Here is a 72,089-nt window from a genome sequence, read left to right as displayed (position 1 = left end):
CAACACCAGCACTCCCATCATTTGCCTCCCATGTTGGAGAGGAAGTCATTGATTTCCTAATCAACAAAAAATTGCTCTGTCATTCGGAGAGAGCTTGTTGTTGAGAGGGCGAACAAGAACAAATTAAAATGCTCTCCGCACACACTGGCAAGCCTTTTTACGCAATTATTCAGCCTGCTGCGTGTGTTCAAATAAACAAGGAAGCCAAGTTGCTCTCTGTTAAACCCTAATTTCATGCTGCATTCATGCATTCGTGGGCACGTCGTGGCTGGTTTTCGGCACCTCGACGTCGATCTGACCTTGAGAATGGGGAAGGGGGAGATACAGGCAGAGCTAAGTATGAGCAGCGGCACACGGGGCTCGATGAAGGGTGCTGATAGTGAGCAGCGGCAGCGTCTCCAACAGTGGAGATATGCATCGCTCCAGATTTGAGACAGAGCCCTCGAAGTGAAGCAAAGGATTTGAGAAGCGACTTTAAGAATCTGCAGTTCAGCCTCATTTCATGCGCTCCCTGGTTTTCAGTGGAGGTAGCGTTACACACTAAAGAAAGACAATGTTCGCCCAGGTGCAAAATAGTAGTTCTGTGTTACTGTCGGCTTCCATTACCATGACTGGTCTGTGTTACTTTTGTAAGGGATTATGTGTAATGGCCCTTTAGTAATTAGCCCTTAGTAAACAGGGTAACTGATAGACAATAAACCAGTAACCAGTTTTATCATATTTCTGATGGAACAACACAGTTACAAAGTCAGATGCAGGACTAACATCGTTAGCTAGCGCACCACGTACCTCATCACGTCTAACCTGAATATCTTCCTTACTCTGTAGAAGTATCAACTTTACATAAATGTATATAGTGCCTGTATACTGCTCTAACCTGAAACACAGCAAAATAGCAGTTCTGTGTTACGTGTGCAGTTCACAGGGAAGTAAGGAAACTTGTGCAAGCTGCTGTAGTAAATGTTTGATTTGGAACTCAGCACTTGTTGTCAAGGCCACATTAGGACACCATGGGCTGCAGGGACTTTTTTGGGTGTCTTTTTCAAGCCCCTTGATTTCTCCAGCACAAGTCAACTATCGCTCTGCTACAGCTCCAACCTGCACAAACACAGCACAACACAACAGCTCAGGACTGTGGCTACAAAAACAAGTCATAGATTGATTGTAAGCCAGGGTAAAGAACACACACACACACACACACACACACACACACACACACACTAATATCCCTGTTTGTTTCTTAAGCTACAGCTGCTTCATTGTCACGAGGCTATGTGTTGTTTAGTTTAGCTAGCTAGCTTAAATTTTTAATAAAAATGTTTAAGATGAAACATAATCTTGCTTTGATACTTTTATTGAAGATAGTTATTTTCTAATATTGGTGCACACATTTACTCAAAAGTTCTGACTCTGGTTTTCCTCTTTCTGCTAATAATACTTACCTGTTGTGTTTCCGAAGAACCAGTTAGCTGAGTGAGAGGACCATAAATTCAAAAGTGGACTGAAAGTAGAGGACATGACATTGGAAAATTTGTAAAATAATTAGTTGTTGTTCTTTTTGGAGTATTCGAATTGTATTTTTTATATAATCAGTGAATCTTAGTTTGTAAATTTATTTGTGGACTTATGTTAGGGTTTTTAGATTTATGTGATGTTTGGGTAAGCACCCACACCCCCCTGCTTGTGTCTGGCGGGATAGCCTATGTCTGTGCAATCTGACCAATCCTCTGTCTGTGTGTTCGAAATAACTAAGAGCAATACATAATTAAGGAATTTGTTGCTGTTGCGTTTAGAGGCATGAAACTCTCACTTTTGGAAACAACAATGATTAAAAAATGTAATCATTAGTTATTAAACTCTCTCTCTCTACCACAGTGTGTCCTCTCTCCCTCCCCTCACCTTCAGCTGGCTGCCGCAGATCATTGCCCCTCCCTGAGCCTGGTTCTGCTGGAGGTTTCTTCCTGTTAAAAAGGAGTTTTTCCTTCTCGCTGTCGCCAAATGCTTGCTCATAGGGGGTCATCTGATTGTTGGGCTTTTCTCTCTGTTATTTTGGCATCTTTACAATATAAAGCACCTTGAGGCAACTCTTGAAACTGAATTGAATTAAACTAAAATAGTCATGGATGGTTCCTGGTGAGGTCTAATACAGCAAGTATGTAATAAACTCTAAACTCTTATAAACTCTTGTATTTTTAAAACTATATATATATATATATATATATATATATATATATTTTAGCAAAGTTGTTACGTTTAAACTCAGATTAAAATGAGGTGGAGCTTATGCTTAACTAAGTAGAAAAAGGAGAAGTAAATGTATCTGCTTTTGATGGTGTAACCGAGTTCTGATCATGTAAGGCCAACAGAACTGTACATATTCCATACCTTTTGCCTGGGATTTTTTTATGTGGATTCTGGTTTGTGCATGTCTGTGTCAGTGATGTGCCATGTGATTTGTCCATAATTATCAGTGGGCTTACTCAAACACAGCTGTGTGTGGGACATATTCCCGTGACAGTTGGGGAACTGCCAGGCCAGCCACGCCCTCTAACCACTGTCTGATTGATTCGTTGGAACAACGTTGGCCCTTGTGCTTTCATCTTTATGCATGGAGGCTCCCCAAGGCGATCAAACCCCAGATTTTATTCATTTCCCCTTCAGTCTCCATTCACCATCTTCTATTCATGGCTCTCTCAAATGTACCACAGGCAGCCAGTGTACTGAAATGGACCTCATTATCATAATAATTGCAGGCGAGGTTCACCTTAGGATGGCTGCTTCTCCACTACAACCAGATGACGTGTTCTGGTAGTGAGTGATGCGATGGGGCCGCTCCACCCTAACAGCTTTCGACAGGTGAAGGAAACTGGAAGTAGAATTTGCATCTTGGTTCTGCACGTACCTGGTAGCAGATCACCTGGCATTATCTGCTAAGGAAGAAGGGACACAGCAGCTCGGGAAGCATCAGGATTTGATCCATGTTGTAGGCATGTTGGTCATATCAGCAATCCAAAATGTTATAAATAATTGATTATTAAATATATATAGCAATAATGTTGTCTTCTTTTAAACATAGATGCAGTAGTGCTGGCGATCTTCCATTGGTCTCTTATGACTAGCCCCGGCTGGTGAAGGAGAACTGTTCCTCAGAATGGTTGCCCCAGTTTCGCACTCAGTTTTCCAAAAAATTTTCTGTGCTTTCTGATCTTCAGCAGCGCTAACTCAAGTAAGTTTGAGGGAGTAGAGACCAAAAATGCACGTGAAGGTTTGTGGAGAACTTCGCATTAATAACTTGCAAACATCCTGGGCTTCAGCAGCCAGTGAAATACCTCCACACTTATTGTTTTTTCACTTATTTGGTGTGGTGGGGAGGGGAGTCTTTGGTGATCACTGAAAAGTTACCACAGGCATAACTGGCTTGTGGTGGACGTGCATTCATAGTGATTTTGCTTTTTGATCCTTCCTCTCATTGTGAAGCAGAATTCACCAGGCATTGAATTGTTCTTTTAATCAATATTCACCTTTTTTGCCTTAAGTTAAAAGAAAAGATTGGCACGACTTGTATACCACTATGGGGGCTTAATGTATTAGTGCAGGTTGAAAACTGGAAACCAGATGAAACCATTATCTTGGCTCTTAAGTAAACAAAATCCAGCTCAGCACTGAAATACATTAAAGTGATGTGATTACTTTTTTCATTGATGGGTTCAGTAATTAGCCTAGATTACAGCTGCTCTAACCAACTGTTTTGACATTTCAAGTGCAGCTTCTTTGCTATTTAATTTTTTTGAGTTAAAAGGAATCTGATTATTTGCTGTCATGTCAGTCTCACTTCTTTCAGTGGACACGCTGATCTGGTTGGTTATGATAGGCTTGTGATTGACTGAAGGAGAGATGATATATAAAGAACGAATGAGACGTCATTTCTTCTTTGGATTGCACACCGTTGAAGCTCAAATATCTGAGTAATGTCATACTGCACTGGTGACACTATTTGCAACTATCGTCTGCACATTAGTGACTGGGTGGTGGCGACGTGGTATCGATGTCCTGCTTCCAGGGAGCTGTAATGGCATCCAACTTTATATATAGTGAGATGGAGATGTGACGTTAGTCTCAACAAAAAGAGGAGAAATGTGACTCCGGGTAACTCCACAGCTGTCTAATCCATATATTGTGTCTTTTTCATTCGCTTAGTCACACACCAGTGAGCCGATGTTCGAGAATCACCTGGCTTTTTGTTCAGGGCTGGAAAATGTGCGAAAATGTAGGTTGACGTCTCCTTAAACCAAAATATCTTTTCTTATTTGGAAATGGCTTGTCATGGGGTGAGTAACCAAAAAAAATCTTATGTTAAACAATATTTTATGCTTTAAAAAGCTGAATAAACAGACCACATATTACTCACCATTATAGACATGAGAGTGGAATTTCTCTAAAGTGCAACATTTGTTCTTTAAAATAATGTATTTTTCTCAAATATATATATATATGTATTTTTTTTCTTTTTTTCTGCCAACTAGTGTGTTATGACAAAGGTATTAAAGACCAGAAAAGGCACAGCAGACGCTGGAGTGGATATTCATTTACATCTCAGAGCCAGTCAAGGGTAGCGAACCCAAATGGAACTGCCAGTACTGTCTCCCCCTTGGTTTTATCGGGCTTTCTCCGAATTAGCACTGTATGAAAGTAAACTGGAATATGGATTTTCAAGGCCCTCCACCCCACCAATGCCCCCACCGCATAAAGATAACTCAGACGCTACCATTTCCATTTGCAGCCTTGGTTAGGGGTGTATGTCTGTGTGTGTTTGTGTGTGTGTGTGTGTGTGTGGGGGGGGGGGGGGGGGGGGGGGGGGGCTGTGAAAGATCACAGGGCATGCACTGGCCTGAACTGTGAATTAGCCATGCATGACAGTAAAATACAAGGCATGAAATTAGCTACAGCTCCCCTCCTCTGTCATCTGCCTCCCTTGACATCAGTTGCTCTCTGCTGTGTGTGTGTAGTTTTTTTTTCCACTGGGGGGGGGGGGGGGGGGGGGGGGGTATTTTTCCATTACAAATGAAGGAGCAGAGAAATGCAGATCGGATTTGTTATGGAACAGCACTGTGGAGTGGTGTACGGTTATGTCTAACGCAAAGCAGTAACATAATTTGCTGCTAAATAAGAAAAAATGAGCAATACATGATGCATTTCAAATGAGTACATATATTCTGATTTGGCAGTAAATGTGTGCTTTGAATTTTTAAAGACAAGGCTGTTTTAAGTGTGAAATTGTTTATGAGAGGAGAAAAATTGTGCAACGATGCCTTGAAAATGTCTAGGTTTTATGTCCCAACTGATCTCTACTCTTTACAACTTCAAACATAAAAATATCTCTCAGAAATAAATGATGAGACGCGCCTCTTTTTTTCCACGCCTCTGAGGTTGCAAACAAGCGTGGCCTTGATTTCTTTGGTTGTGTCTTTTAGCTAGCTGATGACACATTCTCACATGATACACGTCGCTATCATAAAGGACATCTTTATGGAAGTCTTCAAGGACAGTGACTCTGCAGGATCTGTCTCGCTCTCTGTGCATGACTTTCGTTTCAGGTGTAATTCCCTCGGCAGGCTTTCGCGAGATCAATGCATATAGTTACACCCACTGCTTTTATGCTTTATGTTCTCATGTGATGCACCTACACCTGGGTTGAAGTAACATTTTCTATCCCCCCCACCACAAAAAAAGCCCATGGAAGAAAGGAGTCACTCGACATTGACTCAATTGACCTGGCTCTCCCACTGGAATGAGGTGTTTTTGGCTGAGTGAACAGTGTTTCAAGGTTATGGCGAGAGATGCAGTCAAACGTAATGGCAGCCTGTAATGAGTGTTTTCCTGAGGGATGGACGGTGACTTTGTGGATGGCAGGTGATTTAAGGCCTGAGGGAAAAAGGATTAGAGACTCTTCTGCCATCTCAGGGTTCAGACTAATTTAAACTGATAAAGCACACTTTGTTAATACCTGTCTTTCTGTTTGTGCTTCTGCACCCCTTTTGCTCTGCGTCAGTCAAATCTACGTCTCGTTTGTGTTTTTTCTGAATGAAATGTTTGCCTGTGCAGCTTTCTCTCAAGCCTGTTTTCCTCCTTTCGTGCTTGGCCTTTGTAATTGGGATATCCATTACATCTTTTTGTGGTGGCTTAAAACGACGTGGCATGTCAGGTGCAGATGAAACATTGTCACTATAGGGAACCGCTGGCATTATGTTCAGGATGAAAACAAGTCAGTGTACAATGGCTTGATGCATGAGCAAAACATTTGCCTAAAATCTTCACCTCAGCAATAAAGACCAACTCAGCTGTACTGAATACACAATATACTTATTGCCCACAGGTACAGTTAAAGCAAATGTATGTGTGGGCTGGAAAATAAAGTCCCTGCATGAGTACTGAAAACTGCATCTTTTCTAATGGCCACTTGAGGCCAGCTTAAAAAAACCTGAGTCAGTCCCCATATAGCATTATGGGTCATTCCATCTCAAATTATTGTGTGCCTTCTGCTCAGCCGTCTCTGATTTGCCTGCAAATTAATGGTCCAAAGTTTGGATATGTGTATATATATCAAATTCATTTCAAGATATATGCATATATATGTTTATTTTTACATTTTGAAATCTGAGGCAATAATTCAACATGAGTATATCAAAAGCCAGACATTTTCGCTGGCTTTTATTAGCAAAACGATGAATCAGGACCTGTAATTTAGATACAGATCTATCAGGAAATGTCTTGGCTGGATCACTCCTGCGATATTATAAAAGGCATATAGTTCTAGTTCACAATAATGCAAAGTGAAACATGTAAAACACCTTTTGAAACGAAATTCTTAGTCACAAAAATGAAGAAAATGCTATTTTTATTCAGTTTTGCATGTTGGATTGAACATTTATAACAACTTGTACCACAAAAACCAAAATATTAGTAGTAGCCCAAATATATGCATATTTTACATTTTGGGACCCACTTTGTAAGCATGCATGTCCTATAATTTTAAGTTTAAAATACACAAAGAAGCATTAAAAAAGCAACAATTTAACTGTTTTATTTTTATTACAGTTTGTGCAGCATTTATTCAGCAGTTGGCGTGCTGACTGCCTCAAGTTTGCTTGCATGTAGCAGTCAAGCCATCAGGGTTATGGTTAAGGTTGGGCTAGACTGCCAATCATACCAATGCATCATGTGGACATAGCAACATGGCTTTGCAAGACTCCCATGAAATGAGATCCTAATCCCTTTTTCACTACTTTTAATTGTTTTACTATGTTATATGTGTATATGAAAAGTTTTATATTAGTACTTCTTGTTTTATGTTTATGTTGCAACTTGTTATAGTTTCATAGTATGACTGTTGAATAATAATGGAATTTTCTTCATTTTACTAAGAATTTCATGTTAAAAAGTATCCGAGATGTTTTATTTTGCATTATTGTATAATTCAGCTGTATACTTTACTTTTTTTTATTAGTATGTGCTCTGTATATTATATATGTTGTATTTCATGCCTGAAGATGGAATGACCCCATGTTAAAAAACTTTACAGGAGAAAAAACATGTCTAGTTTTTATTGCTACCAAGGGTTTTAAAAAACATTAATAATTGAAAATTAATTAATTGGCTCTGAGTGACAGATGGATGTTACACAGTGTGCTTGACTTTATCTCAGCTAATTTTGTTTACTGAGCTGAACTGAACCTCTTGCTTATGTTTGTGGTGTTGTTGCCGTTTGCGGCATTTTTAATCCAATCCTGAGAAATATGATGTTTGCTGAGTGGTCGATTGTAACAGAATGCCCCCAAACTCTGCTCTTAGTTTTGGTGAGTAACATCCAAGATTTTTATTTCTCTATAATTAACAGCTGGCTATGTGGTGCATACATTCCACAGTCTTGTGAAGCTTGCTAGGAAAAATTAACCAATAACTTTAGACTCTATTTAATGTGGCCACAAGCTTTGCAGAACTTTAATCTTCAGCGTGGGACTCCTCCACTTATATACTGCATGTAAAAGATGGATATATTAATAATGATAGCTGAAGTGAAATAATATTTCAGGCTGTTAATTTAGGCTTAGGCATACAGTATGTATTATTTAGGGTTTTCACCATATCATATTTTCTCTATGTGATTAAAGTAATTAACTTAAAGGTGCTACTAGATGTCTAGTATAGACTAAAAAAACAGTGAATCGGCAAGCTGAGCGTTTCGTCTCTTTTTGGAATCAAACACTGAGGTCACATGTAGAGCACACACAAATGTAAAGATAAAGACACTGACATACAAAAGTGATAGTGAGACACAGACTTAGATTAAATTTCCTAATGAATATCTTTTTATTTAAGCTTTAGTTAAATTTTTAGAAAATGTGCAGGTGTCTCAGATAATGTTTATGATGCTTTTCATTTTTTCTCTTTCACTTCCATATTTCCTTTATCCATCCATCCATTACTCTGGCTACACACTCCATGCCTCACCAAGAGAGAGGAGGGCATGTGGTACTGCATCAGTGTGTGTCACTGTGCATGCCACTGCATGCTATGAACACTGAGGTGAGAGGAGGAGGGTGACAAAGTTGTGCCTTGTAGCGCTGTCAAAAGTCTTAAGCCACCCCTCATTTATTTATATTTCACTAGGAAACTGGGAAATGGGTGCAGTGATTTATTGAAGCTTGTACAAACATACATGGAAATACAGTATATGAGGCAAAAACAGAGTCTGTACAACTGTAACAAGCTTGAAAGCCAATATCTGGTACGACCACCAAATATTTAGTCTTCAACCTTTATTCTTCAGGACTGTCTAAAAGTAGGACAAGTCCTTCTGGCTTCTTGAAGGACACTCAAAGCTCTCCTTTGGATGTTGGCTGCCTTTTGTTCTGTTCCCTGTTAAGTTGATCCCACACCACTTCAACTGAGGTCCAGGCTCTGGAGAGGCCAATCTATGACTGATAGTACACCACTGTGTGTTTTGCTATCCAGGTATGTTTTAACAGTGTTAAAGTGTGTTTGAGATAATTGTCGTGGTGAAACAATGAATCTGTTCCCACTCAGATGCTTTCCATGGATACCATCAGAAAATACCATCAGATTTGGATGAGAATCTGATGGTATTTTTGACCAACAATCTCCAACACCACAGGCTGAAATCAGCCCCACAGCATGACAGTGCCTCCACTGTGTTTTACAGATGGCTGCAGACACTGTTGCACCTCCTCTGTATGTACTGATGATGATGCTCTGAAACAAAAAATTCCAATTTGGATTCATGACCCTGTAAGTCCTGTTTTCCGTAACTTTTAGTCCAGTTCTTGTTTAATTTGGCATAACTCAGCCTTTTTGCAAGCAGGGAGATATGCTTCTTGGCACCCACCCTTCCCCTGAGACCATTTCTGATGAGGCCTCAGTGAACAGTAGATATGTGCACATGAATTTCAAATACTGTTCACGTGCTGGGGTTTTTTAGGCCTGCCACTTCTCCTTTGGTCCTCCACTCTCCCAGTTTCCTTAATTTTTTTAAAGACACAATGAACAGCATGTCGGGATACGTGTGTGTTTTCAGTTATTAGCTTTTTTTGTTTGATGCAAAAATACTTTTTTATGTCTGTCAGACTGTGTGGTCTTTGGAGTTTTTCTTAGATTCATTTCAAGAATTGGAAACAATATGAAAGCTGAAACTGAAGCACAAATAACTTGGATGGTCTGCAACGCACCGCAGGCACTTGTTATTTGTGAGATATATCCACTAAAATTGCTCCAAAAGGTGACAGCACCACAGGTGCTGTGGAGCGGTCCAGTTCCAGGACTTGAATTAGTGGAAGTGAAGTCTAGCACACAGTGATCAGCTACAGCTGTCTGTCCTGGCACCTGTCAGTTGCTATGGAGGGGAGGATTACAGGGCTTCAAATCAGCTGTAAGCATGTATTTTTAATGCTGTTAGGGTGAACATTTTAATGTGAAATAGTCTATGGTACACTCACATACAAACCTATGTGCCTTTTGATCTTAAAGAAATATATTGTTTTTCCCCGAGCTCAGATTCTTACATTTTTTTAACAACCTTCCATACACACACGGAGCCTGCATCGCTAGAAATGACACATTGTCCTCTCTGCATGTGAGACATACGCCGTGGCAGTAAACAGTGCAGAATACGATTTATGTGCCTCAGCGCTGTGGCAGGAACAAGTGATAAATCATGGAGTATTGTGAAGTGGACACTTCATCAGGCTATGCATTTTCTGAATATGTCTGCTGTAATTCTGAAGCAATGAGTGCCATTACTTTCTCCTCATTGTAATTAATGTCACCACAGAGAGAGAGAGTGATAGAAGTATAGAGGGAGAAAGACAAAAATAATACAGAGACAGGAGAGGAAATGAGCAGCTAGCAAGCCTGAGAGGAGAACATAATTCAGGGCTGGACCGAGTGCCTCGGCTGTGAGATAACGGTGATAATACAAGAATTGGGGCTGTTGTTTCAGGGATAAGCTAACAGTGTTAATTCCTATAATTCTTAAAATTAAAGTTAAATTATTCAATGCATGACTGATTTAGCAAATATTTATTTGGAGCCTAAATGGGAGAAAATATGAAAGTAATGTTTAGCACCTACTGGATTTTTGACCATTCAGGGGGAGTAGTGTCACACAGATCACTTTTATAAACTACTGTTTTCACTATAAAGTTGGTAAGGCTGATGTTACCGACAAGCAGTTGCGTATTAAAAATCCAGTAGATACAAAAAAAAGTTTAGTGAATTTTTGTTCTTCTTTGAGTCCCTCTCAACTTTAAAGGTACAGTTAGTGATTTTTGTAAGGTTATTTAACAGAAAAAAAGGATACTGTACTCATAAATATACAATGAATACTGTGTAATTACATCTTCCAACAAACTGATGCATTCTCATAAACTTATGCATTGTTTTACTATTTCTGGAAAGATACTGGCCACATAAGGTGGAAGCTGGAGGAAAAGAGAAGTCGCAGGCATTTGCTTGCCATCGAGAGACATGTAGATTAATAACAGAATCTTTGGACTCTAAATATGAATATGTCATACCTATGTTTTATCGTCTGAGAAGGGATCACCTTCACCAAAGAAGGGAAACGTGAAAAAAAGAGACAACACTACTGGCATCTTAATCAAATATCATCCTCTTCCTTCTCACCCCAAGCCTCATTTCCTGAACTGAAATCAGGGATCTAACACATGAAAATGTGCATAAACATGCTCATTTTTCCTGAAAATGTCACAGTTACTTATTGTCAGCAGGTTAGACATGTGACCCTGCCATCTCCTGCAGTTGACAAGAACTGGCTGAACAACAACAAGTGGCAATAAGCTAACATTATGCTAGCTAATGTTGGGCTGAAATCACACTTTCTCTCTGATAAACATTTTGATTCAATTCTCACATTGTATGAGAGTGTATTTGCTAACCCTCAGAATCCAGCGATGTTACATCCACTTCAAAAAAGCTTCACAGCAAACAGCAGCTAACAGAGGCTAACAGCAGCTAACAGAGGCTAACAGTAGCTAACAGAGGCTAACAGTAGCTAAGAGTGGCAAAAACAGCAGTGCTCACTAACAGTTCAGCATATCCTCAACAACTCACCACAGTATCTTTATTATTGATCAGAAGTGAGCTTCTCTGACTAACTGACGTGTATCAGACTCCTTTCCAAAAGTTTCACAGCCTCTTTCAGAGTAACTAAAGGTGGACGCTGCTCACAGCCTTCAACAAAAAATGGATCTGACCAGTTTATACTGGTAGCAGTATAAACATGCTGATTGGAACTGGCTGTTATAGGCTGTATTTTAATATAATGTTTTTGATCTCTCTTGACTAAAACATGTTTGTCCTGTAGCTAGGATTATGCACCTAACTGTGATGGGTAAGAAAACAGACCTCAGATGACTACAGTCTGAAGCTACTGACAACTAGTGGTAAAAATTGTAACCACCATAACTCTAATTTGAAAGTCCAGGGTGACTGTCAGGCTAAGATGTGAAATATTTTTTGGCATTAGTTAAAAATAGCAAGATTGTTAATTAATATTGGGTTAAATAAAACCTTTCTACTGAACAAATGAAAAACCTGATGACCACACTGGCATTGTGACCATAAACTTACAACTGTACGCCCACGCAGACTCACAAACCAAAGGAAGGTGACTGTGGAGTTACTACAGCCTTGAAGTTTAGAAAAGCCACATTCAGTCAAGAGATACTCTGTGAGAAAACCAGCAATACCCAATTCAGAAAAAGTACAAAGACGTAAAAAAAAAATAAGACTAAAGAGATAATGACAACATCAAAACATAGATTGCTTGGTTTAAAGTGCCCAGGTGTTAAAGTGAAAAATAAATCAGACAAGGCAAATCTTCCACATGAACTATTATCGAACTAATTACAGTGAAAAGAAAACTAAGTCTCAACAGCAGTGGTATAAACACCACACATACATGCACATATATCTTTCAGTTTAGTCTTTCACCTCCTCAAATTCCTTCTGCAATTGTTATTTGCTATTATTACAAGCAGTTCCTTTTATTAACAAACATGCATAAAAGACTGTAAAAAATACAACTGTTAATTGGAAATTTAAAAAGTAAAATACCTTGCATCGCCCATCGGGCCAATTGTTCACAAATAATATGCACCAATAATTCTTTTTTGAGAGCTAGAATGTAAATGTGCCTGTCTCTAAAGCACTCTGGGTCAACTTCTGTTGTTTAAATGTGCTACAGAATTTAGCACATGAAACAGACGTGACAGTCAACGTATATTTTTTCATTTCCCCCCCAAAATTTAACACAATTCAGTGGATGACATAATAAACTTAGCAGATAGAAACAAAGTATCAAGCCTATCGCTCTTGTATCGATCCGATACCAATGCCTGCGTTGGTATGGACACTATTGATTTTTAGATCAATCTGCCCAGCTCTACTTCTTATGGTGCCCAATTATTCCATAACATTTTTCAAATATGTGTAAAAAGATGTGCTGTTTTGAAAAAATCCACTTAATGTAAAGAAAATGCCTTCTAAAAGTCTTTTCTGCAAGCTGAAATGTTCACAGATGCATACTTGACACCTCTCCCTGACACTGTGTATTTTTGACTGCTCCATTTTGTTTTCGAGATGTATTTTGCCTCGGTCAGCCTTGGAAATGAAAAGCTGACTGAGTGGCTGTGTATATTACAGGCCTCCAGGTGAATTTGAGAGAGGAGGGAGCAGCAGAGACCAAAAGCAGATGCAGGAAGCAAGACCGTCTGTCTGAGAAAGCGTGAGCAAAAACAAGGTTTTTGTGCTATTATTTGAAGTTTTATTATCAATTAAAGATGTTCTTAGACAAAGGGGAACATTGCTTCTAATTCTGCTCTTTAGGTATGGCTCAATGGATTGGCCATGCAGCACGTGTGGACTGTTACGAGTACGCATGCTTCCACTTGGAAAGATTAAAGATTAAATACTAAGAGTTTTTAATCAACTCTGGAAGAAGAGAGCAGTTTGAGAAGTCATAGCCTGTACTATTGGAAGAAAAGATTGATTTGTCGCTTCACTTTACTCTCGGTAATGAAATACGATAAAGACTTTAAAGATCTCATTTTATTGTTGCCAAAGGGCAGAAACAGAGAGGCGAGTGCACTTCGACACTTCATAGCTGCTGTGATCTGCAGTACCTGCATGGCCAAATCCACGCTCCATACATCATCCTGGGCATACAAGGAAAAACAAGATGCATGTCAATGCTCAAAAAGGCTTACTGATGCAATATTGTTCTGTTGGAAAAACACCTGGCGCAATTTCTTCACTCGTTGCCCCAAAGCTCAGCAGTGTTTAAAATCCAGCACACCTTTGATTGGCACGCATGATGCATTTTCTCAGCCCCTCTAAACCGAAAGCGACAATGCATACTAAAAAACCTTGGGGAAATGCTACAAATTAAAAATCGAGTTGGAAAAACACCCACACACCCACAAACGCACGCTTGCATCCAGCATTGCTCTCACGTCATCTTCTCTCTCACTGCTGTTGCGAGTTTCTGTTTGCTTTAAACACAGATATCCCTCCAGTCCCTCACGCTGCTGCACACTGTAGCAACTCAAGGCCTGTTGATCAATGCAGCCTTAATTTGAGAGCATGGATTATAATAGAGGCATTAGCGTCCATTGATTGGAGCGCAGAGGGCCAGTTGCAGTATGAACGGAGAGTCGATAGAAACATCACTTACAATGACAAATACTTGCAAAAAGCCCCTCGAAGCCGGGGCGGGGTGGGGTGATTTAAATGTCAAGAACAAGTTTGATGTGGGGGAGATTTGACTGGGCTCTACATTTGGTTTGGTCAATTTTTTATGTTTTTTTTTTTAATTAGAAGAAGAAGCAAAGTCCTGTGATCACGTCAAATAATTTAAAAGTGTTAGAAAAGCTGCTAAGGGGAAAGAGTTAAATATTTTAGATATGAAAAGTAGCGTTGATGAAGACACTAACTGTTAGTGAACTGGAAGATTGGTGCTGGGCTAGCGTATGGTAATTTAAGGGTACATCTGCAAGGTTAGGAGGAAAATTACAAATTGATTTTGGCGATTTCACAGGGTATTATAAGCTCAACTTGTTGCGTGCATTTAAAGATCCACACCGAGCGATTAGGGAAATGAGAGCACAAGTTCAATGAAGGTAAAAACACTTCATCTTGGAAATGTCTGTGGAATCAGTGCAGGCTTCAAAATGTCTGTTTTAGAACACCATCTAGGTGCTCGGGGCTGTCCACTGCAGGTATTTGTGGGTGATAAAAAAGTGTTTCTTCATACTCGCGCTAATAAACATCATGGCTTCTTTATTTCGCATGCAAATTTCAAACACTTTGCTTGTACTGTTACATTCGGTCTGTGAGATAACATGCATTTCTCCCCTGTAATGTCCCATAATATCCTAACAGAGATAACAGGCAGTCTGGTCAGTAATCGGATTAATGAAGCAATCTGGCAATCAGTATTAATTAACCAAATGAGCCTAAGAATGAGTTTTTTGGGGGAGAAAAAGGCAAAAACAACAATAAGTAGAACCAATCGTCTTTATCTGTGAGAACCACATTGCTCATCCACACTCTCTGCAGCCAATCATTCGAACCCTAATTAACTCTCTGGAATTGGCTCTGTGTGTGTGTGTGTGTGTGTGTGTGTGTGTGTGTGTGTGTGTGTGTGTGTGTGTGTGTGTGTGTGTGTGTGTTTTGGCCTAAATGTTCCTTCCCACTATTTACAGTGCAGGAGATTATCTTTTTGGTTGTTGTTGTTGTTGTTGGTTGTTGATAATCTGAGTGTGCTGCAGGGCTAGCAAAAGCATGCCAGGGGCAGCAATATTTCCTCTCTGCTTGCACTTTTATTGACTGTGCCCGAGTTGACAGAACCTGTCTAACAGTCAGTCACAGAGAGGTGTCCTCTGCTGCTCACAGCTTGTGTCAAACTACACCTAATCCTTTACATTTTGGTGGATAGAATACCTTAAGATGTCCAGATGCTTACAAGCCCAGAGATGGAAAGGTGTTTGACCGTGGAGAGCGTGCACTGTCTGTCTCTTTTGCTGCACAGATTCCCAGCTGATCTACGGCATTGTTGTGCTCTCCATTTCTTTGAAGGCACTATCCTCCTTCCTCCTCCCTCTTCATGCTCCTCTTGTGAAGCATGAAGTAATAGTGGCTCAGTGAAACTGCTGCGCTAGCTCTTTCATCTCCCCGTGGAGCATCTGGTTGGTTTGAGCCATGTAGTTGCGAGTACACACACCCCGGGCCCCAGTGTGAAACTTCACCCACTAACACACTCTGATGGCGTCCTCCGACGGAGCGTTTTTCAATTTTCACGGCTTATGCTAAATATGGCTCACCCGTGCAGCTGGAAGTAGCTGCTGGAGACAGAGAGCGAGCGAGAGTGATGGGAGTGGTGGAGGGCAGGGTTGCAAATGGTGATGTGGGCACATGCAGGGCTTGCGAGTATGAGGGGCATGACAGAAGAGATGAGCTCGGGCAGGTGAAGGGGTGAATCATGTTGTTGTGTTTTGCAGCAGCTAGGGGTGGGGCAGAAGCTGATTTGGAAGCCCAGAGGGGAAGGGGGAAGGAGAGCGAATGCATTGAAGCTAATGTGGGGAGATACGAAGGGGGAATGAGCTGAACAGTAGGCTCAGTCAAGCAGGCAAGTTCACTCATTCAACGTATTCCCACAGAAAGCTAATGTACAAGAGAGGCAGACAGAGTGGGTGGGATAGAGAGAGTTATAAAAACGAGAGAGGAAAGAAGTAGAGAAATATGAGCTTAGGGCATAAGTAGGAGTGTTACATCATGGAATAGTAAAAGATTGGGTCAGGTGGGAGTTTGTCTCCTCTAGGACTGAATTTGAAATCTCTCTGCTGCCTTTTCAGCGTGCAAAAACAGCCAGCCCAATAACTCAGAGAGCTTATTATCTCACAGTCCTCCACTGCCAGGTCAAACAACAGTCTGCACCTCTGAGCCCCCAGGATGGAGCACTGCACCACAGGGGACCCAGGGCTGCTGCTCTCCCCCCTGCTGGTGGAACAAACTACACAGTCACCCAGGAGCACTTCCAACTGCGGGGACTTTTAAAATACAGACCTTGAGCCCTTTCGGTTTTAGCCATGTTTTTATTTTTTTAATGATTCATTAGCAAGCAGCCTGCCTCTTTTTGGCTTTGCTTTTAATCTTTGGTCCTGTTGGGGTTTTTCTGCCCCTGCTCACGGTCTTGGAAGAATGATCCAGATGCTCCATTACAATTAAAAGTCACTTACACTAACAATTATTCTCAAATCAGAGCTTTTGGCCACTTGGGGGCAGCGTAAACAAGTTGTCAACCTGTCGTCTTCTATATCACTAAACAAATCCACATTTGCACATACAGAGGAGAATCGGTATTTCTTTGTAGTCATGCTGCTGGTCATCTGCTGAAAGCCTTTTTTGCCTTTTTGGTTTGTTTTCAGTTAACTACATTCTGAACACACACACAAAAAAAACCCAACTGGCTTTTCAGATGCTAAATTCTCCTCTATGTTTGCTGTCCAAGCACTGTCTTTTCATTTGGTGTTGCAGAACTATACAATAGTTACATGCTAAGACCAAGAACAAAAGAACAGCCGGGCTGAACCAAAACAATAAAATGGTCATCCAATGATGTGAGATGGCTAAAGCCAAAGTAAGATTTCTATCACGAGCAACCCTTTATAAATTTTTATCTTACGCTGTGTGTTTAGGTAAAAAACAAAGATAAACTCTTGATATTCTCTTCTGTCTGCTGTGGCGTTGTTATACAATGTCCCTTGCGGGGTTCCGTAATACTACACATATATAGAAATAATAATAAAAAATTATATTTATTTATTTCAGTGTAACACATGCTACCGATGGCTGAAACTGTAGTTTATATTTTATTTGAAATGTTTATAACAACAACAACAATAACAATAACAATAATAATAATAATAATAATAATAATAATAAAAGTGTTACTATAATCATCAACTTTCTAAAATTAAGGCAAATAATCACTTCCCTGAAGTGAAATTAAGATTCTAATTGATTCAGGATCAATGTGTGGTATTATTGATCATATACGTAGATCTAAAAATTACTCTCTTTGTCTGAAGACAGATCTCAGAAAAAAAACTCCTAAAGACACCTGGATACATCAAACTAAATTCAGCTCAAATTAGCATTCGTCACACTCTTGATTATAATAATTGTCTAGTTTAGTTCATTTCCCTTCAAGGTAAATTTTGTAGACATTTCAAACTGCATTAAATGTGAAAACTGAGAAAAAATTAATGTTCTGCATTACTCTAAATGGTTATGTGGACATCTTTAGTCTTTATATTACTCTAAAGTATTCCCTGGCAGTATTTTCTAAAGCCTGAAATAGAACTGAGAGTTGGTTGGTTGGTCTAGTCCTCCTGTGGGCCTCTTGAATTACAATATTGTGAAAGATTATCGTGGATTTTTTTGGCCAAAAACAGCAAAAGCATCATACTTAGTCTAGTACACAGGTGTTTTTAAAAACATATAAAGCGCTGTCAAGTGCATACCATAGACAATAACCTAACCATGGAGGTATACAAACAACCTGGCGCACAGTCTGATGTCCAAAAAAAGAGATAAAGATGTACATCTTTCAAAATTCTTCACCCTGTGTAAGTTTTCCAAAAACTACATTAACCCAAATCCCTGTTTACATGGGAATGTAGCCTAGGTTTATGTATACACACTCAGGACATAATTGTTACCTAAATTAGGAAGTTTAGAAAGGTAGCAACAGCTGGTAAACCATCTCCACACAGGAACTCTGGTCTGGATTCAGGACGAATGGACCAGTTGACTAGATATTAATAAGTTGCTGCCTTGCTCATTAAATGTATTGTTCTTATTTTACAAATATGCAGTGTCAGTTACTGTTTCAAACAAGCAATGTAAGCAATGATTTTTACAATGAACCAAGGTAAAATCATATGCTGTTTTGGGATGTGGTTGCTAGCGTAGCAGAAACAGCGGTTGCTGCTAACGCTATTAAGGTTAGCCAAAAAAAGCCACACATTTCAGTTACATTTAAAACATGATTCTATAAACGGTTTCATAAAAAATACCCACAGAATAGTTTGTTCAAGGTTTTGAAGGTTTTCTGGTTTTTAGTCAACTTTTACATTTTTTTTCTCTGCTTTAAACGATTAGCAACTTAGGTGCTAGGAACATCTCTCATCAAAGTTGTGCTTTCTTACATGCAGCACACAACGGGAGATGTTACAGATACATTCTCACTACTCAAGTATTCCCTTTGGGCTGGGTAATGGCACCGTGGTAGAGTGTGCCCATATTGCTCAGCTGTTTCCTTTGAATTCTCCAGCTAATGACCCACTTTTTTTTTTAAACATGTGCTCAATCAAACTACTGAACAGCTGGGAGGGTTTAAAAAAAATACTTCATGCCCTGTGTGGCTAATTGGTTATTTATTTTTCATCTGATACAAACATCATGGTGTGTTTGGCTTCATGTTCTCTATATATTAAAAAAAAATCTTCAGAAAAAAAGATTATACATTGAAATTTACTGGACTATAAAGGAGCACAAAATGTAATTATTCAAGTGCCACAACTCTGCTTAAAAGAATGTGACTAAGAAGGAAGACTACACAAGCTGTAGTGACAGCCAGACAACCGGCCAGCGTGCCAAACAAAGACAGGATCCCATGCGAGCTGCTGGCAGGGCTGCTTTATTGCATCCTCCAACCTGCTCAGGTGTGCTGCATCCTTAACTAGGCCAACTTCACCCATCGGTTACCTTGGAAAAACTCCAATCAACAACCCTGTGGCCGTCACACAAGTAAGCCTAAAAGTTAGACGCAATGGCACCATTGCCTACTTGTCGAAATCAGAGTTAGTGCATTATGAAATGGCTCATTACTAATTTAGCCTGCTTGTTGTTCAATAATTTGTGCTATTCATACATGCGCTTTCTCTATGCACTCAAATTCTTCTGAGCTGCAGACAGCCAAAGTCAAATACTTTATCCACACTGCTGCAGACAAAAGGTTACTCTGATTCTCCCTCCTCTGTCATATCTGCTCACCTCTTTTCTCTCTCACTCCATCTGTCTCCATCTCTCTTCTTCAGTCTGTCTTTTCTTTTTCTCCGGAGAGCTCATTCTTCCCGAGCTTATTTCCCACGAGCCGTCGCTGATTGTATGATTGCAATCACCCCACGCAGCTGCCATGGTGACAGGTAGAGCGTATTCTTGCTCTGAGCGCAAATTTAACACCACATTTGATGACATAAGCAGAATGAGGTGTACCAGGATGTGTCCCTGTATGTGTGGGTGCCTGCTTGTGCAAGTGAGGCTAATTTATCTAACTGACTTATACCCATCACAAAAAGCCACTGGAGTCAGAAAGTCTTGTGACAGTGTGTTGTGTATATGAGGATTATTACATCAGAAAATGAGAAATACCAGCAGATAGTGTGAAGTTATATGTCAATTTGTAAGCATCCTCTCCTAAGGGGCATGAGGTTTGTCAGTGAATTGGGGTTTTTATGAGTGTTGTCTGTCTCTACATCTTTGTAGCTTCTATGAAACCTCTCTGAGGGGTGGAGGATGCCCTTGCTTGTGTCAGAGAAATCTGTTTTGACAGGCTCGGGGAGATGTTTGATGGTAAGGTGCCTTTTCTGTTGGAAAAAAAGAAAATTGTTTGGTCTGTGTCATACATGCCTCCCTAACTGGCAGAGTCATCGTGAGCAGAAAAAAAAATGGTTTGCATTGTGTGACAGTCCTTGAGTAAATTATGGTGAATGTGGGGAGAAATAACACCTGGAAAACCCTATTTCACGGCACATAAAACTGCACATCAAGCAGCTAATTTCCATTCTGAATGTATTCTCTTGCATTTGTCGGCAGAGGCAGAGAAAGCCGGCGCAATATCACAAACGCCCTTACAAGTTTAAGGGCTGATGTCACCCAGTTATCCAGTTATGTCTGGCTTTTATATCTGCGCCGCCGCTGAATGTACAGAAAGTTCCACTATAGCTCACCAGGTTGAGTGGGTGACCCCACAGACTGAAGGGTTAGTGTAGATGCCTGTGTTGTTTCCCTCTTCTTCCCTTGTCAGAAAATTAATTAATAAAAAAATTGTTATTATTAATCTGGTTCTGCTGAAGGTTTCTTTTATTGCTGTGCCATACTGCAAATTCTGGTATTTATCTGATACCAAATAAATACAGGGCTGGTATTTCCAATGCCGATACCACTACCAAAACCTGTATTTTTAACCCATGTTAGGGGATAGCAGTGTGTCATCATTTATGACATGACTTTTCATTCATTTTCCAAATTCTGAACACATTTTAATGACCAGTAAATCACTGTTTGTTTACTTTCCACAATAGTCAGGTAACACAGTAAAACACACCTTTCTGCTTTTCATGTATTTTTAAACTGCATTTTTTTGAGGTCACTGAGGCAGTTAAACAACTCCTTGGTGTCAAGGTTCTTGGGGTGGATGAGGTCCGCCCTAAGTTCCTAAAAGCTCTGGATGTTGTAGGGCTGTCTTGGTTGGCACGCCTCTGCAATTTTGCATGGAGATCAGGGGCGTTACCTCTGGATTGGCAGACCAGGGTGGTGGTTACCATCTTTAAGAAGGGGGACTGGAGGGTGTGTTCCAACTGTAGGGGGATCACACTCCTCATCCTCCCTGGAAAAGTCTACATCAGGGTGCTGGAAAGGAGAGTCCGTTAGTCAAACCTCGGATACAGGAAGAACAATGCAGTTTTCGTCCTGGTCATAGAACACTGGACCAGCTCTTTATCCTCTCAATTTACTGGTCGATCTACGTCCCTACCTTTACCTATGGTGGGTAGTGACTGAAAGAACGAGATCGTGGATACAAGCGGCGAAAATGAGATCCGAGGAGTTCGGCTATCAGGGAGGGGCTCACAGTAGAGCCGCTGCACCTCCACATCGAAAGGAGCCAGTTGAGGTGGTTCAGGCATATGACAGGATGCCACCTGGGTGCTTCCTGAGTGAGGTGTTCCAGACATGTCCCATTGTGAGGAGGCCCCATGGCATGACAGTGTGTCCAGGACACGCTGGAGAGGTGATATTTCTTGGCTGGCTTGGAAACACCTTGGTGTTACCCCTGACAAGCTGGAGGAGGTGGCCGGGGAGAAGGAGGTCTGGGCTTCTCTGCTTAGGCTGCTGCCCCCACGACCCGGCCCCAGATAAGATGAAGAAGAAGGATGGATGGATTTTTTTGCAGACCTGGAATGTAAACATGTCTGTCTCTAAAACATTTTTGGGCAATTTCGGTTGTTTAAATGTGATATAGGCTATAAAAAATAAATGTGACAGTCAACAGATTCAGACATTTTTCATACTACAGATTTTAAAAAAATACTGACATTGGTATCAGTACTATCGATATCAGTCTGCCCACCTCTAGTTTCTTCCTGTTAAAGGGCAGTTTTTCCTTACCACTGTAAATCTTAGATATCAGCTTAAATCACTTATTAAGTCATTAATTAGCAACAGGATACCATCTTTTCAATCCCCATCCCATCTTCCCTTTTGGCTTTTCTTACATATACTCCTGATTTTTTTCTAACCTGCAGCTCTCGATCCTTTTCTCTTTTACATTCACACATCATCTCTCCTCTTACTTTGACTTTACTCTGTTCATTTCCTTCTTCCACCTTCATCTTACTCCCCTTTTCCCCCTGCCTGATGATGCTTTCACTCCTCAGGTTCATACTTCATCTCCTCCTTTCTTTCACTCTACCCTGCAATTTGATTTAATTTCCTTCTCTTTCACTTTAGTCCCCCCCCCCCTAGTTTTTAATACCAATCTGGATATAGAAAGGACACCACGGAGCATAGCTTCAGCCAGGCTGAAGGAGATGTGCAAATGTGTTTTATTATGAGTAATTTAGTAAATCTATTTGGACACAAATAACAGATAACAGTTATACAGGAAATACAATTAAGAACTTAACTTGACTATTTTAATGTTAATAATTCAAGCTTCCTTTGAATTACTGTTAGGGAAAAAATACACTTAATGGCCACTTTATTAGGTATACCTTTTTAGGTAAACCAGGTTGAGCCCACTTTTGGAGGCCGTTTGAGTGCCGTGAAGAATGAGTTCACTTTTCTGTCATGTTCAAGGAACCAGTTTGAGCTGATATGTTATCTGATAACACATTTGTGATGTGTTATCAGAGGATGGGTTATCCTGTAGTTATAAAGGGATGGGCATTGTCAGCCACAATACTCAGGTAGGCTGTTTTGTTTAAAAATGTGGTATTAATAGCCAAGAATATATCTCCCACACTCTTATACCACCAGCAGCAGCCCGATGCAAAGATTGAGTCATACCGTCATGTTGTTTATGTTGTTTATGTTGTTTATGTTGTTTATGCCAGATTCTGACCCTAAATCCAAATGTTGTAGCAGAAACCAAGACTCATCATACCAGGCAATGTTTTTCTTTTATCATCCATTATATATATTTTTTAACTTTATTATTACTTTTGTGAACTTGAGCAAACTGTTTCCTCAGTTTCCTGTTTATAACTGACAGGAGTTTCTCATTCTTGAGTGGAAGTGGCAGTTTCTGGAATCCATCCTTAATGTTCAAGCCAGACTATAAGAGAGGGCAGCATCAACGCTAACAGCAGGATGTCTCTGTTTGGCAAAAACTATCCAAACTATTTGCTTAGGGTAGCACATCGTGGTGGATTTAGCGTTCCGGTCGCAGGTTGTTGCGGTCGCAAGTGACTCAATTCAGTTATCAGTACAAACATTTCAGTTGTACAATGTTTCTAATAGCTTATGGTTCTGCCTCCTTGACACTGGCCTTGTAACGTGTAGCAGCCTGTCTTTTAGCTTGGCTGTATAAAATTCAGTTTCATACTGAGCTTTGTTGATAAGAGTCCTCTGTGAAATGGATTGAATGAACAGACATGTTTGCTGTTGGCTGTTGTTGAGCTGAAAAAAGACACCATATCCACTGTTGCTCTGTGCTTTTCTTCTGTACAGAACCCAAATGAATTTTACTTTTCTTCACAACAAGAAATGTTTTCTGAGCCAATAGTGAAATAACAATTCTGAGAGTGAGCAGGTGGATGGCGCTGCCGATGTAGGAAGAGGATGCGGTAGAAGACCAGTTCAGATATAGGCGACCCTGCTATAGGGGGCAAATGGTAACAGCTTTAGTGGTATTTTAACTAAATAGTTTTATTGATTCTGAATTTATGTATAAAATAAAATCCCCAGCTGCTGCTGTTAAACTTCAAATGGCATTTCTAATTATATGTGGGAATGAATCCAATCTCAAAATGTCAAATGTTAAGTGTTGAGAAAACAGAAATGTCCAAGGTTTTGTAACACCTCAAATAAGATGAGGTCTGAGTGACTGATACTGTTGTAATCTGCTCATATTTTATGGAAGTTGTCTTTTTAAGTAGAGAGCCACTGGATTAATGAAATACACACACTTATAAGTCCACTGTTTAAAGAAAATCACTCAAACACCTTGCTCTCTATCGGTTACAGATTGTTTTTGCACACATAACTGCTGTTAAAATAATGAAAAGAGTCAGTTTTATAACTTCTAGTTCATGGCACTCCCTGCAATGTCAGAATCCTGCTGCATAAATGTTTTGGAGGTGAGAATATTTCAACTGAAAGGTAAATTAATCAGAGTAGAGCACATGCAGCCACACTCTCATTATTGTAGAGCATTCATGGTGTCCACAAAGCGATGCACTACCCTTGCTTTATAGACTTTGATGTGTTGCACAGATCGGGGAGTTGGCCTAAACCCAAAGGCTCGTTCTCCTGGTATAGCAGTATCATGAGAAAGCCTTTAAATTTAAACAGTCACTGTATCCAGACCTGATACACTGGGAGTGGACAACAAACAGATTTTGCTATTAATAACTTTTCAGCTTTAGTTTTGGCAACAAACAACAGTCACATCGCCTCGGTTATTTTCTCCAGAAGATACAGAAGTCATCAAAGAATGTCTTCATTGACTCTTCGCTAAAATTGTCCCAGTTTGTGCTTTTCCCCTAGCATAATCTCCATCTATTCTGAATTTGGCTACTCAAAGGAAATTTGATGATCGCTCTGGCAGCTGTGAATGAATTTTGCTCCAAATTACATAACTTTCAGCCAGATGTATTATGCTATAGTGCTCTAGTGTGTTTGTCACATCATGCTTGTGAATTAAAAGCTGATTCTCTCCTTGACTGCCACTAAGAGCCACGTTGTAAGCGCCCGACTGCACGTGCACACCTACGCTGAATGAATGAATGAATGAATGAATGAATGAATGAATGAGAGATTTAAAATCTCTCATTCATTCACTATGACTTGGTTGTAACTGCCGAGCCAGGAGCACGACGGGCATCAGAGGCAAGGAGTGACTGAGCTGGTGAGTGAGGTTGTGGTTCACACAGGTCAAGTCTCCATCTTGCTAAATGAAAGAAGCATATGCATAGAGAGGGTGTGATTTACTGGTGTTAATATTTAAAATATTTATTATTATGTGTTTAGAATATAAATACTATCTGATAATATTAGCATAAATTGTCTGTTTCTGGTCTCTTTCTCTAACCCGTATACTCATTAAAAAGAGACCAAAATAAATATACAAAGCTAAAGATTAATTTATGTGATGACATAAATTATTTATTATTTTAGTCACTTTAGTTTTTTATCACTTTAGTTTTGGATTAACAAGAGTTCAAAGAAAACACAAAGTGCTGCTTGGCACAGCATTGCATGCATGCAGAAAGATGCTTGAAAATTAAATGTTTGCTAGCTGGTAAGCTTCTTGCAAGCTGTGGGCACTGGCACACACACAGCAACAAGCAAGGAACGGCACAAGCTGTGTCATGTGATTTGATTCTGAGCGAGGGATCCTCACAATAAAAACTTTTCACACAGCCTTGCAATACTGAAAGATATTGGCGGTTACCTTACCTGCCCCTAGAGTGAGACGACTACACAGGTGTAGTGAGTTGAAGAAGTTTTGTTTCTCCTTTTTCACAGAACACAATATATCTAAAGCTGGGAGGAAGTCTCAGCATGACCTCTGTGTCATGTCAGTCATTGCTAACACTGGCAGCTAGGACTGTGATATTAAGTGACAGAGACAACCTGCAGTCTCCAAAGGAGTGATCTGCTATATGAAGTTTCTTCTCTCGAGTTTGCCAGCTCCACAAAAGACGGGAGGAGTGAAGGCTGGCGTCGCCCCTGATGATTCTGAAACACGAGCACTCCTGCACCGCTGTGCACTTTGCAAGGCTGTTGCTTTTGTTAAATCGATTTTATTTATTTTTATTATACGTGTGTGTTTAACACCACATGAAAGGCCGAACAAGGAGGGGTCTTTAGTGACCTTTTTGACTTTTTTATTAAAAGATGCAGCGAGACTGTGTTTGCGGTTCTATGAAGCATAATTTTTGATAGAGATGTTCTGCTGTGCCACATGAACTTTAAATGGCTCAATAACGACCTTGTAAATGTCAAACGTCTTACTCCCACTCTTGCTGTTTACCCCCCCCCTCCTTTTTTTTACACCCTTTCTTCTTCATCCTTCGCTCATGTGTGTGTCTCGCCCATCCTATCCTGTCTTCCTCTCTCTTCTCTAATTGTCCCCTATAGCCGAGGGGACGGAGCCAGACAGGGAGACAATTATACAGAAGTTGCTGTTATGTAATTCATTATTCTGCTCCGTCTTGATTGGCTCACTTGGGTGAAGTAAGGGTAGGAGGGAGGGAAATAAGGCAGTTCATGCATGGCGCACAGAGTAAAAGGACGGCCGGGTAGTGATGTGGCTGGCACAGCATTCTTACATGCCTCACCGCTTTCCATATATACACATATATAAAGAGAGATAGAGATTGGTGGAGTTTGGCTTTATCAGGCTGCACTCAGGCCAACTGCTCCTCCTCCTCTTTCCTCTTATCACCACGCCGCTCTGAAGGTCAAATATTACTCCGATGTTTGCTCAAAATGCTCGAATGAACACGCAGGCACAAGTACAAATCTGTCCAATTTATTACAAACCAGAAACACACTTGTTCATTATCTGTATGTCAGAAGTTGTAGATATGCAGAGTCCAGAAGAGCACTGAAGGCAGCTTTTTGGGGTTTACATGTAAATTAAATAACCGTTTCTTCACTCCAACATCATAATGCACGACTTCACAGAGCCTCTATCGCTATCCGGTGACACATTGCTCAATGAAGCTGTTCATTGTGCTTGCAGCAAACATAAAGTTAATCAAATTACGGGTGTTCTTCATTTTTCTAGGACACTTCAAAAGCACCCGTGGTGCCACTTTGGCCATTTCCTTCATACAGAAGACAACAGATGGGACAAAGGAGTCGTTTCATTTCAAGGCCGAGAACATTTTTAGGCTTTTTTGTAATAAAAAAAAAAAGAGAGAGAAAGTGAGAATGACTTTCAAATGCAGCTCTGTATTGTTAGGAAAAAAGCAGTCCAGTTTCCTCTGTGCTGCTGACTGGATGCCTAACATAATGGAAGGACACCTGTTTGAATTAACCAAAACGTTGCAAGGTTGCTCTGACACTATAGACATTGCATGGTGCATTTAAACAAAGGCTGTCTAAAAGAAGTGATGCAGTGATTGAGGAGTGAGAGAAGAAGGGATAAAAGGATCCGAACAGGAGAAAAAGATGGAGGAGGGAGAAACAGAACAAGGAAGAGTCACACTGACGGGCATCTTATAGCAGGGCCGATGTCCTCAACATTGTGCGTCTGTCATAATCTCCCTAATTCACCACTGTATTACATAATGCCAGGCAGAAGGCCTTGTTTTTATATAATAACCGTTTACTACAGGAAATGCCCGAGTCAGTGTGTACTATTTAGTTTTGTATTCGGACTCGAGGAGCAGAGAACGGAACTTGGAACGTATTAAATGACCGTTCCACAGGCAGCACCTACGCAGAGACACTCAGCCTTGATCTCTCACTTCAGGAAATAATCGCTGTGTTTTGTTGTACTAACATATTTACTTGAGCATTCCTGTGCACGGGCAACTTGACACACAGTGCCGGTGTCTTCAGATTTCCATTATTTTTGTTTCTCCTATGTAATCTGAAACAGATTTATCCGTGATGCAAGGAGTCATCCCGGCAGCGTAGCTACAGAGATTGGTGCAGACTCAGTAAGTTGTCAGAATTGCTATGACACTTTATACTGACATTCATTGTCCCGACATCATCTTAAAAGCTTTGATAGTACCAGGATCTTTCCCCCTCCTCCATCAGGAGCTTGACATATGCAGTTTTGAGTAAAATATGTTGACATGTATTGGATGGACTGTCTTGAAATTTTTCCAGAGACATTCATGATCCCTTTGGATGAATATATCAGCTTTGGAGATCTCAAGGCTTTGACTTTAGACACGTCTGGCATCAGGCAGTGTGAGGGGACTCTGTGCTTTGGGAGAACATGCACATGCGTATCATCAACAGTGACAAGCAAATTCTTCCCTCATATAAAGGCCTGCATTTCAATCCAAAACCTTTTAAAGATGTTGAAGAGCTGGCCTCTGTTACATACCATTTGGCAGACTGTATAAACTGTAACAAGATCTGATGTGCGCTGACAACCCTCTGCTGTGGATGTGCGCTTTGTGCAAAACTACCAGCTGTAAAATCGTTCTGCAAAAAGACGTACCAGGCTACCTTGAAAGAGTACATTAATTTGACTAGTAAGATGCAACTTATGCAGTCCTGCTGCATCCTCTTTTCCGTAAGCCTTATTTACTGAAAACAATTTATATGAGCGTCTCAATTGCTAATGTATTTTTAAAGGTAAAACAGGTCTCTGGTGTTTTATCTCCAAGTTCCCTGCTAAATCTACAGGCCTGGCTTACATTTTAACACCTAGTGATTATAGCCAAGATGAGATGGCAACTTTTTTTCCTGTCTGGAGCATAGATTGCACATGAAATATGGACGTATAGATGCCTCTGGATCTTAAAAGTGTAGCCAGTGCTGTGTCTTAAAACTCTTTCCAGTGGTTGTTGGGAGAGGTTTATTTTAATTTTATTTTGTTTTACAAAGCAAAATATGTGTATGTTGTGTATGTATTCAAATTGTTATGTATTTATACAGTTATAACCTGTTACTCTAATGTGCGTGACACAGTCATTATAAATAACACGACATGCAGAATCCCCATATATCATTCACGATATGCCTGTATGTTGTCAAACAATGGCAAAAAGAAACATAGTTTTAATAGCACTGAATAGCATTATTATCACCTTGACACTCAGATTCATCTGTTGACGATGAAGGAGAGGTCAAAGGTCAAATGCAACATGCTATTTTAAATCTTTATACAGTACTTTCTACATATTGACAACACACGCCACACTTGTAGCAATCATGGCGTCTAAGTTATACGGCTTTCTGACCATTTTTGACTAATAAATGATTAAACTGACTTTGAAGAGCTTGGTGGAAATAAGAAAAGGTGTAATGGATGGTTACCATGACCCCACACTACAGCCGTACATGCAAAACTTTACAAATTATTGTGTTCACAGAAGAAATGATGGCAAGCAATCAAAAATATAAGCTCCTTGGCAGCTGTAATTATCTATGGAGAAGTGACCTTTCTTCTCAATTTATGATCACAGAAGATACTTTTCTAATAAGTTTAAGGTCTTAATCGCTAGTTTTAAATCCTCAACAAAGACCACTTTCCTTTTTATAAATCATGATCACATCCAGACACAAAAACTGACAAAAGACAAGAAGACAAGAAGCCAATCCTGCATGAGTGTGCAGTGCTCTCGATACCTCAGTCAGATCCACCCCTTGCTTGCATAGTCTTGTTTGAAAAATTAAGATACCGATGGACAAACTGATAAACTCATGCCTTCAATATGGGGTCTGCCACACACGAGGTGATGCCATCTTGCTCACGTCAACTTTTAACATACAGCCTATGATCAGGAGCTTGTCAACATCAAACAAAGTGCCCAGAGCTGATCTGTTTGTGCAGTCGACTACAGCAGCTTCACTGTGTACTGTGGGTAGGGGAAATGAATATGTACAAACCATCAGTGGGCTTTGCCAGAATTTGTCTCCTGACACCTTGTGTTTATCTCTTTGAATGCATTACATCTTGTTACTTCAGATAATCAAATTTGAATGTGAGGCGCTGATTAAGCAAAGCTCACACAAATATACACATTGCACTCAAATATTCATGCACACACACACACACACACACACACACACACACACACACACACACACACACACACACACACACACACACGTGCATTTATTCTTGACCGTTTGAATTGCACCATTATGGTGATTGCAGTTTACATCCATCTTCTCTTTCTCTAGACAGCCACAGTCAAACCTAATGAGCTTTGCTCAGACGGAGCTCGTGGCTCTATTCAGGTTGTGCAAAATGTGTGGAACCTAATCCTTTCTCACGCAGATCGCTAACTTACACTGATCAGCTAATAACTCTGCCAACTCTCTCATTAACCACTCTCAGTGACTCTGGTCCGGCGCCCATGAATTCACAGACCTGGCACACACACTTTTTTCCTCTCTCTTCCATACATGTAACAGTGCTGGGTGATAGCAAGCAGAGAGCTATATTTTAGGGTGCAGTTAATCCTTTACATACATAATGCAAACCAAAGACATTTTTATCACTACACCTGTAAGGCCTGGAAGCCTTCTCAATTTTAAGCCACTTCGATTTGGTCAGAAATGATCCAAATGTAAATCTGAGTGAGAGCTAACTGCAGTATCAATGTATCTTTAAACATTTTCAAATGTTGAACAAAGCTTTAGGCACAATGGTCACTGTTCATAATGTATTTATGGTACTAAGTATGCAAAATGGATAACTGGATAAATATATACATGTATATACCTAATGTTATTGATTTACCACAGTGTGTATGTGTGTAAACTTGAACAGAATAGCAATGACTGCTGAGATGTCAGTAGTTTTCCCTCACAGTGACACCTGGAACTGAAATGACAGTGAGGTTGGGGAGCTGTTTACTACTCACATCAAGACAAATGCAGTTCTTCACTTTAAGACTGTGGCCGTTTCCTTGTCATTCACCACAGTGGGTGTGACTTCAGAGAATAGAAATATGTTAATTTTCTAATGATATCATATATGACTGTAATGAACTAATCTGTCAAACGTGTGTTGCTCCTATCTGCCAATCGTCTTTCATCAAATGAAGTGTTTGGTAGGTGGTTATGTTGGTAATCTTTATAGCTATTTTAATAGCTCCCATTATTCCCCCGTTCCACTGCTTTCACAGTGATTCAAAACCTGCTGACAGCAGCAGCTGCCTGGGAAGCAGCAACTGGCGTACTCATTATTTCACAATCAGGAGTCTTTTATTTACCTCCATTCCCTCTCATGGTCTCTATGGGAGCTAATGGAAATGTTTTTCTTATTAAAATGAGACCAAGATGGGATGAACTGACTGGCAGTGAAGTACTTGAGGTGTGGCTTCCGAGAGAAATCCAAAACTGGTCGTTTTGTAAATAATAGCAAATGTTTTTTGAGGTATAGTAGAAATTGTTTAAGTTGTTGCAAATTCAGACTGTTATCTTAAGCTTTTACATACTGAAAAGTTGGAATAAAGTAATGAACCTGACTATGAAGCTGGAGAAGTTAGGGGTTTAAATTCCACCTTCAGAACAATTAAAGTCATCTGTCAAGAAGTCTAAGGAGCTTAAAAAGAAAAGCGTCTGGACTTCTTTAAGTTGCTTGAAGATGTTTCACCTCTCATCTGAGAAGCTTCTTCAGTTCTAGGGTCAAATGTTGGGACTCCCCACCATAGCTTCTCAGATGAGAGGTGAAACGTCTTCATGAAACTTAAAGAAGTCCGGACGCTTTTCTTTCCGAGCTCCTTAGACTACGATGACCTGGATGACTGAGAACCTTCACAGACATCTGTCAAGAAGCCAATCTTAAGGAGAGGGAACGGGGAGAAAAAGCTGAAGTATGCCAACTTAAACAAGAACTGGACTTAAAATCAGTGGCAACTGATCTTATGGAGTAATGAATGTAAGTTTGAAATTTCTGGTTTAAGGTAGTGTCAATATCTATGGAGGGGGTCAAGAGAGAAGTGCAACGGTAAGTGTCTACAGCCTCTAAAGCACGGTGGAGGCTCAGTCATGATTTGGGGCAACATCTCAGCCAGTGGAACTGTGAACACATAATTACACTCAGATCACCATCTGACATCTTAATTTTTCAACATGACATTGCTGTAGTTCCATTTATTTTTGCACACGTTTCAATAAATCACTGCTTGTATTTTCCAGACTTTGCAAACTGTTGTATAACTCATGTTTCAGCTATACAAACAAGGAAAAAATAAAAATGAAAGAAAATGTTGCAGAAAGCATGAATGGCTCTATCTACCTGTGAACTCAGAAAGTACCCCTACATCCTACTACTTTACTTACAAACTTTCTATTTGCATGTGTTTTAAGGTAGGTGAATAAGCTTTAATTTTATGGGGTGTGCATGCTACACTAACCAGAAAGAACCGGTAAACTGTCATTATGGATCTGAACGTCTTATTTCCTAAATCTATCTTTTAATCTACTCCATGTAGAGATAGATGACTGCATCACTTTAGAAACAGAACCTGTTGCATACTACTGTCTTTTGTTATCTGTGGTGCATGTCAGACTAATTATGAGAATAAATTGTGCAGCCTGGTTTATTTTTAAAAAACTGGCCTGCAAGAAGAAAACGTGTCTTCCTAGCTGAATAATGCACAGCCTTAAAAAAAGAAATCCATATGATCCTTGTAGGAAAAATGGGTCCTTGTAACATTTAATTATTAGAAATTGCTGAGTAGAAAAGTTTTGTAATAATAGCCCTTCAGAGAAATACATAAGCATTTATCCTGTAAGGGAGAAGGCCTTTGGTTGTTTGGTTTGTAATTAAGGACGGTACAGCTCCTGCAGCTAAACAGCTCTCTCCTCCTCTTCCTCCTCCTCCTCTCTTCCTCCCCTCTTGTCGGCAGCAGTGTTCAGTGTAATCTCTGGCCTTAATAAACACATGAAGATACATGTGTGTGCACACACCAACACACACTGACACACACATATTCTCTATGAAATCCCTTTAGCTGGAAGAGCACGCTGTCTTAACAGTGGAGGCCTTCACCACGCGCTGCAGTGGCTATATATAGAAGTCATCATAGTCGGCTTTCAGGCCCCCTCATCTATTTCCCCTCTTCTTCTTTTCTGTATTAACCGCACCACTGGTTTTCTTTTCCTAAAGTGCTTTCTAGCCGGACAGCCCATCCTCACTGCTGTCCTTGAAAAGGTTGCGCACATGTTTCATTCTTCTCCATTTTGACTGTCTCCTGCAGAGAAACCGGCGAAGAGCGACGGCAGAAGAGACCGAGAGCGGGAGACAGTCCCTTCTGATTGAGAATGATTAAAAGCAGCGGGATGTCACACCCTGCTGGTGCTGATGACACGACAAAATTACAGTGTGTTAAAGACAGTAAGCTGAGGAGGACGCCCGGAGCAGGAGGGAGAAAACGCTGGGAACGAAATTGCGATCCAAAATCTGTTTTGACAAATTGATGTTGAGGTGAGCCTGAAATCCCACACGTCTTGCCGTCTCAAACCCAGCCACCCCCCCCCCAGTTCAGTTGCCTCATTATACAGAGAATGACCTCATTATTTCCTACAGAAACAAGCATTCCCCTTCACGACCCTCAGCCTTCATATGAGGTGCCCCCAGGATCCCATTAAAGCGACGCTCTGTTTGAAGACCATTTGGAGACCGACACTGCTCCACTTGAATTGTTAATGTACCAACTGGTGGAGTGCAATGGCTCTGAGCTGCTTGTGGTGGTGTTGTTAAAGTTAATGTTTGATTATGGGGTCTCTGATTTGCCATCTGGACTGCATGGGAGGAGAAATTAGCACCGTTACAGAACTGTCACTTCCTATGCTCATCAACAGCTCTGGCTTTAAAAGATATTTGAGGGTTTTTTTAATAAGGTGCAAAGCAAAAAGTGGATTATCACTTCATTACAAATGTAGAGATCTGGTATTTCAGTGGAGACTGCAAAGTTTACGGTCTTTAATACCATGTAAAAAATTTTATCAGACCAGCAACAGCCCTTTTTTATTAAAGAAAAGATACTAAATAAATAATAAAATAATAAAAAAGAGCTCTCACATTATTAACAGTCTGAGACTGAATGCTTCCAGCGAGGATGGAGGTTCCCTTCCACACCATACAGGAACTGAGTCTGTCTTTCCAGAAAATTACCTAGATTTGGATTAATTTGTGATATTTTCTTGAAAATGTGAAAATGAAGTATTTAGGGCTGTCAACGTTAACGCGGTGCCGCGGAATGATCCATCATCAAGATTAACACAATTAACCCATCTGGAGTGCAGAATGACTCAAAATCTCTGAAATGTCTCTGTCAACACATTTTGGGCAGTTTGTCCATTCTGTGCTCCAGATGGGTTAAAATTGTTAAAAACTTTAATTACGTTAATCGTGATGACGTGTAAACGTTGACAGCACTAGAAGTATTGATTACAGAAAAATTACAGAAAGAATAATTTTAAAAATTCCTGGATCTGGACCAACCGCCTAAGTTAAGCTGGGCCAAGCCTTATACATTAACTCATGCAAATTCGTCCTTAGGATAAACTGAAAAATCACATTTTCGTGGATTTTTGTTGGTATGAGTCTTTTTTTTCTTCTTTTTCTAAGTTCTGCATCCTTGTAGAATGCAGAGGTTTCCACCTCTGTTGTGCATGCCTGTGAGGTAGCATAACATAAACAGCAAGGAAGGTGATAAGTAGACAGCATCAGCAAACTAGTCAAGTTTCTTTTAAGTATTCTTTATTTCTGGTATCTGCATTCTGCCATAAAACAACCAACCAGGTAGGCAATACACACACCTGAACCTCATTAGTCTCTACCATTGAAAAAATAGGTCAGACCAAACAATGCGATTCTAAACAAAGAACAGGAATACAATTATGCATCAAATTGACAAACTCATTTACTCAGCTAAATGGTCTGAAAAGTAAAACACTGCATACAATACAACTCAAAAGGCTACATTAAAGAAAATAAACAATACTATACAAAATGAAAAACCCTTCATTTGTTTGCACCCAGTGATGCGATCAATGACCTCACGACCCTATATAAACAGGAAGTACTGGAGCGGCCCCTCCCACACACCTGTTTTAGCTATAGGACCTGAATAAATGGACAAGCATGGTAAGTATAACCAAAGCAGCATAAAGAAACATAATTTTCTAGACATTTGCCTGTGAACAGAAGAAAATTGAAGTGACCTGATGGTTGGTAGTAATTGCTTTAAAAACATGTGCATGGATGTAATGGATGTAACTACTGCTACCACAAACAAACCTGGGATAGTATGTTACGTAAAGTTACACCAGCAATGTCTAAATTAAAGCATTATGGTCAACTGTAAAATAACAAGGAATAAATTATCAATATGGTTAATATGGTTTTGGCAAAGGTTTGGTGTTCATGTTTTTAGCATGATTTGTGCTATTTCAATGAAATCTGTCTCTTTCTCTCTCTGACCTTATTAAGCACTACCTCACCTATCTGAGGTCAAAGTGCCAAAGCTACAGTTTGCCAAATAACATGTGTGAAGATGCGTAATGGTTCCAAAAACACAATCGCTGCTGACACACAATCTGCTAAATAGACCTCTTGATCATGTTTGTGGTGCTTTTGGAGCAGTGTTGCTTTAATTATCTGATTTTTTTTTTTTTGTGTGTGTGTGTGGGTGGGGGGTGGGTGGGGGGGGGGGGGTACAGAAATCCCAAGAAATAATTTTTCTAGTTTTGGTGACTAAACTATAATGTAACAAATACATTACATGGTACTGATTGGAGGTCAGTTAAATCCTGAGTTTCAGCCGTCTGACTGGGAACTTTCCGTGTGGCGTTTATGTTCTCCCTGTGCTTCTGTAGGTCCTCTTCAGGTAGTCATCCTTCCACATACATGCATGTTAAATAAACTGGTGGTTTCTAATTGGTGATAGGTGTGAATGCTTGTCCATCTCCTTGTGGTACTCTACAAAAGACTGGTGAGCTGTAAAGGGTGTACCCTACCTCTCAAGCAATGACAGCAGGGTCAAAGCTCATCCCATCTTGGCTGACATGGCGAATATTAATGCAGTGATATTCCTTTGGTAAACATCTTGTGGAAGCCTTAGATTTAGCACCGTCATTCTTTCCTATCCATTTCTTTGCCATAACATGAAAGTTAACTTTAGATTAACATTAGCTGTGTTACATTGGCAGTGATCAATTACCATCAAGTTACAGATTTCAGAAATCCTATGTGCACGCTGCAGGCTCGTGGTTTGTTTTTCCTGTTTTGTTGCTGCTTTTTGCCAGATTGTAATTATAATTTGTATAACTAAAGTTGACTTCAGTTTCTTGTGGTAACATAAAACAGCATTACTGACATCTACATAAAGATACTGAATACAAAATACCTCTAATTAACAGTAGTACAACAGCAGACATGCGGCTAAATATACTTTGGGGAAGCTGAGGAAACTTGTACTAATTAGGAGCTGGAGTGTGGGACTCCTGCAAACAGTGATTTGTGATTTGTCCATTCGTCCAAACATTATCATTTAGTTTTTACTCACTGATGAACAAAATGTAAATATTTCATTATAGTTCTTTTCTTGAAATCCTCCCTTCCCCCCCTTGTTTTAGGTAAATAAACAACAAGTACTTTTCATGAGTTTTTATAATCAGATATTAGGTAACGTTGCACAATGTGCAAATCACTTCTACATGTTTCAGGATGGTGGCTGATGTCGCACTTTTTGTGGAGAAGACAAATTTGGTTTTAGTTTTTAATGGTTTATCAGACGACAAAAAGGTTAAATTTAGAAAAGAAATTACTGAAAAATAAGTACAGAACTCCCGGCACTTTCAGTCGGTTCTTAAAAACAGAATGAATGCTTCTGGCATAACTGCACTTAATTCCATGGTTGGTGTGAACGGCTGCATTAGGAATAAGTGAGTCAGAAAATTAATTTTTAATGCACAAAATATGTGGATTTTACAATGTGCATGGAGAAGAACAAGGGTCTGAAGAGGTGAAAATTTCCAGCAAAACTTGTAGTATAAGGAGCAGGTTTATTACTTCACCAACACATTTTGGCCCGTGGCCTTCATGACCCTGCTAAGGCCTCACAAACTTTTTCTTGCAGCCACCTCAATTTAAAATGTATAAAACCAAAAAGTTCCCTTACAATGGCGAGTTCTTAAAAATGCAAAGTTTATAAACATTACAAATGTAGGATATCGGTGAAGTCCTTTACACACTTTGCAAACTTAATCTATTTGTTAGATTCCTGAGTTGTGATGTAACAACATGACAACTGGGAGTTCAGGTGTGCACACAGGGAGGGACTCGCTTATCATTCATGTCTTTGAAGCTGACAGCTGATCACTTACAGACTAGGCTCCTGTTGCCTTTATAACCCTCTGCAATATTTACTACCCTGTCATATTCAAACAATAGTATCCTGTAGTATCTTAAGACCTTTACACATAGGAAGGGTAAAATCCGTGTAAATATTTTGTGCATTAAAAATATTTTTGAGACTCACCTACACAGCAAATTCAAAAGTGTTAAATATATTGGTGTTAGTAGACTTTGTGCAAAAGCAGAGTTAATTTTACTCTAAGTAGAGTCACTTTCTTTTAATGTAACTCTGAGGTGTAAAACATTAGTAGTTAAAATCGAGTGTTGAAAATGAGTGTTTCTATATTAAATCTGGAGGTGTCAAAATGGAAACATTAACTCTTGACCTCTTAACTCTGAACTCCTATGACACTAATAGAGTAAATTCACAGACTCCGCCCCAGCATCACAGGTTCCGAATGAAGCTGAAGGGAAGCAATTTCAGAACATTTAGCTCTCCATTTTTCCGAGTTGTTTGCCACCCCTGGTAAGTCATTTTTTCTGAGATTCTTGTAATTATTATTACTAGCTTTTACTTCTGTGGCTTTTTTGAGTCGAGACAAAGCTGTGTGAAAAGCATTAGCACGTTGCTCGGTGATAGCATAAAAATCTGTTTTAGCTAGCTGAAATGTTTTGTTGGCGGGCAAAAGACTTGCATATGAGTGTTCGGTCATTTTTTTGCTAACTCAAATACACTTAAAACAATGTTTAGGTTGGCATAAAATTATGGTGGCACTTAAAGCCTGAAAACTATCTCCCACATAAACCGATATAGTAAACGGCAGTAGCAGATGTGCTGACTGGGTTCTATGTTAACATTTAGATCTTTTCAGAGTTTTGTGCACTCATTTTAGGTAAAAATTAAAAAGATCAAGGCTTTGAATTTATTACGGAATTAACTATTGTCTGTGTTCTTCAGTTGTTATAGAGAGCATCATTTTAACAAATGTGTTGTGGGTAGGGCTGCCACAAACGATTATTTTGATAGTCGACTAGTCACCGATTATTTTTGCGATTAGTCCACTAATCAGATCATGCATCCATTGGACGTATAACGTACAGCTTATTGCACCAGCAGCATCTGCTCTTATATAACTATCATTAGATTACAGCTTTAAGTGTTTAAGATATGTGCTAACTAAAAATAAAGACAAGATGGTAGTTTATTAAATTTTAATTAAATGTGCAGATTGTTTCGTGGAGTTTAATAAAGTCAGCCGATTTACTCAGGAACAAATAAAATACTGAAAAAAGCCAAACAATAACATTTTTAAGTTATCTAAGTGACTTATGTATGTTTAACCTGAGTAGCGAAAGATGGCGGTGGGTTTGAAAACGATTTGCCGGGAGTCCGGTGTTCTCACGGGCTCTAGAGAGACTTGCCCCCGGCTAGCTATCGAGCTAGTGGTTAACAGACGTCTCCGAAAACGTCGGAGCGATTTTGAAAATATGTGGTGTCTTTATAAACTGAGCAGATATTTGAGGTTTACACAGCTACATTCTCGCCTGAAAATATGTTAAACGTTTATTTTGTGACCCAGAAAGAATAATAACAGTAATATTAAAACTAACTAGCTGCCGCCATTGTTGGAAACTGAGCTGGGCCGCGCTATGAATTCTGGGACACAGCTTCTTCTTCTTCGGGGTTTAACGGCAGCTGGCATCCTTGTACATGCAGTGCTGACATCTTCTGTTTCAGTGCGTTATTACACTCTTAAATCCTACTACTTATTCCTGCGTCTTTTGTGATCTTACAAAGCTTCGAACGGCGCGTCGACTATTAAATTTTGACTTGAAAGATGGACAAATTGTTTAGTATCTAGAATTGTCTTTTGGGAAAATGCTTAACACAAGTTATGGATCATGATTCTTTTTTTTTTTTTTCAATTGATTACCAGGTTATTTGTCCAATTAATTACTGTACAACTAAATTTTATATTGAATCTCCACACAGGATATGCTTGCAAAGGTGGAATATGGGGGAGTGCAGAAGTATGTCAAAGTTCCAGAAAGTGATGAATGCTTTCATTTCCAGCAGTTTCTTAAGGATGGTTTGTACTCATGTGCAATTTAAATGAGTATAAAATTATCACCTATAAGTGATCAACAGTAAGACTTGGTGGTTTTAATAGTATAGTGACATTTCGGATTTCTTTGTTTTAGTTATGGACAAGTTCAGCTTGCAGCCTCAATTCTTCACCGAAGGTGTACTCATCCTCACTGATACCTCTGACACTGAAGTTGACGCAGACATTTTTGATGAGCTGGTAAAGTCTGGAGTTCGAGCTTTCAAAGTTGGATATAGAATGCAGACAGAAACAGGTACAGTAGATCCATAATAATTTAGAGGAGTACATTTCTTCATGATCTTCAAAGTTTACATGAATATTAGCCAGATTTAACAACCTTTCAAATTCCAATTTTCTTCTTTGAAAAACTTTAAATTGTTTTTACATGTTGAGTGCATATTACATGCTGTTATCAGATATAATTTATCTGATAAATTATATAATTTATCTGATAAATTATATCTGGGACAATATTATAAACCGGGACAATAGCCATTATTGCAGTTGTTGTGACTTCTCATATGCATTTTGCACATTTTTTTTTCAATGCCTTTTATGTCCCTTTTTTTCCCTTTAAGACATTGAGATCAGTGTGGTTGACGATGAATCAGTCATCGGTACAGCCAATCCCTCTTGCCCTCCGGACATCGACAGTTTCATTGTCAGACCATCCATCGTCCCCAGCTTCTACCAGTTCATCAGATTCAACTATGATCCTCAAAAGTACAAAGAACAGGAAGAAGGGCCTACAAGAGCTTGATCGCGATGAAGCGAAGCAGGTCAAAAGCAAAGCCTAAAGCAATTTCCAGTGCTTAACAGCATTTTACAAACACTAACTTTTTTGTATAATTTGCTTCAGCTTAATCAGTATGACTTTTTTTTTTAAACAGAAGGTGTGTAGTGTCCTGAGCTCAAACCCAAAGGGTGAAGAAATTTTCAATGAATACGACAAAACTAAAACACTGTCAGGTCCAACTCGTCGACAAATGGTCAACATACTGGTTGCAGATATGATAGAATCACACGGGTAAATATTCTTTGATGATCATAAAAACAATTGTCGAGTGAGCAGAAGAGCAATACACTTTGTTTTGTTTTTGAAAGGAGGATTCCGCCCATAAGTGTTCGGACTAACTATGCACTGGGGATTGCAACGCTTTTTCCATATCTCCAAGATCCTTACTCAAAAAATGGTTATGTAAGTGTTATCTCTGAAACGCAACATCTCTGTAATTTATACATGTTGTTAAAGTGGTACCAAATATGCATTCCTTTGTTGCATTTTTTTGTTGTGTATGTTTTTTGTTTGTTTTTGTGCGTGACTGATGTGCATGCATGAGCAGGAACATTACTATGATCCGGAGGCTAATACTGGCTATCTTGCTTGGAGACTCAAGACTGTCCAACGCAATACCTATGATGGTGCTAGTGGGTGTCCCAGGCCAAACTTCCAGAACAGTCCAACAACCCGAAGAGAATCTTTGTTTGTTAGTGGACAGCTTTTTGGTGAGGAGTGCAGAGAGGCTCTGTCTGTTATTAGACACTCAACAGATAGGTCTGTGGTTAAAGAGAAGATGAAAGCTACTTTTGAATATAGACAGAAGCTGGTACATGACCCAGATGCAACATCATCAATCTTGGATGTCTTCCCTCGTTTCCTTGATACACCGGGGTTGGTGAGTATATTTTTAGACATTTCATGATCTGAAACTAAAGAGAACATTTTGCCAAGACCACTTAAGTAATCAGTATTTGGTTCCTGTTTTGTCTTATTAATAGATTGATCAGGATTTTGCAATGATGCTTGGAGATGAGGCCTCTGGAAGATTTCTTACAAAGTGGTCTTCGTATTTCAAGCAAAAAATCATCGCAGAAAGCCAAAGTCTTCCATCAAGTCCTTGTGTTGAGGAGTTACGAGCATCTTTTGATACGGAGGCTTCAAATGACTGGGGTAAATTTGGACAGTGTTTCAGTATATAAAATACCTACATTTTCATTTGTCTGTCCTAAAACAGTTAACTGAGCGGAAATAGACTAGTAAATTAGTTTATGCATCCTTGTGGTTGTAAGCATTTCCAGAAATCTCATCATTTAACTGCTTATTTTTCAACTGTTTTGTAGTTCATGTTTAACCTTTTGTCTCAAATGTGATTTTTGTCTTTAAGGCTGGGATAGTGACATGGCAGCTCTTCTGTTGTTGCTGCATCTCCTGCCCCCAACATCAAAAGGCCACAAAAAAACAGCAAAAATTAGCTCTGCACAGGCAGCCAATCATCTTGTGAGATTCGTCAAGGTATGCTCTATTACTCTCCTCTATTTTTTTGTAAAAACTGTTTGTAATTAATGATTTTTGGTCCACGGTAAGCCCCAAGATAAAAACAGAAAAGATGCAGTAAATTATTTACCTTTTGTGTATTTGGTATGAAATCATGCTGTATCTATAGATATCAGAAGAGATAAAATCTGGTATGGCTTTCCTTTCCAAAAGAAGTTAATCCATAGATTTGGGTTCAGCACACACTCATTGCCCCTGCAAACAGAAGAATGTGGACTTCAAAAATAAAGCACTACTCTGTTTTATTCTACTTGGATCCATTTGTGTTAAGACGGGTTACTTGCTTGGGCCCATAGACCTTATATGCAATCCAAACAGTTGAAAAGAAAATTTTACTCATGATTGAAATGTGCTATTCAAATTCCAGGAAGGAGTCAGCCTCACTACTTTCCTGGAGAAAGCTAACACCAGGCAGCCCTTCCTTCTCTGCATTGGTGAGCAAAAGAAGAACATTCAGAGGTTCTTCATCATTGTAGACCAGAAAGCTATCCCATGTGATGCTCCAACTTCAGTGGCTGCTTTTGATGGGCTTTTCAAAGCACACTTTGTCTTCAGCCTCTCATATGATGAAGCTCTTTCCAGTTTCTACACCTTCATTCAAACCACAATCTACAACATTGATGTTGGAAACACAAAAGAAAGCCCTCGAGTCAAGGAACTGAGAGCACGTCTGCTGCGAGACCGTTAAATGCCCACAAGGTCCACACGCTTTTAGGAGGATTTAAAAAAACAAACAAACTGTTTGACAATGTTCAAATGCTTTGTTTGTAAAATGCGCCACAAAAATTGTTCAGCTCTTTGTCAACATTTAAAATTTCATCATGGTTTATATCCAAACAAAAATCTGCGTTTAAAATGTGGAGAGCAGGGATGTCTTTCATCTTTTTGTACTTACAATGGCTTTAGAAAACATCTTCATAATGTACATAGTCATTATCACGATAAACATGTAGGGATGGAACAGAAAGTTGCCCAACAAACACATTCTCCAGGAGACTCTTTTAGTGATCAACCATCTACTTCTGCATCTGTATCACAGGTTCCCACTGTTATTTCACAGGACTCGCTTGTTGGAATGTGTGGATCTATTGTCACTCACTTACAAGCTTCTGGTCTTACTGAAAGTGCTGTTCAAACAATAATTTGTTCTGTTGAGGAAGTTGTTGTGATTTTCAGAGTCAAGCAAGAGAAGTAGTACTCCAAACATTTTCCCCTGATAGTAAGGAATCAGACATTTACAAAAGAGTTCAGCACAATTTAAACCAATTAGATAACCCCTTTTCAACATTTAACACTGAGAAAAAAAGACAGAAATATTACGATGAAAAATGGGAAATAGTTGAGCCTAAAGAATTTGTACTTGGTGTAAGATTGGATACACGTAGACATAGAACTACAGGGGTTTATAGCGAAACACCTGTCAGAGACAAATACATGTATGTGCCCATTTTAGGTACGATACATTCAATTTTCAAGAATAAAGACATTAGAGAATGCTTCTTGCATGAGAAACAAACACAAGCTGGGTTATACAAAGACATTAATGATGGATCATATTTCCAAAACCATCCTCTGTTTTCACAACAGAAATATGCTCTACAGATTTTACTGTATTACGATGATTTTGAAACTGCTAACCCATTAGGTTCGAAGAAAGGGATCCACAAACTCGGCTGTATTTATTTCACTGTAAAAAACCTCCCACCAAAGGTTAACTCTGTGCTGATGAATGTACATCTAGCTGCTCTTTTCTACACAGAAGACTTAAAGAAATATGGTTTTGAAGAAATACTAAAGCCTTTGATTGATGACTTGAAAATTTTAGAAACTAAAGGAATCCTGCTTCCCTTTACTGAAGAGCCAGTGTTTGGTTCTGTTGTTCAAGTTACAGGAGACAATCTTGCTTTAAATGGCTTACTAGGTTTTGTTGAATCGTTTAGTGCAACAAACTGGTGTAGGTTTTGTTTAGTAAACAAGGAAGAAATTCAGTCTGTGTTTAATGAAGACAGTTCGGACATTGTTCTGCGCTCCAGAGAACTTCATATTGAACACTGTAATGCATTAAGTGAAGACCCTGCTCTCACTTCCGTTTATGGAGTTAAAAGATCTTGTGTGCTCAATTCATTGGAATATTTTCACAGCACTGACAATTATGCAGTTGATATAATGCACGATTTATTGGAAGGAGTTGTGCAGTATGAGCTCAAACTTTTTTTTCAATACATGATCAAAAATGGCTACATCTCCATTAGCACATTACTTGACAGGATACAGACGTTTAATTATGGTTTTGTAGAGCGTAAAAATCAAGTGGGTTAAAAATAGATGATAACAGCAAACACTTAGGTTTAAATGCCATTCAGTCATTATGTATCCTACGCAATACTCCACTAATTTTTGGAGACATAGTTGAGCGGGACAATAGCCACTGGAATTTTGTTCTCCTTTTGTTGCAAATTGTTGATATTGTGTTGTCCCCAGTCCTTACTGATGGCATGATATGTTACTTGAAACATCTGATCTGTGATCACCATAACATGTTTAAAAACTTGTTCCCTGGTAGAAAATTAATTCCTAAACACCACCTAATGATTCACTATCCAAGGTGTATTAAGAAAATTGGCCCTCTTATCCACATATGGTGTATGCGTTTCGAAGCAAAACACAATTTTTTTTAAAAGGGCTGTCAAAAATTTTAAAAACCTTACAAAATCTCTAGTAAAGCAACATCAGCGTCAATTGGCCTTTTACTATGAAAACTATTGTTTTAAAAGATTTCAGTTCGGTCCTTTAAAATTAAAGAGTTGATAGCATGGAAGGTGGACATTTGTTGTGCGAGTCATTAAATGTAGTTTCATGTGTAAATGTTTCAACTACAAATTGGGTTAGAAATTATGGCACTGAATACCAGGTTGGTTTGTTTTTATGCACTGGAATGTCCAGTGATCTACCAGTCTTTAAGAAAATTTGCTATATCATAATACATGAACAACATGCATTCATAATAGGCTCTACTGTCAACACCTTGTACTTTGATGAACACTTTCATGCATACTGCATTGAAGAAAAAAGTAATGAGCATGCTGTTATTTCAATTGACCAGCTCACCTATGTTAGACCCTTTGACAAGCAATATTCTAATGAAAATGAGAACATATACATGATTCCATATTGTTACATGTTTTAGAAAATGTTTTGAAGTTGTTGTGCATATAAAAATCTTTTTCAGAAGAACATTGGCTCTTTTTAATATTTTTTTCCCCAAGGAATTTCTAAAAGATCAGAACAGTAAAATTTACACTTTTTAGAATTAATTAGACGATAACTCTTTTGTAGTCAAAATAAAATACTCTGTAAGAGTTAATATATGAACTCTTAACACCTAGTTAGTGTTAATGAGTGTTAAATTTTCAACTCCAGGCAGATTTGATATTTAACACTAAATCAGAGTTAATGTACCAACTCTCCAAAAAGAGTTAAATTAACACTCACTGGTGTGGACCCATATAGACACTTTAATAGTGTTGAAATCAAATCTGACGGTGTTAATTTGGACATGCTGGATTTGCTGTGTATCCAATCAGATCTCATTGGTTTGCTCCAGGTCAATCAGCTCTCTGAAATGATTTGTCAGGATCCTGAGATGTGCTCCCAACTCTGCCAGCAAGAGCTCAAACTGCCACGCTGACATCCTGAAATATGTAAGAAAGTGGTCATGAAACAGTTTCAACTCCTGGATCAAACCATGAAATTCTCCCTGCTGCCGCTTTCTCCTAAGAATCTGCAGAATCTCTGTTTCTTCCTTCTTGTTTTTCAGTGGGTTAGCAGTTTTTAACACTTACATTAATTTATGTTAGCTAATAGAAACAAGGAAACTAAAGCTAAAAAGAAGTATAAGGGGATCACGTTTGTTTTGCCCCGACTGCAATAATACATCTTATATGACAAAACCAAGGATGTAATGTCTGCCTTTATTTATTGTCTTTTAAGCAGTAAGTGGATCACTGTTAGCTAGCTAAAATCCACCTGCTAGCATTAGACCTAGGGTTTTAGAGCACTTTATAAATGAGGACTGTGTGAAAGAGGCTTTGCAATTCATATATTAAAAAAAGGTATTTAGTGTCAGTTTCTGTATATCACTGTACACAGCAAAGCTAAAACATCCACTTAAAATAAAAATTCTGAGATCTGAATTGAAGGATTGAACGATAAAGTTGATTTTAAATGTTCAAGAAAACCAGTGCACAATAAACGTCCCTTTAATCTTCTGATCATATTAAAGTAATGTTTATGTAAAAAAAAAAAAAAAAGAGGATTTGGAAGAAAAAACAAACTTTTAGGCTGTCAAAGGGATATTAGCCTCTTGTTCACAAGTTTTATTTGAGTTTTTTGGTTTTGTTTTTTTTAAATCAAGGAGCATTGGGAAAATGAAAAACCTTAAGACAATGACGGAGAAAGTCTCCTGATACAAGGATGACGACTAAGTGGTTTTTATGTCGCAGGAGTTTTTTTTTTAACTGTCAGAACAAACCATTCAAAGAGCCTTTAAGTCTGCTTACAAAAAAGAGTTTCCTTTTTCATGTGATGGAAGCTGATACTGTATGTGTTGTTACGGTCTATTTTTAACATTTTCCTTCTTTTCAAGTGAGAGATTTCATCAATAAGCTTAAAATGTTTTTTTGCCTGCATTAATTATTTTATTAAAATGAACACTGGATGCTAATTTGAAGTGACAACTTGCACCCATTACTGTTCAAGTACAACAGTCTGTTGTGGTGCAAACTGGTCTAACACTTGGATATTAAGTCTGGATGGTGGGATGCAGCAGCAAAAAACCTGAGAAATTAATTATTCTGTTATTAATATGCTATTTTGGTTATATTCAGTACTTAAACCCTCTGCGTGAGTAAATTTGAAGGTGTCTGATTTTGAGAAAAGACAACATTATCTCTCAGCTCATGCTTATTTTTTATTTTTAATTGATTTAGATATTTTATCAGCTTTTTTTTTTTTTTTTTTTAAATTTATGAACATTAACATTGTTAGGCAAAAAAGTGAGCACTGAGTTTTCACACATTTCATGAACAGTAATGCACAGTAAAAATCCTGCATGCGTTGGGGTCCTAATGTATGTGCATTTGTTTCATGTCACTGCAGTATAAGTGTTTCCATCCTCTCCATGCTTTCTGTTTCTGCATATGTGTGTCTGTCACCCAGGCGGCAACCTGTAGGACTGAAAAATGAATCGCACATGGTTGCTTATCATATAGTCAAGGTTGCCTTGAAAAGTGAAGTAATCCTCATGGCTCAGAGGCGATTCTACAATCTGTTGGGGCCCTAGAGAAAAATTTAGTTATAATAGTTACTATTATTACTGTAGAAATGACACATAATGTTCATTTAGGTAACCGTGCCAAAGACCAAACTGCCCAGTTATGAACTATTAATACTGTAACTACAAGCTTCTACAGTCTTTTCAGTCTACTAGCACCTCTAACAATTTGAATGCTGCTGCATATCACGTCTTGGTCTGCAGGTCTGCACACACGAGGCTGCTCTGCAACGTTAACTAATGTTAAACATCAAAGTAAACAAAATAAATAATGAAGATGCTAGTGGAAGTTTAATGTTTCATGCATCTCTTCCTCCGTTAAGGATAGACTGGCAGCGTGTTGTTATTTTGCATTACATTTAATCATTAATATCTTTTTCACTCACCACCGTCTTGCTTTTTCCTCCCTCTTTTCTCTTCTCTCTTTTTTCACTCACACTAGGAAAACTCTTTCACTGAGTGGCTTTTCTTGTTGTCAATTTTGTTGAAAATAATTATGTTGACCACTTGCAACAGAGTGAGAGGAGTCAGCTGGAAGGCCACTTACAGAGTACACTGTAAAATTTGCACATTGTCACTATTGTACCTAAACGTTTTTAAGACATTTTAAGAGCACACTGCACCCCTGGACATGCAGAAATTGGCAGAAACCTTATGATTATGATTCCAAACACGATGCCAATACAGTAAAAGCATACCTCGATAGAAAAACACACAACAGAGCACCATCAGTCATGGATTGATCTCCCCAGAACTTGAACCTCCACATTGTTAAATAAAGTGTGATATCATCTCAACACAGAATGGAACAAAGTACAGTCAACATCCAAAGAAATGTTTGCACTGTTACTACTCAGTCATACCCAAAATTGACTTGGCAAGAACTGTACAAAAATATTTCAATAAATCACTCCACCCGCTTCTTATTTTCCCAGCAAAATATAAGAAAAGAGTGACAGTTCAAGAACATTCCACAATACTGTGTAACTCAACCATATTTATTGTTTTAAGATGTTTTAGCTGCTTTGGAGTGATATATGAATGTATACAAAAAAGACTTTGGAGTCCTTTCAATGCAACTCTCTGATAAATGATTGCTTGCTGTGCACTTGATTGTGCTAGTAAACTGTGCCCAGGACTTCTGCTGGGTGAACCTAAAGTAATTTTTATTTACCACTTATTATCAGGAATCAATGTCTGTGCTATCCTCCTGCACAATTTAGGAATGCAGTTTGCCAACAATGCCCCCTGCCCCCCACAAAAGCGTTCAAACGAAGACTGCAGATCGTTATGATAACGGAAGCAATTTACCCAGACGGCTTTTCAAATTAGCAAATGGAGGCATAAACTCCTCGTTGACAGACAAGCGAAAGGTGGAAGGAGAGGAATGGGTTTTTCAGTCTAAGAGATGACATGTCTACTTCGCTGTCCTGCCAGCGCTACCTGTTCCCTGGTAACATTTAAATTGCTACCTTGCTGCAGGCCCAGAGATGAGCAAAAATGTCACTGTGTGATGACAAACAAACAGTGCCTCTACCATGTCTTGATTCTCTTCTTTATTAGACAGAAACGCGGTAAGGTTCATTTGCATTGAAAAGAAATGTGGGCTAGAAAACCTCAGGCGCACACAAAGAACTGCCGGTGTGACGCTGCGAAATATGACATCGTGCCACAAATAAAAGTCAATCCCTCAAAGGCTACATGCTTTTTTTTCTTGCTCTTGCTTTCTGTGAACAGTCTCTCTCTCTCTCACACACAGGCCCAGCGGCCATTCGTTGTTTGAGCAGCATGTACCCATCAAATCCTACCTCCCCTCCCATCCCCGCCACCTCTCTCTCCAAGTGTATATCACAGAGCTGACAGACAGCGCTGGGGCTGAATCGCTCCCTCAGCTGCGGAGGTCTGCTCTAGTGTGTAATACTGATCTGTGTGCCATCAGCCACCATTGGCTTCACTTACACACCGCCTCATAGAAGCAAATTTTGCTTCAAAGGGAGAAACTATTTATTTTCTAACATTTGTACCAGAGAAGCACACTACTAAGCTGGCTGCTCATGAGCCAACTGCTCATATAACTCGCCAAGGATTGTTTTCTTTTTCCAGGTTTAAATCCAGGACATTAAAGCTGCTCAAATTGCCTTCTCAAAGCTTTCTTGGTTATCTGTCGACAAAGCAGTCCAACTCAGTAGTGCAGCATAAACAACATCTCATTTATCTTCGTTTTAGTCAACAGCTATGATTCCAGCAAACGTTTTGCTCTTCGATTCAATTTGCTTCACGCAGCTCCAATGATCAGGAATATAACTGCCAGGCATATGGAGGAGAGCTAATCCAGAAATGTTTATTAGTGTAGCAATTGTACCTTTATGAGCTTTCAGCACCACACATCACTACACTAATGCAGATGGTGTATTCTGCGCAGGACTCGCTGTAAATGAATGCTGCCTGAATAGCAGCCATTCATTTATCATGCAGGGAAAGATAATGTTTAATCTGTAAAAGAAAAGATATTAATCTGTTATTTATGTTGCTGACTTGCAGTCCCAGCTGGCTCTGCTTTACTATTCATAGAGTTGAGCCTGAGCCTCGCCTCGCTGCATGGGCCGTTAAGGCCGTGATTTGCACGAGACATTGCCCTGCGCGTATGTGTTTATACAATCATGCATACATGCACATGTGCTCGAATGCATGTCCATGTGTGCTTGACCCAGCTCTATACATACAAGGCTGGCTTTCAGCACACAGGCATGTTTTTTTTTCCTACACAGCATATTTTTCTCTCTTAACCTCTGCAATCCAGCTGATTTGGTGACTCAACACTTTTGTTGCAAAAAGAAACCAACACTTACAGTCTTCACAATAAAATGCAGTGCATCTCGAATTTAAAAAAAAAAAGTGGACTATAAGCTAACTTGTAGGAATTTAATAAATCTTGTGAATAAGTAAAAGCCACCAGTACCAATAGGTTTGATGGTGAAGTGCATAAATGAGGTTTTTTACAATAGCACAGTTGTATTGAATTGTCATCTAATATTCAATCAATCTGCTCTGCATGAAATTCCTCTGAAAGATACATTTTTGGAAATTAAACCTTAAACTATGATCTCAAGAGATGGTGCCTTTAGCAGATCCAGGATTAGCTATGTTGAGTGTACACAAACCCATAGTATGGTTAACTACTATATACACTGATCAGGCATAACATTGTGAGCAATGACAGGTGCAATGAATAACACTGATTATCTCTTCATCGCGGCACCTGTTAGTGGGCGGGATATATTCAGAAGCAAGTGAGCTTTTTATTCTTAAAGTTGATGTATTAGAAGCAGGAAAAATGTACAAGGATTTAAATGAGTTTAAGATAAGATAAGATAACTCTTTATTGTCATTGCACAGTCATACATAGTACAATAGTACAATGAAATTGGAAAACTGTCCTACGTCGGCACTACATATAACACAACACGACACGATACGACACATCACAACGCAACACAAACAACACAACACAGTATAATAACTTAGTAATAAAAAGAAGAATAAGTGTATTTGTATTGCACACTGTTATTATTGCACATTAATTATTATTGCACCTTGTTATAAATATAAATATTATTATTGTTACTGTTTTTACCGTTGTTACCTCCCCTCCCAAAAAGTCCAGGTAGGTAGCCAGTCAGGTCAGCTATTTGCATTGATCAGGGCTATTGCCCTGTTGTAAAAGCTGTCCTTCAGTCTATTTGTTCAGGACCTCAGCAGCCTGAACCTCCTGCCAGACGGCAGCAGCTTAAACACCCGGTGTCCTGGGTGTGTGCAGTCCCGTAGGATGCTGCGTGCCCTCTTGAGACAGCGAGTGCTGTACAGGTCCTTCAGGGAGGGAAGAGGATGTCCAATGATATTTTGGGCCATATTGATGACCCTCTGGAGTGCCTTTCTGTGTGCTGTGGTGCAGCTGGAGAACCACACACTGATGCAATATGTCAGCACACTTTCAATGGAGCAGCGGTAGAAGACGGTCAGTAGCTCCTTCTTCAGGTCCATTTTGAGGATTCTCAGAAAGTGGAGACGCTGTTGGGCCTTCTTTAAAACCGCAGAGGTGTTAGAGCTCCATTGGAGGTCTGTGTCTATGTGCACACCCAGAAACTTGAAACTGGAGACCCTTTCCACACACTCCCCGTTGATGCTGATAGGCTGCAGCTCAGACTTCCTCCTTCTGAAATCAACTACCAGTTCTTTTGTCTTGGTGGTATTGAGGTCCAGGTTGTTATCTACACACCAATCTGACAGCCTCTGAACTTCAGCTCTGTACGCCGTCTCATCTCCCCCAGAGATGAACCCCACCACGGTGGTATCATCTGCAAACTTGATGACTGCGTTGTCTGGGTGGGTACTAACACAGTCATGTGTGTACAGAGTGTACAGTAGGGGACTCAGTACACAGCCTTGTGGAGAGCCGGTGTTAAGGCTGAGGGCTGAGGAAAGATGAGGCCCCACTCTAACTCTCTGTATACGGTCTGAGAGGAAGTCTCTGATCCAGCGGCAGGTGGTAGAAGGAAGTCCGATTTCCAGCAGTTTAACTATTAGTCTGACAAGGGTCAAATTATGATGGCTAGACAACTGGGTCAGAGCATCTCCTAAACTGCAGCTCTTGTGGGCTGTTCCCGGTCTGCAGTGGTCAGCATCTATCAAAAGTGGTTCAAGGAAGGAACAGTGGTGAACCAGTGACAGGGGAGACAAGGCTGAGGCTCACCGATGCACATGGGAAGTGAAGGCTGGTCTGTGTGATCTGATACAACAGATGAACTACTGTAGCCAGTTGACGCTGGTTCTGATACAAAAATGTGTCAGAATACACAGTGCATTGCAGTTGTTGTGTTTTTGGCTATACAGCCACAGACCAGAGTGTGCATGCTGACCCCTGTCCACCACCAAAAGCACCAACAGTGGGGATGTGAGCATCAGAACTGGACCACAGAGCAATAAAAGAAAGCCTTCTCTTCTAATGAATTATTTTTTGTTTTTGTTTTTTGTACATGTGGATGGTGTGGTGCATGTGAATCGCCTACCTGGGGAACACTTGGCACCAAGATGCACTATGGGAAGAAAACAAGCTGGGGGAAGCAGTGTCATGCTTTTGGGAAAGTTCTGTTGGAAAACTTTGGGTCCTGGCGTCCACGTGGATGTTACTTTGATGAGCACCACCTACCTAAGCTTTGTTGCAGACCATGTACACCCTTTCACAGAAGCAGTATTTCCTGAAGGCTGTGGCCTCTTTCAGCAGCAGGAACATGTGCCCTGCCACAAAGCAAATATAGTTCAGCAATGGTTTGAGAATAGAATAGAATTTTTTAAGGATATTTTTTTTAGTTTTAGAATAGAAGAGGAGCACAACATTCAGTTTGAGGTGTTGACTTGGCCTCTGAATTCCCGAGATCTCAATCCAATCGCACATCTGTGGGATGCACTGGTCCTGTTGCTTTCCTGGTCATAATGCTATGCCTGATTAGTGAATATGATTAATGCACTCTTTATCATGATTTACATTTTTCCCCCGCTGAGCCATTGTGGATGATTTTCACATACAGGTATTTAACCCGGGCTACAGTCTGCACTGTTATATCTTGGATGGAAATTCAGGCAAATTACCTTAACATTTCCACTTTACTGCTAACTGGATATGTATTCTAGCTAGTCTCATAAAGTGGCGAGGAAAGTGGAAGGTGAAACTGATTTTTATTATTTACCCCTGCAGGCATCATTTCACACAAATCATGCACTCACTTTTCCTTTCCTTCAAAAGAATCTTAAATCCTTATTTTCCTTTTTTAACCCCCATGAAGATTGTTTAGAGGGAAAAGCTCAACATATTCCCCTGACATCAATTCCAATTCCCTTAACTGTACTGTAATATCACTGCATATTTCATAATTAAATCTTTGTGTTCATATCACTAGTGATCTGTGCAATGAAAAACAGACAGGCAGCTGAAGCTCAAAGCAAAGTGTCAACCCTCTGTGTGGTACTTTTACCTTTACTTCCTGTTTTATTTTATTTTATTTCATTTTATTTTACCCAGAAGGCATGGCACTGCAAAAGTGATAAAATCAATGAATATATAATAAAAACGAATATACATTATTAAAAAAACAAAACAAAAAAACCCAACAAGACATAGTCAACAAATACAATATTACAAAAACATAAAGTCAGACTTATGAATATTAATTGCACCAAAGTTTTTATAAAAAGTAAACTCTCCCAGGGAGGCAAAAGCATTCAACTTCAGTGTAGTCTAAAGGTTATTCCAAACAGAAGTGCAAAATAAGAGAAAGCTGTTCTACCAAGTTCCCAAAAAGACACCCTAAGGAGCAGCCATCTAGACAAGTTCAAATCATAGCAGCTATTTGTAAGTTGTAAAGGATTGCACAGATAAGGAGTTTACCCAATATGGCACTGTACTGGGGAAAGTGCTGTTGTCTCCTTAGACCTAAAGAAGGCCAGAAAAAAGTGTGATGTTTTTTGTTCTTAAAGCGACTCATGGACCGGGCCGCGAGAGTTAACGCTCGGGTGTGAAATTTATGGTTTTCAGGGTTTTATTTTGTTGTATTTATCTGCGACACCTTAAACGCCGGTCTGTGAAAACATTGTCAGACATAAACCAGTCCGTGGCGCAAAAAAGGTTGGGGACCGCTGTGTTAGACAACTAATCTGATGCGAAGCTTAAAGAGCTGTGATACACAGTCCAGACAATGTAGTCTAGAAGAGGTAGTTTGCATGTAAGTAAAGTCACCATGAATAGTAACATTTAAGAATGTAGCCAGTACATGGATTTTCTTAACTGGTAAATTAAGGCAGTTTTTCATTAGTCTTTCAATAAAACCTCCTCCTAGATTACGAATGCCAGCATTAACTAAGTTATTCCTGGAAAACATGTTGGCATTTAGAACCTAATTGAAAAGATGCTGTGATGCCTGTGCCTGGAAGGCAGTCTGGAGCTCCTTAGTTTCCTGACTCTGAGTAAAGTATTGTGTCATCTTCATAAAGGTGCACTTTAGCTCAAAAACATATTATCCCAAATTTTATTTACAGAAATAGATTTAAAAAAAAGAAAAAAAAAAGAGAGATGGCCTAAAATGGAACCAGGAGGGACTCCTTTGAAGAGAACCAGGAATTTTAACTGGAAATCCTTTCACGGATACACACAAGGTTAAATCTGCAAGGTAGCTCCTGAAGCACCATATTATCCCCTCACTCAAACCAGTATTAATGAGTATGCCTAAGAACAGGTCATAGTCTTCAGAAGTGAAAGCTGCTGCTATACTGTGACCCACTCTAAAGCCAGACTGAGTTTTGTTGAAGATATTTTCAGCCCATACTGTTTTAGTTCATACAGAGAGGCTACAGAAGTATGCTGTAGCCTCGGTGTTACCCACGGTGTTAATTTATCACTTTGAATTACAATGCTACAACTGTACACTGAACCACACGACATACACACTCACACATCCATTAAGTGGCGTGTCGGATATCCAGCCGTGAAATCAACCGCTGAATATGGAGTGCTTCCGTCCGGGGAAAGAGATCCATTGATCGCTGTCTCCAGACATAAAAGAGTGTCTTGATGCAATACCCCACAAGGATTTGTGCTAGACATGCAGACAGAGAGGAATCTCATACTGTACTCTGGGATGGATCTGACCTGAGTGACTCCTCCCGCCCCTATCCTACCTAACAACTTTCTACTCAGACAGGATTTCTGTTGTGTGAAGTTCATTGCATACCTCAAGTGATAAAGCTCATACCAAACAAGTGAAACATCTGACACAAAACCTTTGTGAAATTCCCTACAAGTAAACTGATTTTTCCAGTCACTTCCACTTCCTCTACCCTTTGAACTATTGTAACATGATCTTTTTGGGTACTTTTTTCCTCTCTGTCTGCTAAGGGACAAGACCAAGAAAACCTGATCTGAATGAACCAAGTAAGTGATAATGAGGCGTATGATAATAGCCACGCTACACTGTGACCCTTAGCTCCTTATTCAAATTCAGTGTGATGATGGGATTGAATTTCTTCCAGCCTGGCCCCTGAAATAGAGCGAATAACCATGGTCATTAAAACAGCCTTATCCAGTGGAGACCCATGAGAAAAATGACCTATTTGAGTCTAAAGTATAATAACTTAAAAGAGCCAAAGTATCCAACTGTTATGCTGTAAGATTCAAATAATTCATCTATAACACAGTGCCGCTGAAATGCTATGTATTCTTAAAAGAATACACATTTTACTGGTATGACTAGTCTAGTGAATCTAAATCTATATTTAATAGACTTGCAATGTGGGCTTCAACTCCTATAAACTGAATTTATTAGTGAGGAAACAAAAAAGCCAAAAAAAAAGGACTTGCTAAATATTGTGCCCACAAGCAAAGGATGTGAGTCAGTTTTCATGTTACACATCCCCAGTGGAACATTGGCTTATAAAGTGCTCCTCCATAAAATGTCTGCTGTTACGGCGTTCTGGCAGCCTCCAGGCAAAAGCTGTAGAGGTAGCTTGATCTCCTTAGACATTTAATTTTCTTCTGTGTAGGACAGAAAAACTTGTTAATGTGCTCTTAAACGAGGTTTTTAAGCGCAAATCATCTACATAATCTGTTGTTTTTGTCTGAGGTTTGCAGATTTTTGCACTACATAGTCTCCTTTTCTATTTCAGTATGAAATTTGCAAGTAAGATGTTCTCTCCAACAGTCTGTCCGTCACTCAATTATCACCCCAGCACATGTTGTATAAGTTTTAAGCAGGCAAGCTGCGATAACAGGGGAATTAGTGTCGTTTTTAAGAAGCACTTTGTTCGTCGTGCATTTGCACGGTATGTTGTGACAATTCACAACACACAGGTGTCTGCACGGAGCAGAGTCAAAAGCAGCTGTGTTACTTCCTGTGGAGTGGGTGCTAGATAGCTGTCTGTCTACCGGTCTGTGTGAACACACATCAAAGCCTCCTGTCAAAAACTTCTGATGGAGTTGGAACAGTGACATATTTCAGAGCTATAATCAGTCACAATATGACAGAGAAATTACCACCTTCCCTCAAGAGCAATCAGTCAGTTCCAGTGCCAATCAGCTCATCTGATGCTCACACAAATAGACATGTCAAAAAAAAAGAAAAAAGATACCACTCCCACTCTGCTGTAACGCTAGTTCTTTCCGTTTTTGGAGCTCCGAGGAGAACCAAAAGAAGCTTTGCACTCCAGAGATGTTTAAGTCTTTCAGCAAAACACCTGTGCTTGTTTCATTAAAACCCATTTGATTGTCAAAATAGTTGCACACACTTATCAGTAGTGCTATAAATTCTTTCAGTTGGTGTCTGAGTAACTTGTACGCAAGTGCACGCAAATAATCGCAGCCGCATCTTTGTCAGCTCGCCTCGCTGTGCGCAGCAGGCCGGTGCACCTAGTCAGTGTTAAATGATCATGTTCCAGTCTGATGGTCTAACCAAGCTCTGCTGTGCAACCACGATGCCTGGAGAGACGAGGCTCCATTTGAGCAGAAAGATAAGACGGCCTCCTGCCGGTCTGCCAGCGCTTGGAGAGTGCAGCAGGGGGTGGGAGAGTTTGAGGGTGGAGGTGTGGGGATGGATAAAGTGGGAGTGAAGAGTTTGTAGGGAGAATGTTTTCTGTCTCTTCCTCTGTAATCTGACCAGAGTAAAGAGAGGGACTGGAGGGTGAGGTGAGGTGAGTAGTTGTAAAGCAAATGTGCCACATTGGCAGGCCCCTGGGAAGACCCTGTAAACACTGCTCAGTCACAGCTCTGATTACAAAGGCAGAGAAGGGAGGGTTATAAAAAGAAGGATGGAAAACAAGGGGGAACTGGGAGGGTGCGACAGCAGGAGGGAAGGTGGGATGAAACCAAAGGGACAGAAAAGGACATGGAAAACAGAAGAGGAAGGGAGAGATGCTAAGTGGATGGAGCATAAACTAGAGGTGGCTGATGAAAGAGTGGAGAAAGACTCCCAATAAGAGGTAGTGGGGGGAGGAAAAAAAAACACCAGAGAGAATGAAATCGATATCAAAACCCTTGCTAAGTGTTATTTCTGTTTAGCCAGAAATATTTTTCTCTACAGGTTGAATTTTTTGCTTCTATAGGAAATCATCCAGCCTTGTTGTGCAGCGTATAACTCCATCACAAAGTCAAGACATGGATTTACCTTCTGGAGTCGATACTGCAGCTACACCTAACTCTGTTTCATTTGCATTTCTTTAACCATGACTTTTGTGCTCCCCGCTGTGCTATTGATCCGCGCAGCCCATGCAATATGAGGATTTGAAATGGTGGAGGAGAAACGTTTGATATAATTTTCCTTTAAGCCGCAGCGCCTAATTATGTGGCATGAGCATGAACACTGACAAGAAAGCAGGAAATTGGCCTCGGCTTCTGAACTGGCAATCAGTGCTCTTTGATAGAAAGCCATGGAGTCATATCATTGCATCAATAATTACAGCTGTGGATAAGCCCCAAAAACAAGCACCAGCAGAATAGGAGCCAACCAATAAAGAGAGGCGAAACAAAGTGGGCCAATCAAGAGGCGAGAAACATTCAATATGTCAGCGTTAAGCCAAAGAGGCACAGCGAGAGGGATTTTGAGACTGAGTAATGAAAGTCGATGTTCGTCTGTGAGGTTGTTTGTGGTCCTGATAGCTATCTGTGACGTGGGGCAGATGGATTAGTTTAATATTGAATTAGAGCTGTCTTTTTAGAATGCCTCTCCGTGTTCACAGTTAGCCTGTTTAATGTCTCGTGTCATTCATCTGGAGCAGACTTCCTGCTGGTTCAACATGAGATTGTGTTCTTTTCTTTTAATGCATCTTAATACAACTTTAATAAAGTGATATATGGAAGTCTGTTGATTTCAGTATTAAATTTCAGTGCTTAATATGTGTTTAAAGTTACTCTAAGAAACAAAAACAAAAAATAAACTCACTTAGTATGCTCATAAATCATGAGCACACAGATGATAAGACACGGTGTTAGTTTATCAAATGTTCAACATTATTAATATACATACAGTGGCCCCTTCAGTAGACCTTATGCGTTGAGGATTTAATCTCCACTCAGACTCTTCTTCACTGCCAGTTTGTCAATGACATCATTTTCCCTGGACCGTCTTCACCACTTGCCTTCAACCTCAGCTCTTCTCGGGTTATCTCCGCATTCTGGAAAATGCAGAAAACCTCACCTGCCTGCCCTCCAGCTATCGCTCACCACCTCGGACGCAGTGGAACTCAGGTCAACCCTCTTCAATACTCACCCAGATTCTCGCTGCCTCTCCCTCAAAGCCAAACTCACTCCGGCTATCAGTAAGCAATATCAGTCATACTCACCTTCCCTAAGTGTCCTGCACCTGCCACCTTTCTAACCTCGTTCTTTTCTCTTCCCAGTTGCACCTGCTCCATTCCTGTCCCACCTGTCAATTCCCAGTTCACCCTCACTGACCCACGGCTGCATCACTAGTAACACTTTGCTACGAATTAATCTGTTTTCTTAATAAAACATTGTAAAACGTACATGCCATCTCTGTGGTTTTCTGCATTTGACTTCAGTTTAGCTATCGGCCTCTGGCCATTGTGACAGTCGGCTGCGTATTCATGATGCAACTGTCCCATTGTACCACATCCCAAAGCATGTGTGTATTCTGTTGAGAGATGGTGACTGTGGAGGTACGGTGACCTTATTGCCATGATTAAGAACCAGTCAGAGACAATCTAAGATGATTTGAGGTTTGTGACAAAGCATATTATCCTGCCATAAGCAGCCATCAGATGTTGGGCAGTTTGGTAACAAAGGGGTGGACATAGGCCATGACATTTAAATAATACTCAGTTGGTACTAAGGCTCCTGAAGTGTACACCGTTCCGAACCACTGATACAGGTCAGGATCCATGCTTTAATGTCCATGCTTTAACCGTGTATCGGCAGAAATCAAGACTCATTGGACCAGGTAACTAATCTTCTATTGTCTTACGTTGGTGAGCATGTGTGAATTGTAGCTTCAGTTTTCTTTTATCTGACAGGAGTGGCATCCAGTGTGGTCTTCTTCTGCTGTAGCCCATCTGCTTTGACATATTGTGCATTCAGAGATGCTCTTCTGCATACCTTGATTGTTACAAGTGGTTATTTGAGTTACTGTTGCCTTCCTATCTGAGCTCTGGCATCGAAAGCATTTTTGCTGTTTTGCATTTTTCAGACCATTCTCTGTGAACCCTACAGATGGCTGCGTGGAGAAATCTTACCACATTAGCACAACTAGGTAACATTGAAAGTCATTTTCTTCCCCATTCTGATGATCGATTTGAACTTGGTCCTCTTGACCTGATGTGTACATGCCTAAATGCTGTCAGCTGCTGATGTGATTAGATGTAATGAAGTGGCCAGTGAGTGAACCTGGCCTCGTATACATTAGTATCCCTCTCCTGATTTAGAGTGGGAGTTTTCTTGTACTTTGTTTGTATGCATCTAAAGTAAATTATCATAGTTTCTTATCCAAAAAGAACTTCCTGATGCACTGTTTTCTAACTCTGCTGCACTGACTGTGGTCACCTGAGCATCATAAATTTTCATGTCTTCTACAAGCTCTCAATCTCCCATAGTCCAACTCAAACTTGCTAAGCGCAGAATTGCTAAAGAAAATGCAGGAAACCGGACTGTGTGTTGAATGTTGTTTGTTTGCGCCTTTTTTCAGGGGGGGATGGTTATAGGTTAAAAGGCATTTCAGTTGCAGCCATCCTGTTTAAAATATATCCTTACAACAAGCATTAATCAGGGCCAGTTGGATGTTCAGAAAATATCTGACATTGTTATTTCTAGGAAAAAAAACTAACAAACTGCTGCATCATGACCCAAATAAGTCACACATGAAAAAATGGTTTGATGTACATGACAGATGGTAGGAGAGGGGGGGAAAAAAAGGGCGAAGAAATTAATTAAATTAAAACATAGACAGCATCTATCTCTGTCTACGTCTGTGGACGCTCCACTTCTTACAGTCATCGCACAAACAGGCGCGCACACACCTTTTCCATTTCCTCCATTCCTCTTCCCTTAGCTGACTCGCCCAGAGTGACAGCCTGGATGATTTCTCTTGTCAGTCTGCCTTAAGTGTGCGCTGTCACACCATAGCTGCTCCTGCCTCTCTCCACCGCAGCACTCCCTCTGCCCTCACCTTCTGTGCTGGCTGCTCTTTCCCCAAACTTTCTCCTCCTCCCTCTTGTTTTGCTTACATCTTCTTTTATCCATCCTGCAGACTCATTTGGTCTCAATTCACTGCTTAACATCTTCTTTCCTCGCAACACAAACCTCCTCCTATCCATGTGGGCGTAGGGGATGGAAATGGGAGTGATATAATTGACTTTCTGGTAAAGCTCATGCTCTGATGGATGATGTGTTAATATAGCTGCAGTGACCTCAGATCAGTGTTTGGTGTTCTGATCTTATCTGCTAATAAGTGGCTTAATTAATCTTAATATTAACTTTGACCCATTGGAGGGGGGGAAAATGAATGTGGTGTGTTCATAGGTCTCTGCAGGGACTGGTTCACAGCACAAGATATGGGTTTCCATGCAAATGCTGAAGTTGAGCCTATTAATTAATGAAGCAGAGAAAATAAAACAACTGCTGCATCTAAATGTGAAACTGTGGGAAAACATACCCATGTTTGTTTGTAAGCTGAGGCGGAAGGCAGGAGTCAGTGAAAGAACACTACATGAAAATTTTAAATGCTAAGTTTAAATTAAAGCCCTGCAGGTAAAGTTTATGTAGAATATTTGAGAACTATAATAGACTGAAAGCAAAGGAACACTCATTCAAAGACGATAACTGTCAACATCTCAGTATCCCCGTGTCTGTGATCGTTGGAGGTTAGTAACGTGCATTACTGTCAGCCGCAGTGTCCCTTAAATTGATAATCACTGTCAAACATGTAGAAATTAAAATTCAGTGATGGATTTCTTTTCTAGGATGGAGTCAGTATAGCTACATTAAACATTTAAACCTGCTTTTCCTACAACCACGAGCGAGTATTAGTCTATATATTTAAGGTCTTATCTTCACCTGTTCTAAGGAGGAAGGTTTTTTTTTTTTTTGTTTTGTTTTTTTTAAAGTATAGTGCTGTCAGTTTGATTTGCAGCATGTTTGATTTTGTTTGGTCTGTTTGTGCTGGTTCTCCACACCTTACTGTGGTCGAGGGGCTTGTGTGTCTCAGTGATCCCAGGGGCTTTGTTGTTGGGGGCTTTTTGCCTCTGATTTCCCAGGAAAAATTGGGTAAGGGACCACAAAGAGCAATTCACTCCTATGGATGGAAAAAAAAATCAAGGGGCAAAATTACCCAGTCTGGAATAAGCTTACCAGGGCCCCACCCTGGAGCCATGCCTGGGTGCAAGCTTGAGGCAAATTTGCACCTGATCTGAACCACAGTGCCGTTCTATTATTGGACTTCTCATCACATGATAGTTTGTCTATAATGAGGACAATATCTGAACATAAGGGTGTCTGTAAGTGCATGTGGCACCAGGACACCCTAGGTCACAGGTTTAACTCAGCTCCCAACTAATCATTACCTAGGTTCCACCTGATCTTCAGTTGGATGTCTTCTGTAGAGGAACCAGATTCTGGGGACGAGGGGGACAATCCACCCATCACTGGGGACGAGGTAAATGGTAAATGGATTGGTTGTTATGCAGCACTTTATACAACATGGCTCATTTACCTACTCACACACATTAATACACGCACTTTATTCTAAAGCTGATTTACCAGTTGATTTATGTCCCTATGTTCATCTATGGTAAAGCTTTGTATAGTGACCAAAAGAATGAGATCATGGATCCAAGTGACAAAAGTGAGCTTCCTTTGAAGGGTGTCTGGCATCGAGGGGTCCCTGGGATAGAACAAGGACATGCTGGAGAGATTCAGCTGGTCTGGGAACGCCTCATTGTTTCCTGGATGTTGGAGGTGGATAAGGAGAGGAGAGGGTATTCTGGGTTTCTCTCGTTAGGCTGCCCCTGCAACCTGGCCCCAGAAGGGGAAGGAAATGGATGGATGAATTGTTCGTGCTGTTGGAAACTGATGTACTTAATCAAATTTAGAAACGTAAAAGAAAAATCAGAGTGGTAGAAGTTGTAATTTGTTTGAAATGGGAACACCATTGCAAGGTGGTTATTAGGAATCTGTAATTCAACTTTTGTGAAAATAAATGAGATTAGCTGTTGTGAAATTAAAATGATAGGATGTTTTCATAAGGTGTAAGTGCATAAACCATAAAGATTTAAATATGAGTCATTTTAGCCCATTGCTAAGTGGTTACCAGGCAACATGTTGTGTTATATATCATATGTGATCGAATGTTACTGCGGTGAAATAAAAATTATATGCTTTTATAAGGTGTTAGAGGTGCATCAATGTGAAAAACAGGCCTTTTTAAACCATTGTGACATGGTTGCTAGGCATCCTAATGACCTCATTACTATACAATATAGATGAGAACCTTCAAGAGCCCAAGATATACCTGTGTATCAAGTTTGGTTGCTCAGATCCTGATTGTGTAGACAGAAGGAGAGTGTGTGCATACTCTACCTCCTCCTAGATTAGGCATGGTTTTCCAGGCTCAGGCTCATCTGTATCCCATTATCACTTACCTGCAGAATTCAACCCCAGCTCAGGTTTCCACTCATCACCAGATCGCTGACCTACTCAATGTGGTGAGAAGTTGAGTTAAATGAGTTTCTCTGGCTCTTGCAGGATCTAGCTTTGATGCTTGCCTTTTTCACTGTATGTACCTGCCTTGTCCTCCTTTTGCTGTGTGTTATGTGAACAAACAGGAACAGCCCTGCAAGTCTGAATTTATCTTCTAAAACACAAGGAGGAAGCGCAAAATCAGTGGAAAGATAGCAGCAGGCTGCTCTTCCCATCCCAATACTGGGCCTGACTAACTTTGGCTAAGAACCAAATGTTCCCAGCCGCCATGTCCCATGGATTAATCTCTTACTACAACAACACATGGAAACTTAATATTACGAAGAAACTTCATATCAAGAGTTCTACAGTCACTTGTCATGGCTCTTAGCAGTGCCAGAAGGCAGGATCTAACAGGTTTTAGACCCTGCTAACCATCTGCCTGCTCTCTTCTCACACTGCCTACTCCTCTATGAGTGGAACCAGCACTCAACACAAGCACAGCTCAGTTCAGCTCCCTGCTCTCTAGATTTTGCTCTGTCTGGCTTCCTTCAGGAAACCACTGATCCTGCTCTACTCTTCCTAACATTCACTCTAAGCTCAATCCAAACTCTCTAACTTCTGTTCTGAAGTACTCTCGGGTCATTTTGCTATCTTCTTTTACAATAAAAATCATATTTATTACAGCCTCCCCTTGGTGGATCTGATTTATTCTTACTTGTAATATATATGTAGCATAACCATTCCCAGTCTGATGGGCAATGATCTTAAAAAAGGAAAATGTGCTTTTCTAAGACCATTGCACCTGGATACTCCAGACCAGCAGACTTCTGCTCTTACAGAGATGCTCACATGCTAATATTCATTTAATCAAGTTACCCTCAATTCCTATGGAAGCAGTAATAGTGTACTTAGTTTTTTACACACTGATTCTGCATTTAGCTTAGTTTTTGTTAAGTAAATAATGTTACGGTGTAATCTAGTGTGCTGTTCATCTGAGGCTGAACCTAGCAATGACCAAAATGTTTTTTTTGTTTTGTTTTTTAATAATCCTGATGCGTAAAACCTTAGGCTCGAAAGAGCATGTACTTTCTTTTTCGCATGACCGTATATAGAAAAAAACCTTGGGGTAAATATTTTTCAAAACAGGGTTGATGAAAAACTTATACCTATCACATCAGACAGAAGCCTCACCAGAATCCAGCCAAGGTTAACCCCAGAGTAGCCCTGGGCTAAACACAAAACTGACTTTGTGATCTGCACTGCGTCCGACTTCAAAAACTACCTTCAACACTTTTAAAGCAGCTCGGTCTCATGTGATTTGTTTCTGCAAATTTGGCAATCTTTTTCCCATACCATGTCTTCCCACAGGAGAAGCAGCATTAACATAAATTGAAGCCAGTTTCAACACCTCCTTTATGTCGATGGCACACTTACACAAGCTGCCTCTTGCTGCCATCAAACACTGCTACTTAAGGAGATTTTCTAAATGTTCTCCCTTGAGTGCTATAATATTTGGATTGCAGCTCAGCAAACGCCAAATTTTCGAATGCTTTCATTGTAAGCAGGTGAAACAGGGAAAAACAAAACTGTGATAGAAGAGACAGGATGATGGAAAGGAATGAATAATGTTCAGCAACTGAGGGGACAAAAGAAGAGCAGAAGCTGGCACACATTGGCTTGCAACAGCAGCGTACAGTCATAATGGAGAAGACAGATATAGATGTGTGGGGGAAAAAACCACAGCTAGCACTCTAACCGAATGCGGATTCATTACTGGAAATGTTTGTGAGAACCTGAGCACTTGTGGTACAATTGATACAGAAGCAGAAAACCCAAGGTGGTTGGAGTTTTCAGGTTCGCAGACAAACCAACACAGATGAAGAATCAACACAAATCGAAGCCCCAAACTTAACGACTGCCTGGTGTTGTTTTATTTTTATTTTTTATATTTTCAGTTCAGTGCAGAACTAGGGTTACTGAGTGCTGAGGTACTATATATATGGCTTTAATATCCTCTGTCTGATCACTTGTTAGGAGGACAGAAAAGATGATCCATGGCTATTCATCCTCATCACGGCTGCTTTTGTCAATTTGTCATATTATCGATTGGACCTAGAAGCCAAATCTCTGCAGCGTCCGAACAAAGATGAAAGAGGAATAAAGATGGTACATCTGCAGTTTGACCGTCACACAAGATGGCTTAGGCCTGCACCTCTGTGCTTGTGTGCGTGATATGTTTGGAAGAACACTTCTGTGGTTCGCCCCTTGATACATCCACAACATAGATGGATGAGGCACACCAAAACAATATACCCTCTGACCTAGATACTAATAGAACGGCCCTGGCCTTCAGTCGCTTGCTGCTGTTCATACCACACTCTCTCGCTCACGAGAATCTACACAGTAAGAGAAGGATTACTGCGTTCCTTATATGATGTAAATGTTTTAAGTGGTGTGTTGCTCCCGGTTTTATGGACATAACTTCCTCTTAGGGAACAAAAAACCAAGTCCCTGAAGATGTTCAGCCTTAGGGTCACAAACTAGTTTACTCCTTCGGCCAGTCCCAGTCCTTAGTTTCTTCTTCTTTGTCGTCGTCTTCTTATAAAAACATGACGTGTGTGTGTCTGTGTGTGGTGATAGGTCCACACTCTTGCATGCCAAAAAGCCATTTTTGCCCATTTTATCCCTTTTCATTTGTAACACATGCCTTCATGCACGCTGTCCACATAACCTAGAGTGGTTGGCTCAGTGCATGTTTTCTCACACTGCTGTGTTTGTGTAAATACCGGCATTCACAGTGAGACTGTTTGCCAATATTAAATATGGGAATGTTTGCTCTGTCTGATAGACCAGCTACTGCTAATGGCACTGTGTGAGTGTGGTTTATTTGTAGGGATGGGTATCGTTTAGGTTTTATCCGATACCGGTGCCAAACCGGTACTTTTGAAACGGTGCCGGTGCTTAAACGGTGCTCAAACCAGTGCTTAAAGAATGGAGAACACAAAATTGGTCCAAAAACCTCTCATGTTCAGCTGTATTTTTTGTAAAAAGATAACAATGTTAGCCTTTTCTGCAGCTATAGGGCATATATGGTATCACTCTTGGCTGGAAGCAGTGCTTAAACAATGGAAAAAACACAAAATTGGTCCAAAAACCTCTCATGTTTAACTGTTTTCCACTTTTTCTTTTGGTCATTTTAGCCTTTTTGGCCAGGGTGAAGGGAGTATCTGCTATCAAACAAGAAGACAATGTTTGCTAGTTCACCTTACATGCATTAATTTAATAACGTGGTTAGCCTACTCAACATAAATTACACACGAACAACATTAAGCTACTCACGCAGAGAAGAACGGCTGCTGCTGCCATCATCATCCTCATCATTTCTGCTACACTGGCAGGGCTAGGGGCCAGGACTCTCCTCTCTGAGTTTTTGGGGGATGTTGCTAACTCCAGGTCCGATAACAGGCACCACACCTGCAGTAGATGTGCTCGGTGTGAGGTCTCGCAGCAAACTATTAAACACGGCGCATTTCTCGGCTTTAAAAAAAACGCTATGCGTCGCCAGGTGTTTCATCGGATTCGAGGTGTTACCTCCTTTGACAGTATCACAGTATCAGCTTAAAGCACTTGTTGCAGGCTGCTGAGTTTGCATCTTTTGCTGCGAAGTACAGCCAGACTTTTGACCGCTTCGTCTTGGGCATTTTTAATCTGTAGCTCTGCTCTAAAAGAACTTACGTACCTGGACCCGCCTACTATCCTCGGAAACGTAAAATGATTGGCTAGAATTGGCTCAGGGAAAAAAAAAAAAAAAAAGCACCGAAATAAAGCACCGAAATGTGCGCTGCTTTTCGGTCTGGTTACTACCGTTTATGTCAGAACCGGTGCCATCATGGCACCGGACACCGGTACCCATTCCTATTTATTTGTGAGATGAGGTTCAGTGTTGCTGGAGCTGCTCCTCAACTTATTGACAGAGGGAAACAGAGCTCTTGGTGAGGGTGGCTTACCCCTGAATTATCTCTGTCTTGCATTCACCTCCAGGCTGTCTCAGATCCTCAGCCATCTGTCTTTCTGGTCAGGTCTTAAGAAGTGCTGCCTGCATTTGACCATCACTGAGGTGTGCTGGGGTAAAGAGGGGAATAAATTAAATCCCATTGCTGAATATAAAGCTCACTTTGGACTAGGTCCTTATGTTAACTTTATACAAAAGATGGATGTGGAAAACATTACAGTATCCATAGGCTTGTGGATTCCCACGATTTTACTGATGTTATTGTCACAGCGGGGTGCGCCGGTGTGTTTGAGGAATGGACCCGAATGCAGACACCGAAGGAGATGGAACTGGGTTTCAAGCAAAAAGCGAGCCGTTTATTCAGGCTGATTAACATGAATCACAAAAGTAAAGCAAAAGGCAGACAGTGGCAAAACTAAACTATGATAACTGTGACTAAACTGTGATGAATCTGATGACAGGCATGAACATGATTCAGCCCAGGAGCGTGCGAGAAACTATGAACAATAAGAACATGAAACACATGAGCAGAATCATGACATACATGGAACTTGATGTAATGTGGTGGGAGGAAACACAGACGACCTGACAAAGAATGAATGAAACACAGAGACTAAATAAACACAGGAGTGATCAGGGGCAGTGGAAACACATGAGGAAACAGCTGACATAAATAAATCATAATGACATCACAGGGGAAGTGTAAACTAAGCTCATGGAACATGGAAACAAGACTTTCAAAATAAACAGGAGACATGACGGGACACAGACATGACATGCGCTTGACCACAAGAAACACGCGACAGACATGAAACATGACAGGTTGACCACGCAAACCAAGAAGGGAGACTAAAGAGGGTGATGGGACAAAGGAATCTAATGAACAGAACTAAAGACTGAGCAACTTAGGAGCTTAAAATAACTAGATGAACTTAACATAAATGAATCAAAATACAAGGAAACTCAAATCCTAACTAATAATAGCAACAACAAAAACTAAACACACCTTCAATAATAATATAAGAATTCAGCAATACAAAATGAACACAGACGTTTTCATCCCAGCTCGTAAAGTTGTTCGTCCACACTGAAACGGCCGAAAATGCTTATGTTCCAGTACTGCGCATGCGTGAAACGCAAGAAGATTCGGCCTGCGTTAAATCTGTCTGCTGTTTATTTACTTTCTGGCTCTTTGAAACGTCGCGGAAAAATGTCGAGGAAAAGTTTTTTAAATGGACTAACAATGAGGTGGAGCTGTTGCTGCGAGTAACACAAAAGTACGAAGTTGCAAAAGTGAGTGAGAATGAAAGAATTTGAAGAAAAGCTCTCTGGAGCATGTACAAGCTGATCTGAATCTTTAATAGGACTGTCAAAATTGAGAGCGAACAAAACAACTGCTGTGTAATGCCCTCTGCTGTCTTAGTTTAATTGGTCACGTGACTGCATCATATGACTAAAATGCGTCATCGTTTCTGAAAGCCTGTGGTTACGCTGTCCACACTGCGACGCGAAAACGGCATTTTCAAATGTATCCGCTTTGGAGAGAGGTTTTTAAAAAGCTCTGTTTTCCTTGACCAAAAACGCCGTCTCAGTGTGGACGGAAGGCCAAAATGGAGAGAAAAAGATGCGTTTTAAACGAAAACGTTTTAGAGTAGACATGGCCTTAGACAGTGTTGGGGAGTAACGGAACACATGTACCGCCGTTACATATTTAAAATACAAAATATGAGTAACTGTATTCCGTTACAGTTACCGTTTAAAAAGGTGGTATTTAAAATACAGTTACTTTGTTGAAATAAATGGATTACACGGCGGTATTTTCCTGTTTCATATTGTCGCGGGTCAGGACTGTTTGGGTTTGTTTGACAGCTACGCTCTGTTGTTCCAGGGGCAGCGTTATGGTTGCCATGGTTACAGGGTGACGCGCGCTCTCTCTGCGACTGTGTGTTTCCTGGGTGACAGAGCGCCTTTTTGTTGTTGTGCTAAGCTAATAGGCAGAATGCTACAGGCATCGCCCTAAAGAATGTAGCCTGATGGGCAGTGTAGTCCGTGCTGCAGGGAGAATGGACTGCCATACCCGTTATGTGTCTGTGAGCGCGAGGAGGGAGAAAAAGGAGAGTGGAAAAGTACGAGTTATCATCGAGCAGAAACGGGAGCTGGAAGCATGTAAATATAATAATAACCACTGCAGCCAAGAAGAGTGCCTGAGGAGCCCAGTTGTAAGTAAGCTATTAAGACTCGACTGTACACTGTGTTCGTGTTTTCCTCCGAAACAATAAGTTCCGTTGGAGCAGCCTTTCAACGCCTCTCTCTGTCTCAAAGTTGACCCAGACAACAAAGTAAAGCTATTTTTCGGCTACGAGCCCGACACGAACCCGCCGTATTAGCCAGAGGTCCCTTTACTACGGTTCGGAGCCGCGGACCTTCAGTAATAGTAATAAATCACACAGCAATAGGACATTCATGTAGTTGTAAAAAGCATGATAATATATTAAGTAATCCAAAGTATTCAGAATACGTTACCCTCATTGAGTAACGTAACGGAATACGTTACAAAATACATTTTGGGGCATGTATTGTGTAATCTGTAGTGGAATACATTTTAAAAGTAACCTTCCCAACACTGACCTTAGATGCCAAGAAACGACACCAAAGCATTATCAACAGACATAGGTGCTGTGATGTTACTACGGTTTGTGACCTCCATTTTTGAAGCCTCGAGTCAACCAAATATATTTCAGCTTCTTCTTAACATCTTGATAACTCCCTGGGAACTCTGAGTCACCGTGAGTTTGTTCAGAGGGACGTTTTGTCAAACAACATAGAGGAGTTATCAGATGGAAGGACTGCTCATGCTCAACAAGGAAGAGACAAGAGAGAAAATCCAGTGGTGACATTTAGCTGCGAAGCATTGCCCTTTAACAAAAGTCAATTGAACAGGAACACACAAAGGTCAGTGTGTTTAGGCTGGCCCTCATGATGAGCTATAAACTGCAGCACAGCGATGGCATGCTGACATGCAGGTGATTCACCTGTAAACAACACTGTAAAGATCTGTTGCAACAAAATGAGGGAAAACGGTATTGGGAAGATATTCCATATACACCGAAATGAATGTCAAAATCTTCAGCAGCTTTTCTCATTTAGTTCACCGGTCTGATGCTCTGAACTTTTGATCCAATCTAGTTTTGAAACCTTGCATTTCACAAAGCATTCCACGATAGATTGATGCAATGTACACGGCAGTCTTTGTTAGAGCTTCTTTTCAGTTTCTTTCCACTTTAAGCTCCAGCAAAATAGGGTTTTTTTTTCTTTTCATAGAAAACACATTTTCAGAGGCTGGATGTCAGTATTAAACAGATGTTTTTACTGTAATTGTGTTTGGCATGTGTTCTTGAATAGTAAACTTGTCTCACTTTGATGTCAGATGTGTGATGGGAATTGTAACTGTTACTGGAAATCCACATTGAAGTGTTTGGTCCTGTTAACACTCAAACCTTCACTGATTTACTTTACAAAGGTTGTTTTCAAGAAGGCTACAACACATTCTCTTTATTTACACATTTCCCCCATCCGCCTTGGCAGGCCAGAGAGACCTAGGAGGATACAATGAAACAGGAAAAATATCACTGACACAGGTATGGAAGCATTATGCATTCACTTAATGAAATCATTTTTCCCTCTTTTGTAGGAATGAAATAATCAAGCTAGAAATTTCAAGACATGGTTTCCTTATAAATTCTTTTTCTGAAATTTTCAGAAATCCAAGAACATCTTGGAAATTTTGAGAAAAAAAAATTCATTAAAAACAACATTAACGTCCTAAAAGAACCTCTACTGACTTGAAAGCTCGACTTCATGAACTACAACGACCCTCCAGCTACTACAGTTTTCAAACTGGAGCCAGTTTTCAGTGCATTGAGTAATCCACTCTGTGACTCAATGCACTACAATGCAGACTGAATGATTAACTGTAATTTCTGTGAGACAGACAAGGAACAGACAGCTTTTTGTGTGGATTGATCCTTTTATGTGGCCTGATGGCTCACATTTATGTTTGTGGATTTTACTGCTTGTTTTGTGCTTTTCCTCCCTATTAAAGCAATAAAGTTTTTCTGTTTACTAAAGGTAAAACTGAAAGTTTGGCTTCTTTAGGGTGTCAAACGTCTTCACAATTCTGAAGTTACCCGAGGCATCTGGCTCTAGGGTTTCTATAATTATGGATCATTGCCTTGCATAAGTTTTGACATGCATCATATTTTCCAATGGTATCTGTCCTAAACATTTAAAGTTTGGACTTATTAAAAAAACGAGTGCTGCATTTTCAGGATCTGTGGGGAAAAGAAACTTTGTTTCTTCCACTGGCTTCTACCTGTGTAGAGACAGGTGGACACAGCACATCAGCAGTTTAACTTCAAAGATAATCTCATTTACACACAACTTTTCACCTCAGGTATGCCGATAGAAGCTAAGCATCATTTCATCTGCAGCCAAAACCTCCTCCTTCAGTTGACGGGCAATACGTCCTATTCATAGATGCTTTTTCAAATTATGATAAATATGATTTACATTAGCATACATTGAGCAGCAGGGAAATATAAAACACTTTCACCATAGAATAGTTGAAAAGCAATTTTAATTAACAATGTTTTACATTTCCATACTGAATACTTCCATTAATGTTCCAGCTATGGCGAGCATTCGTCTGGGGCTTATTCAATCAAAAGTTAATTAAGTTTTGTTTGAATTAATACAAATGCATTACAAATAAAGGATTAGCATCTCAGATACCTACCACTTTTATCAATTACAATACTTTTGAAGCACAGAAATTTAATTGGAAACTAACCGGCTCTGCTGGTAAAAGCAGAAAACAACAAAGCCTTTATCACACGGTGAAATGGGCTTTGGTTTCAGAGAGTAGGAAAAATGTTTTACAGCTCAAATTATCATGGCATGACAGTGTTTAGGATAATTTGCCCCTGAAGGGTTAAATACAACAGGTTTGTGACAATTTATCATAACAAAAGAGTATTTTACCCACCTCGGGTACACAGGTACTCCACTTTGAACATAGCTTAAACCTTAACAGTACATGCTCACCATTACACACATTTGCTTTACCCCATTTCACCTTTTTTGCCTCATGTGATCTGTCTCCTGTGTGGATCTCAGAAGTTTGACTCAGACTTTCCTCAACCTCCTCTCGCTTCTATCATCCGACTCTCATGCCGCCTCCTTTCTCTCTGCCCCACCTCTTCCCCATCTTCCTTTTCCTTTCTCCTTGTCTGCCATTCTTGCTGGTGATGAGAAGCATTATTTCTCAGAGCTTTTACACCCAGGAGGCCGCTGCCTGGCTTTTGGCAGACGTTGATAAGGGATGATGCTGCGGTTGCCAAGCCATACAAATTATTTCAGGAATAAAGAGATCAATAGCATCTTTTAGCAAATCCTCCCCCTT

At 40.0% G+C, this 72,089-nt stretch overlaps 1 long non-coding RNA gene across 1 annotated transcript; it reads left to right on the top strand.

The window, feature by feature from the left end:
* The first annotated feature begins 41,068 nt into the window (after positions 1-41,068).
* On the top strand, positions 41,069-42,033 carry LOC134643651 (uncharacterized). Its single transcript, XR_010096385.1, has 3 exons — positions 41,069-41,173; positions 41,388-41,515; positions 41,925-42,033. It is a non-coding gene; the product is annotated as an uncharacterized LOC134643651 (long non-coding RNA).
* The last annotated feature ends 30,056 nt before the right edge of the window (positions 42,034-72,089 follow it).

Source organism: Pelmatolapia mariae, linkage group LG15 (genome assembly GCF_036321145.2).
Source record: "Pelmatolapia mariae isolate MD_Pm_ZW linkage group LG15, Pm_UMD_F_2, whole genome shotgun sequence".
Lineage (NCBI taxonomy): Eukaryota > Metazoa > Chordata > Actinopteri > Cichliformes > Cichlidae > Pelmatolapia > Pelmatolapia mariae.
The sequence above is the reverse complement of the archived record's forward strand: the minus strand, read 5'-3'. Positions and strand labels throughout refer to the sequence as shown.